At 48.4% G+C, this 71,615-nt stretch overlaps 1 pseudogene; it reads right to left on the bottom strand.

The window, feature by feature from the left end:
- Positions 1–34,295: 34,295 nt before the first annotated feature.
- Positions 34,296–50,948, bottom strand: LOC143692790 (uncharacterized; annotated as a pseudogene).
- Between the last annotated feature and the right edge of the window lie 20,667 nt (positions 50,949–71,615).

Raw genomic sequence — 71,615 nt, 5'->3', positions numbered from 1 at the left:
TTGACAAGAATAAGCCTGAGTTTTAAACGCCTGAAAGAGTCAAAAATAACACGTTGTGGGATATTGTACCAGATGTTCCACAGAGTTAAAACCAACCACAACTGATTAGTATCTGGACTTCCTTGCCCACTATGCTTAGAAATGTTGCTTGAAGGCACTTTGTATCTAAAAATCCAGTTCCTGTAGATGACTGTAGATGTAGATCAAAAACCTACCAAAAACTCCATGTCAAAACCAGCAAGAGTGAGACTTTTGTCCTTGGCAGTAGCTTCCAGGTGCTCCTGTGTCGCAGACGTCTTTCATGAAAAATCCTTTCTTAGGATTTTTCCTTGTGAGAAGCTGCAGTTTCAGCAACCCAAAGTAAACAATGGTTATCTGCTGCTGTGGAATGCAACAGGTAGTCCTGTGATTGGTCTCCTGTGGATGTTTGGATTTCCTGACCACTCATGGCAGAGCTGGCTCTTGCTCTGTCTGAGACACAGATCTTTGTTATTCATTCTTTTCTATTCTTAGCTTAGCTAGCTTCTGAAGAAACCTTTTCCTTTGTATTGTTTTTTAGTATAGTCTTGATGTAACATATATCATAAAATAATAAATCAAGCCTTCTGATCATGGAGTCAACATTCTCGTCTCTTCTTCATCCTGAGAACCCTTATGACCACGGTCACAGTCTATGTCCACGGAATCTTCTTTCCAAATTGTGCATTCCAAATTAAGCCAGATCCTTTAGGCAAATGAATCCTCTCACATGCAGTGACATGCAGTGACATGTCACATGCACATGAACTCCATGCAGTTCATGTGCTTATTCACATGGCTAAATACCCCAATAAATCAGATATCAGGATCTGTCAATGCCTTTTTTTAATCTCTCCCTCAAAGTTTCCATATACTGTCTGTAAAAAGCTACTTCATTTCAGCCAGATCTAGAAATCACTGGATAGAGCTAATCAAAGATTCTGACTAACGGGCAAAATGCAGTTTCACCAACTTCTTGTATCAGATGATTGTTATTTACCTCTGAATCTTAAAAAAATCTTGTCAGAAAAATATTCAAAATTTTTTTCTTAATTTGATTCATTGCTTTATGTCATCCACCAATGACATTTTAATAGGAAAACAATAAACCAGGATTTAGCGCTACATGATATATAAAAATAATAAACAGATTTCATTATTTAATAAATAAATAAATATGATATATCGCATTATGTGATTTAACCATAGGTTATTTTTTCTCTATACTGCATAGGAATAATCAGTATTCATCTTTTTCTTATCTACATAGGCCTGTGTAGGTTTGCACCAAACTTCAGTTTAATTACGTTTAGGCAAATTGCTGTATTTGGACTGGCAGAGAAATTCTGCCATTTGAACATTGGTTTCCATCTAGATTGCAATGAAAGTTTAAAAGAGAGAAAGAAAATCCAGAGAAATATTTTATAGAGATGTCAATGCAATTTTTTAATGCTGAGAAGTTCCAGTATGGAACAGCCATTTGCTAGAGGATTTTAGAAAAAATGGCTTTCCTACTTTGGGAAGGAAGAAAGGAACTGACACCAATTCCCATATACTTGATCATGTGTTTGTCACAGATTAGATTTTGCAGCATCTACAAAATGGATTAACTGCCTGAATCCAATTCTCTTTCTCAGCAGAAGGAATTGGGGCAATAACATTACAGAAGGGCCCTCCAGCCCAACAGTCCTCACCCAATGCATTTTACATAGGAAAAGGTCCACACTGGCTGTCCTTGTGCAGCTGGAAGGAGCAGTCAGCACAACTGCAAATGTGTGAAATCCACAAATGCTGAATGAAAATATTCAACGGGGGCAATCAGCTGGTCAAACCCTGAGATGGAAAACACAGCTCTCAGAACAAAACCAAATTGGTGTTTGGAACAGGCAGGGACTGTGCAGCACATCCCTGGGAGCAGAATGTGTGCCTGAGAGTTGCCTGTTCCTGGGTGTTTCCAGGACCAACACACCAATGTGCACTAACAGCAACACAGTGGAGAGCGCCAGCCCCAGGGCAGCAGAATGGAGCTGGCCCTGAATGCACAGGTGTGCAGTCACCTGTGTGTCTGGGGAGAGGCTGCCCGGCTGCCGCAGCAGGAGCTGCTCCCGCTGCCCGGGGCTGCTCCGGCCCCGCAGGAGCTCTCGGAGCCCCGAGCGGAGCACACGGCATCGAGCCCGAGCTGCTGAGCTCCCATCCCTGCTCCTGACGCTCCGGGACGGGCTCGGATCCGTGGGACGGAAAGAGCTGAGCAGGTGAGACGCCGCTTGGATCCGCGCTTGGGGCACTCGGGACCACAGGAAAAGTGTCACCGGCAGCTGTCATTTGTTTGGCCATTTGTGTGGTGAGGAACGCATTTGTGTCTGAGCTCGGCCTTATTTGGCTGTGCCATATCTGGGAGCACAAAAACTATTTTTCATGAAGGTAAGAAACATGGTTTGATCGTTATCTTATGTGCACATGATGCTAAATATAAACACTCCCTATTTTACATACCAGAGGCCTGCCTTAAAGAACCTATGGCTTTGCAGATATTATTTCCACAATTTTATATCTTTCAGAGGAAGCAGCACAGTTCATCTGAACTAAATCCTACCTTACACTTCAGAGAAAAAACAGGCTGTGTGAGAGCTCTGCTAGCTGGGAATGAATGAATGGAAGAATTTTAGGACACTGCTATGGAAAGTGCAGACGTTCAACCATGAATTAATTTAGGGAAAAGAGCTAGTAAGTATGCTCATTTATGAAGGTAAGTACCAAAATCTGAATTTTTCCTGTATTATATTGAGCCCCCAATATGTTTTGTAATTGCACTTTTCTCTGTATTTTTTCATGCAGATGTCACTGGCAGTGACATGCTCTGTGCTAAGTGCTGGATTGGATGGTTGGCTGGGGAGATGCCTTTAGTTTTATGGCATACAGGGGTCTAGGGAGGGTGTGCGGGTGTCCCTGTGCCCTGGCACCAGCTGAAGTGCAGGAGCACTTCCAGGGCTGCCTCCAGGCACGATGAGCTGGAGTTAAAGCTGTGCCTTCTGCTGAGCAGCTGATACCACCTCTGACCATGAACAGCTGGGCCTGATATCATAAATAGAGCTTTCTTCCTTTCTTACTAAGAGCCAGAGTCTGATAAAATGGGTTCTTCATCCTGCTGTGATCAGTGAAGACAGGGTTCATTTCCAGAAATTTCCCGCTCTCTCTGCTTTGTACCTGCCAGCTACATCAGCCATAATGTCCTGCTGCTCAGCTTCCTTGAGAGAAGCTGGCATTTCTTTGGAAAAGGGCTCTTCACTAACAGTTGGACTCACAAGTGGCTCATTGATGTCCCTCTAATTCCCAAGTTGTTTCCCATCTACAGTTGCCTTTTAGGGATAGACCCTGATGCTCCTCTGATTTCTGTGGGATCCTCTTTGCCTACCACTTTCAGGAATGAGCTAGAAGAGGCAAATCAAGGTTCAAGGGAAGGACTTGTGTTTCCTACTTCATCCTGGGTCATTTAATTTGAAAAGTTTTAGACTTGGATTTTCAACAGTGAATTGTCATTGGCCCAGACTTCAAATTCTTTCAACATGAAAGTTTTTACACTCTAAAATAGTATCTTTCACAGAATTTTAGTAAGAAAAGAAATGGGTGAAGAGCCCTCCACTTAATGCTTTTGCTTCATGAAAATTCCATATTGGTCCAGAATAAAGTGGATTTATCTGGATACTCCTGGAAACTCCATGCCTTCTTTCTCCCCTTCTGTAGGAGCACTGGCGGGTGGGACGGTCGGGACGGACGGAGACGAGAGATCTCTGCAGCCAGGCCATGGAACCTGCGGCTCATTGCAAAGGGCCTGGGTGCAGGGCCCTGCTTGGAGCTGCCAGGCACAGCTCGGAGCAGGCCCGAGAGAAGGGAGGGGCAGAGAGGCTGAGAGGGGGAGAGAGTAAGAGGGGAAGAGCGTAAGAGAGCGAGGTTCCTGCTACAATACAATAAATCTTCTTCTGTGTTGAATAGTCTAATTCTCACTAACCAATCTAGTCCAAGATACAAATCCTATAGCATTTACATCCAGCCTGTAAGAATCATTACATTACCATACTGTGTTACATTTTAAACCCTAAAAACTCCTCTTTGGACCCCTTCTGCTGAGCTAGTAGGGTCTGCTCTGAACCTTGGACCTGCCTGCAAGCAGAGGGAATTGTTTCCTCAAAAGGGGATTACCTTCAGTTGGGCCACACCATTGTTTTCCAGTTGTTCACTAACTAAGGTATCTCAAAGCTTGCTTTCTTTCAATCTTGCTTATAGTTTCTATATTCTCAAAATCTTTTGCCAGACAATCATATTTATAAGGCTTTCCTGTTTCATCTTCCTCAATACCCTTCCTTACCTCAAGACAAGGAATACCAACATTTCTTATGCCATGATATTTGTTGCCAATGTGTTTGTTTGAAGATCGTGCATTTAGTAATTCAAGTTAGTTAAAATCATCTGATCTGGAATCCCTTCCCCACTTCAAAACCCACACACTTCATTTTTGACTCCAGCTGCAGCAGACCTAGACATCTTTCACCTGCTTTCTCTGTTGTAATTGACCAGTCCATTCTCTCTTTGACTACTGATTTGGTCAAATAAAACTAAAATGCAATGATCCCTTGAAACATGGTGCTCTAGTCAGCATAGTTCCTATTTTCCCATTGATTAGGCAACAAGACTTCATTCTGACAGGTAATAAATACAGACCTTCAGCTTTAAGAGGCAGAGGACATGAATTCCATTCAAATGGGCTCCTTCATATTTAGTTTCTCTTCAGAATGACTCATGAACCGTTTCAAGTTTGGATAAGCAATTAATGCATCAGTGACTAACACACAAGGAAGAGATGATTGTGAGCAAGCAAATAATGGCTTGCTTAGCCACACAGCAGGCTCTGCACTTTTGAAAGAGAATTTCATTACATTTTGTGAGTTTTAAAGAAGCAAACAGAGAACAAGAGTCTCTATATGTTTGGAAGTATCATATATAATTCTGCAAGTGTTAATGTGAGAATCTACAGAGTATCCTGCTTAATGATACATGTAGTTGTGCAGTTTTTATATTTGTTCATGGGTAAGTTTGTGTCAATAACCACATGGAAAGGAATTTTTCTTACATCTTGCAGGAATATTTAAATGGGATGAATATTCATGCTCTAAGCTCTGTGGGCTGTGGCAAGAACACTAATGCCTATATAGCAAGGTTTCCTTTTACAAAACTCTTTTTTCCTACTCCTTTCCAACTTGTTCCCTGCTCTCCTTGGGTCAGCAGAGCAGAGCCACTCTGCCTCCACCTGGAATTTGTCTGTCCCTTTCTTCTTCCTGTTCCAAAATCACCCTTAATCCCTGCCTCCCACAGCTCTGCTCACTGACAAATAAGTGCAGCACCAACCAGTTCATGGTCTCCACACCCGTGCATTATTTGCTGCCATTCTGCAGAACCCAGTGGAGATGTGTGGGCTTTGCTACCATTGGTGGATTTCTGTATTTTCACATCTCCACAATTGTCATGGATTTAATGCTGCTTCTGCTCCTGAAGTCTCTCTATGTCCATTTATCTGCTGCTATTGCTCAGGGTCCCCAGTGCTTTTCAGCTGGAGCAGAATTGTTTTAGTTTAGCAAACACCTGTGTGAATGCTCGTGCAGATACAGTGTAATAGGGGCTTAGGAGAGCTGCATCATACAAAACAACATCAGTGGGCATTTTTAGGAGAATCTGAAGAAGAGGGGATGTAGTTCTTACACACTGGACAACAGCTCCAAGTGCCTGTTGTCACAGAGCACCCTGCAGATCATCCTGTGCTCCTTTGTGCTCGGCCTGAGGTGCCCGTGCTGCTCTCTGGGCTTGTGCAGAGCCAAGGAGATCCCCGTGGAGGCCACTCTACAGCCTCATGCATGCACAAGAACTTTAGGACACATTTAAGCCTCACACACATGCAAAAAACCCAAACCAAACTGAAACACCACAACAAACTCTGAAAAACACCAATCACTTGTTTTTAACATTTTAAAAGTTTAATAGTAATAAAATGGTCATAAAAATTGTAATACAATTAGAGTAGTAATAATTTGGACAATTTGAATTAGGACAATATGAGACAACAAATACAAAGAGTTATGGACGTCCGGGTACCTTTTTCTGGGGTACCTTTTTCTGGGCAGCAAAAGCCCAAAAAAGGACACCCGTTAACACAGGATTAACCCTTAAAAGCAACAGCCTGTTGCATATTCATACACTTCATACATGATGCATAAATTCCATTCAAACACAGGATTCTGTCTGGTCATCGGTCAACTTCTTCCTCCAAATCCTAACAGCGCCTTTGAGGCAGGAAGAAGTTCGTTTCTTCTGATAAGAGGGCCATAAATTCTTTTTCTCTGAAAGATTCAGGTGTCCTGTGGCTGCTATCTCGCTGCAAGCCCTTCCTTTAAAAAAAGTATCCTACATAGCATCGTTTCTATTTTAACAATTTTTATAACCTAAAACTATATTTAACACAGTACTTAAGAGAATCAATACAGCATTACTTTCTAACACAAGACATATAATATTCATTTTAATATTTGTGAAAAGCCAATCATAAAATACATGCATTTTTCACAAAACCAAAAAACCCATGGAAATTTGTTTCCAAGTTATAATCGATTGTCTCGTGTCACCTCCACTCTGTTTTCCAAAGCAGTGTCAGTGTTCAGACAGAAGGACAAAGAGAGGTTTTAGCAGGACTGACCAAGTTTTGGAGGGATGGAGCTGCTCTCCCCCATCAGAGCCTGCTGGCTCTGCCTTTCTGTCTGGATGGGCGGCACAGCCGCGGCCATGGCAGAGCAGCCTCCTGTGCCCCCGCAGTGGGGCTCAGCAGCACTTTAAGCCACTCTCACCCTGCACTGCCCAAGGGCTGCTCTGGCAGCATCCTCAGCTCTCTCTTGCCCCTTTCCCTCCGTGCTGCCCTGGCAGCTGAAAGCCCGGCTGGCCCAGGGGGGTCTGGGCTCTCAGCCACAGTTGGGTTCTGCTGCTCCAAGCCTGGAGCTGCCACGCTGGGGAAGCCACAGCTGAGAGCTTCCCTGGAGTGCAGCAAACAGAGGGCCTGACACGAGGGGAAAGGGCCCTGAGGTCAGGCCAGAGATGAAGGAAAAGGGAAATGGCAAAGGAGAGAAGAGAAAATTCACAGGGCTTGAGAGCTCAATCTTCCCTGCAAACTTTGCATACAAGTCTGGATTCCCAAAAGATCACTGGTGTCTGAGTTTATTATGAAATAAAAGAGATTAAAAAGAATATTGATTAGTTGCTTATCGGCTATTCTGAGCACTGATGATTTTGGGATCGGAAGGAAAATGGAGTATGTGACCATGCTATCAAACAAAGATACATATGCATATAAAAATGTAGGAATCAGAAACACAACATAAAAAACCAAAGATCAAACTAATTCTGGCATTTCCTCATTTGGAAAGTAAGGAATCTGAGCTACAGGTTTCTAAAATCCTTGCAGGTCCTTTTATATGTAATACAAGCATACAAGACTTCAGAATGGCATTTTCAAAAGCACTGTGTCTTCACCATGTTCTAGCAGTTTTCCAAACAGTTGGAGACAAGAAAATATCAAAGTTCTGGAACCTCTCAAGTCCTTTCATCTCAGTCTAATCCTGAAAGAAAAATCTAAGTTATTGTCTTCTGAATAATAGGTATATTATATTCTATTAAGGAGACATTTGCCTTGTTGGTTATTTTTTTTAATCAGCTGTCCAGTACTGGAAAGAAAACAAGATCTTTCTGGAGGTCTAGAATGGTAGCAGAAAGAAGATTTTAAGAGACTCCATTTAGAGCTTCATTTTTCTTACTGGTTATTTTTTCTGGAATTGCCTAGCTAAAACCAGCCAGAATTGCTCTAATAGACTGGTTTCTTCCAAGAGAGTAAGAAGGAGAGGAAAATACAGGTCAGTCAGCCCTGCCTCCATCCCCTGACAGGTGATGGAGTAACCAATCCTGGAAAACGATCCAAACAAACGGAGAAGAAGTTGATTGGGAGTGATGGTTAAGCTACCTGATGCCCGTGATAGGACAATCAAACGGATGGATATGGGTGGAGCAATGGATGATGTCTACCCCAGCTTTCCCCAAGCCTTTGAGACAGTCTCCTACAGCATCCTTAAACACAAACTGCCAAAATGCCCAGCGAGGAAGGCTGAGAAATGGATGAGGACTGTCATCAGTGGCACAAAGTAGAGCTGGAGGCAAGTCACGGGTGCTCTGAGCCCCAGGGGCTGATGCTGGGGCAGATGCTCTTTAATGTCTTCATTCACGGCCGGGCTGGAGGAGCAGCTCACCCTCAGCAAGTCTGCAGACAAAACAAAGCTGGCAGGAGCAGCTGAGAGCCCAAATGATTGCGCCATTCAGAGGGACCTCGGCAGGCTAAAGAACCGGCCTGAGGGGAATCTGATGGAGTTCAAGGATGGGAAATGAGAAGTCTGGGACCTGGGCAGGAATAAGCGCAGGCATCAAGAGCTGCAGGAGGCTGACTGCGAGAGAAGCGGCTGTTTTCTCTTCCTTGTCTTGCTGGTTGGGGGTTGTAGCGCAAGGCCAAGGCAGAAGGATGCCTGCAGGCAGAGAAAGAGGGGGTTCGCAGCTGGCCCTGCCGAGCCGAGCGCGGCCAGCCCCGGAGCCGCCCCGCCCGCGCTGTGCCCGCAGCCCCGGCTCTGCCGCGCTCGTCCCCGCCAAGTCCGGCCCGCGCCGGGGCCGCGCTGGGCGCGCGCGGGCCCGAGCGCAGCGCCCCCCTCAGGCCACGCGCCGCCGGCGCAGCCGCGGCCGTTGCGCTGCGGGCGTTGTGGCCACAGTCGGCGATGGACGCCATGGCGGAGCTGCCGCTGCCCGCCGGGCTCAGCGCCGGCACCTTCCCCGCCAAGCTCTGGCGCCTGGTGAACAGCCCCCGCGTCCGCTCCGTGCGCTGGGACAGCCGCGCCCAGGGGCTGCTCATCGACCGCTGCCTCTTGGAGCGAGAGCTGCTCAGCTCGGGCCACGCCCACAGGGGCCGTGGCCATGGGCCGGCCCCGGTGCCGCACACCTTCAGGGCCACGCAGTTCCACAGCTTCGTGCGGCAGCTCTACCGCTACGGCTTCCGCAAGGTGCCGGGCTGGGTGGGCTCGGCTGCGCCGGGCGATGCCGGGGCCTGGCTCCACTACTGCAACCCCTGCTTTCGCCGCGACCGCCCCGACCTCCTGCTCCGCATCAAGCGCCGCAGCGCGGCCAACAGGCAGCGGCCGGCGGCGGGCCGGGAGGGCCGCAGGCGCCCGCCCTGCGGCTCCCGGCAGCTCCCCGGGCCGCGGCCGCTGCCGGACGGGCGGCGCGGGCGCGGTCGCTTCCAGCCGCTGCCCAGGGAGCGGCCGCCGCTGCCGGCCGGGCGCCCGCCCAGCGGCTTCCTCCTGCTGCACAGGGAGCGGACACTGCCGGACGGGCGGGAGCTGCGCAGCCCCCGGCCCGGCCGCCTCCAGCAGCCCCCCGGCGAGCGGCCGCTGCTCGCCCGGCGCCCGCCCAGCGGCTTCCACCTGCTGCACAGGGAGCGGCCGCTGCCGGCCCGGCGGGAGGGGCCGAGCCGCTTCCAGGAGCTCTACGGGGAGCGGCCGCCGCCCGCCGAGCGGGAGGTGCTCGGCATCCCGCCCTGCCACTTCCTCGGGCTCCACGGGGAGCGGCCGCTGCCGCTCGGGCGGGAGGGGCCCCGCAGCCGCTCGCAGGAGCTCTACGGGGAGCAGCTGCCTCCGGCCGAGCGGGAGGTGCTCGGGCTCCAGCCCTGCAGCTTCCAGCAGCTCCACAGGGAGCAGCAGCCCCCAGCCTACGACGCCCGAGGTAGGAAAAGAGCTGTAGCCTTGTTTTTCTGAAAGGTCGTTAAAAGTGACCATTTCAAGTCGTTTTCCACAAGGCTCTGTCATTCTCGGCCTGAGGCTGTCAAGCCTACTAGCAAGGGGCACCTAGGAGGCCGAAAGATTCTCTGCCTGCTTTGCCTGTGTGCTTCCCGTGATGTTTGATCCACAGCAGCACTAGAGCTCTGTGTCCCACAGCCACGTTGTGGAGCCTGACCAATGTGTTTGGATTCTTGCAGCCAGCCCGGGCACTTCAGGGCCCAGCGCTCCCGCTGGCAGTGCAGCTTGTGCAGCATGGACGGCCTCCAGCTCAGCACAGAACGCGCCTGGGGAGGAGGAATGGCCACCAGCAGATCTAGGCCTTGCTGTAGAGAAAATGATTCGGGAGATCAGGAGGTCCCTGTCTGAAAGATCTCCCTCTGCTCAGGTAATTCCATTGGATGGGGATCAAAGGGGCTGGACTGAGAGCTTTTGAACCTTGTGACACGGCTGAGAAGCAAAGGCTTCTTTAATTGAACTTATTTCGTTATTATTTAGTTATTGAATTATTCTCGGTTAAGAAAGATTTCTAAAAGAGGGGATGAAGAAGAAATGAAGAAGAGGTTTTACTCGCTGGGAAAGAGGAGAAGAGTGTTTGGGGAATTGGCACTGAAGGCCAAGTGTCCCGTGCAGGGAGGGGCATGCCAGAGGTGCCTCTGTCCCAGCTGCAGCAGATGTGGGCTGTGCCTCTTTTGGGTGGGAAGGCCAAGGCAAAGCAAGGGCTGGGCTGCAGCTGCTGCTGCTGTTGTTAGCGTTCAAAAACACACAATCACATAAGCGATTATATGCGGTGCTTTTTATTTAAGAGCTCTGGGAATCGGGGTAGTTTCCACCCAAATCTAATTCCGACCATGCATTCAAGGTGAATGTGTTTTATACTCTATCATTATATAACTTTCATGTTAATTATTAAACTTATATTGTTCTACTGTATGCACAGATTTCAGCTAAACATAGCTTCTCATGGTTCCCCCTTAAATTTCTAACATAGTTTCTCCTGATTCTTCTTATGAATGTACAATAATTATATTTAGTTACTAAACAATCATCACATCTAACAATTATATCATTTATCATACTGCTTACACAGGTGCAGTGATCTGAGAAAACACAAAGCCCAACATTTTCAAAGTCTATCTTTAACATTTTCCAGGGCTCCACTATCACTGTGTGAGCCCTGCCGTGCGTGTAGGCGCTCCCAGAGCCGTGGCTGGGGCTGGGCTGCAGCTGCAGCTCTCTGTCCTTTTGCAGATTATGACACGTGTTGGCCAAAGAATGTCTCTCTTTCTGTTGATGTGCTGACCCATTGCCTGCAGTACATTTGTGATTATGACTCAAGGAGGGAGTGGGATATTTTGCATTTACCAATACCTTATTCTCAAGCGGTTTGACTTTTGTCTTCTGTAAAGTCACACATAGCAGTTTAGAGAAGCATTTTATTCCATAAGAAAAGGAAACATTGCAGGCTCTGAACCATCTTTAGAATCTTTAGGGTTCTGATGGATGAGCTATGGCAGAAGAGATGAATATTCTGAAACTGGTCATAGTGAGAGTATCTTTGTGACCAAAGGTAATTTGCTTCATTGTGGACACTTACTTCCTCAGTGGAATAGAAACACTACTTGGTTGTCTGGCTTTTCCTGTCTTTTGGGTTGTTTTTTTTCCCTACCCTAACGATGTACAGATTTTTGCCACTGATCCCAAATGTGATCCTGGCAATACCCAGGGTGCATAAATGTTTGCCTGGATGACACCCGTGGGGCAGCAGCAGAGGGCTCCGAGAAGCAGCACCTTGTGATGGGTTGTGTGAGCGGTTGGCTGCGGGTGCTGAGACTCCCAGGCAGAAATGTGTGCTTTGCCTGTGGGTTTGCAGCACACAGCCCTGGGGAGGGCTGGGAGCGAGCTCTGCCCTTGCTGGCAGCCATGCTGGCAGCAAGGAGAGCCCCTGGCTTTGTGCTGGCTGATTTCTCACAGCTCTGGGATAAGGCAGGCTCAGAGCGTGGGGGCACGTCCCCTCACTTGGTGTCTTCTGCTTTTCTGTGTTCATGTTTTGTCTCAAAGGTCATTTTGGAAGAGCTTCAGTTTCACCTTGGCCCCCTGAATCCTGAGTTTAAAAGGCTTGTCATGTGAACCGTGGGGGCAGTGTTCCCTCCTCTGTGCTCCATGTCCTTTGGGAGTGGAGAAGGAGAGTTATTGTATCCCTGATATGATTCCAGCAAAATAGCGAGTGATCTTTGGGTTCCTTTCTTTCTGTTTTTCTGCTCAGGACAATGTTGGTGCTGCCCCTGATTCTTCAGGAGGGGAGCCTGTGAACAGAGCTGCAGCAGAGGAGGCTTCATCTGGCACCGAGAGCTGCAGGAACAGTTCCCAGGAGCCCCAGGAGCCTGGTAAGGACAGAGCCCACACTGATTTAGAGAGCTGTGAGATGGCTGCTCTGAGCAGGGTTGGTGCTTCCTGGTGCTTTAGTTCAAATCCTGCACTGGCACAACCTCCCTGAGCCCTGCCCTCCACGCTTCTCCAGAGGCTCTGACACTGAGTCCTCTGCTGTGGCAAGAGAGCAGGGAATAAACCTGACCTTGTGGGAGTTGTGTCACCAAGCCGGGTGTCCCAGTTTTGTGCTGAAGTGGGTGGATAAATTTGCTGCAGGGTGCCAGGGGAGGCCAGGCTGAGCGACTCTTGAAGGAACAGGGGAAAAAAAGAGCAAAAAGTCAGGGTAGAAGTCCAAATCACTGACTAAATGTAATACCAGTCTGCTAGTATTGGGCCTGACCCACAAGAAAAACAAGGAGCACAACATCAGAGGCCAACCAATTGAAAAATCACAGTAACTCCAGTATCAGAAGGAAAAGCTGGAATGCCCCCTGATTAGGGAGGCCTAAGAGGAGAGAGGGAGCACTGTGGATCCATTCCTTAGCCAAGCTGGTGCAGCCTGCAGGCCTCGTAGGGAGCTCTGTCCCTCCCAGCCCTTCCTGCCAGAGCTGATGGTCGAGTTGCAGCAGCTGCTGCTCACTGCAGAGGGCAGTTTGTAGATGCCAGGTAATGGAGCTGGTTCATGACTCAGCTCCCAGCACCTTCAGCTTCAGCCATTTCAGTGAGGGCTGAGGTCTCTCTGTCAGCACAGAGAAAGAACAAGGCTGGGCTTCCTTGTGGCAGCTGGGACTGTCTGTGTTTCAAGCTCTCCTGGGTGCCCTTTGCACTGCGGGGGCTGAGACTTTACCAAGATACTTCAGTGTTTTGAAACACACTTTTGAACACTTGGAATGGTCCCTGTTCTTTTAAGGGCAGATTGCTTCAAATTGCCAAGTGAGAGTCTGCCTTTCAGGCCATCTTGGACAGCCCCTGGTCGAAGGACAATTGCTGCCCAAGGGAAAGGTGCAGAAGGGCCAATATTGACTGAGCGTTGCCTTTGCTTCCCAGATGGCATCTGACCAACATCTCCAGGAGGGCTGCCCTGCATGGCAGGAAGAGACAGGGGAGAGCCTGTGACCATCGGGCAGGTAGAACTCCTCTGTTTGTAGATATGTTTATAGATTTCTATGGTTCTATTTATTAGTGGTTATAGTTCCATTTATAGATGATAGTGTTCTATTTATATGGACATATATTGATAGATCTGTATAGTTAAATGTGGATATGTATATAGTTATAGATGTGATATAATTATATTTTATTATATATTTACATGTATAGATTTTCAGAGTTAGATTTTTATATGTGTAAAATATTTATATATATATATACACATATGGATGAAGTTAGACTTATGAATGTGTATAGTTATTTAGTAAGAGGAATAGGAATGTTTAGATGGAGAGATGGATGGATAGATTGCTGTTTGTGTAGGCCTAGGCTGCATTTTTAGCTCTTTGCCCCCTCGGCTGCCTTTTTCACCTCTTGCTTTTGCCCCGGTGCCCCCTGTGTCCCCTGTCCCTGTGCTGGGTCCGAGCTGGCGGCCGGGCCGGGCGGAGCAGCACTTCCAGCCCCGGCTGTCCCTGGAGCGGTGGGAGCTGCCGCTGGCCCCAGGCACTGTCCCCTGAGGAGCTGCTGAAGGACGGTGAGACAGAGGGGGCTCATGGGGCGCTGAAGGGACGGTGACCCTGAGCTGCTGCTGGGGCTGAGGGCTGTGGGGCAGCCGAGGGCCATGGTGGCACTGAGGTGACAGGCAAGTGGCACAGGCTGGCAGGGTGGTGGGTCTCAGGGGACGGGATGGGTCAGAAGGGACTGAGGGGGGTGAGAGGACTGTGAGGGGCTGAAGAAACTGAAGGGGGCTGGGGCTTCACCGAGAGCATGGCGGGGCTGAGGGGATGGAGGGGGCCAGCAGGGAGCACAGAGGGCTCCGGGACTGCAGCTCTGCCAGGCCTTGGAAGCAATTCCAGAGCCTCCACTTTTGCCACAGCTGCCATGAAGACCTTGAGGACAGCCGGAGACTGACGGGAGCCAGCAGGGAGGAGCTGAAGGCCAGCAGCAAGAGCAGTGAACGGGGACCTGCTGCTGCCAGCCTGGAGAGAGCCCGGGTGAGGCCACAGGCCCGGGGAGGCAGGTGGGGCTGAGGGTGCCGTGGGCTGTGGCCGTGGGCACTGCCCGGCGGGGCAGGAGCGGGCCCTGCCCGTGCTGGGGCTGCTCAGCGCAGCTGCCCCGGCCGGCACAGGGGCTGTCCTTGGGCAAGGCAGCTGTGCCAGCAGGGCCGGGAGCTGTGCCGGCTCTGCCGGGCTGCCGGGGCTGCGGGACAGTCCCGCCGCGGCTGCGCTCACCACAGCCTGGCCCGCTCGGCTGCTTTCTCTTTCTGACCCCCCTGGGAGGCTCTGACATTTCCTCTTCCCTGATGGAAATGCAGCTGCTGCCAAGGGAAACGTCCCCATACTCACTCAGTGTTCCCTTTGCTTGCCAGGTGTTCCATCTGCTGTCGCTGTCCAGGAGAGCTGCTCTGCACGGGAGGAGGAGACCGAGCGAGAGGCTTTGAAGATGGGGCAGCTGGGGTCCCTCTGCTTCGAGTGCTGTTTAAAGATACACGGACTTGAACGTAGCCACAGTTTATTATATGTATATTTCCATATGTGGGCTGCTAATTGTATGTGTTTATTTCCATGTGTATATTCTTATATTTATGTATATTTATTTTGTTATGAATGTATGCTATGTGTATATATATATATATTTGAAATTACATATATGTGTATAAATTTATCTATGTAGACATGGATATTGTTATATCTGTGTTAATTTCTATTTCCTTTGGGTAAAGTTGTGTAGGTATCTCTTTTGATACAATTTTTGTTATATGGCTTTTAAAATAGGAATATTGGTATTTGTATAGGTATATAAGTCTATTTTTATATGCATATCTCTCTGTTTCTGGATGTAAGTCTATTTACATATCTATGGAGATATTTTTGTATTCCTAGATGGGCTTAATCCTTGTAGTAATATGTAATAAATTAAGTTGTTAAACACCTAATTGATCTTAGTGTATAGTGCGTTGTTGTGGAGATTGGCAATTAACTGAAGTTGGTATTTGTATATTATTACATAGAAAGGTTGTAATAATAGAATAAATTCCTGTTTTTAACCTAAATTGAGATTTGTATAGTTCTGTATTGTTGGCGTGGGTGTAGCACTTTGTAATAAATGACATTTTTCAGCTGCAATTGATTCTCGTGTATTTGTGGATCAGCAGTGCGGCTGTAGCAATCTGCAAGAAATGCCATTTGTCAGCTGCCATGGGTGTTGTGTGATTTGTGCTACCCAAAGCCATGAGCAGATGGAAATGCTGGAGGATTTTGGCCATGCAAGTCTCCGGCCATGCCCAGCACATGCCCCACCTGCACTCAGGCTGGGCAGGGGAAGCGCAGATTTGGGCTGGCAGCAGAGCCCCACCTTGGCTCAGAACTCGCTGCAGAGGCCTGCTGAGAAAATTCCGGGGCTCCACTGAGAGCAGAACTCCAAGCAGGAGCAACCCTGGCAGGAGAAATCATTCACAATGAAAAAAGAGAGAAAATGTGGCCAAGCAGATGTGGGGATACTCTGTGAGGCTGATAAAATGCTCTGAATCACCCCTGCCTGGGCACGTCTTCTGCAAAAATGTTTTGTTAAAAACTGAACACCTCCCATGAAATACAGATTGCACTTTCCCCTTCACTTACCTTGCTGTGTGAGTGGAGACACTCTCTCCTTAGCACTGAGAATTTTTGCCCTTCAGCACCTCACATTTAATCAAAGATGTTGTACTAATACTTGGCACCATCAATGAAAACAGCCCTGCCCTCGTGGCAGCGTTTGCAAAGTCTTCCCTCCTCCTGTCCCCACATCTGACAGACGGAACCATCCCCTCCTGTCCCAACTGTGCCTGAGCTGAGTGAGGGCTCCAGGAGCTCAGGAGGCTGCAAGAGCACCGCACGTGGGAAGGTTTTGCAAAGCTTCCTAAGCACCAGTAACCTCTGGGTTTGCCAGTCTTCCCCTGCAATATTGTCCTACTCAAGAATGATCCTGGAGGACACTGTGCCTCCAGCTCACTCAAGCGAAGTTTGTTTTCTTCAAGGCTTGAATAGAGGAAAATGAAAATTGTGGTTTTTAGAGTGAAATTTGGGGGTTGGTGCGGCTGGGTTTGCTCCACTATTTGCTGTGGAAAGTAGGGTAAAAGCTTTAAATTCCCAGCAGAAGCTGACTACCAGCCCACACAGAGCTGAATGAGGCCCAGGTGGGCTTGCTGCATGCTGGGCCAAGGGAAAAGCTGGAACAAAGTCCCCTTTTATTGCAGATGGAGTCTGTACTGGTGTCTCCAGGGCTGTCTGTGGTAAGACACGGCAATCCAGCCAGAAACTGTGGATAGGAGAGTTCCAACAGCAACCTGCTTCTCCAGGGTGAGGGACGAGGCCAGCCCAAAAGCCTGGAAGGTGCTCTGGGCACTGGAGAAGGCCAGGCTGTCCTTGTGCAGGGACGGCCTTCAAAGGGCACCTCACACCTTGTGCTGCTGACCAAGGGCAGCTGGTGGCCTTCCACAAAATGCTTCTTTTGTCCAGCTCTTGGAAAAGTTCCAGCCAGCAACAATTCCTGCTGCTCACACCAGCCCTTTCCAAGCAGGAGGAATTCCAGCAGCAGCCTGACAGCTTAGTGGCAGGAGAATAAAATCCTCAGCTGAGCGTTATCAACTCTCTGTCAGAAGCCACATCCTCAGCCCCTCATCTCCTCCACTTGTCTCAGACGTGGAGGAAGCAGCAGGAAATCTCTGATCCTGGAAGGGAAGGCAGAAGGAGGAGAGCCAGTGGCTGGTCCCTGGGGCCTTGGGAGCAGTGAGAGCCATCCAAAACAGGATCTCTGCCGGGCTGTGGAGATAAGAGTGACCAACCAGCAATGCTCTGTGCGAGACTGGAGCCCAATTACCAGAAGCAGTTACACTGATTATTGACCTCCACAATTAGAAATGCACAACACCCACTTAGGTGACTTAATCTGGCCATGATCTTTAGCTGCACTGCCAAAATCTCATCAAATATGTTGCTACCCTTTAAACCAGGAAGGAGAGCACAAATACCAACAATTCTCATCAGCCTTCTGGCTTGGAAAGACCATTTAATTTATGCTCCCTTAGCTGTCAGCCTAAACTCTGCTGTGCAAACCTTAGGTCTATGTTGGACCTCATAAACTTCTTGAGCATCAACTTAGGTGCAAACCTGCTACAAAACCCTTCAGGCACCACACTGATTTAGAGTGGCAGGACTTCACTGTTCCAGCAGAGAATTTTATTCACTTGCTCCTGCAAGTCATTTCCAGAGTGGAAGTGAAATCAGTGCCTTGCTATCTGGATGTGATAGGATTTTCCTCCTGTCCCAAGAGACAACAGGGGAAAAGATTTGTTCCTATTATACCATTACATCTAAATCTTTGGTTTGAGAGCAAAAGGAAAACGTTCCTTTAAGAAGTAAGTTCTGCCTGGGCTTTTTGGCATGAGGACAAACTGGGGTGTGCTGGCAGGAGCAGCACTGTCCCTGTGGGTGCAAACCCCCTGAAGGATGAACAGGCTGCTGTCACAGGGGCCACACCTGCAGCATGAAAAGCCACCGTGCCATTAACTCGATGCAAACTAAACACAAGTGACACAGCTCTGCATCCTCAGCAAGGACTTGCCTCTGCAGAGATGTTACTGACAGACTCAGCTCTTGTGTGCAAGTGCTGTTAAATTGTCACACAAATCAACCACCCTTCCCTCTCTTGTCCTTCTTGGCGTCTGGCTGCTGAGCTGCTGCTGAGAAAGAAGAGGCAGAGTCCTTCAGGGCAAACGGGGACTTTGCAATGGGCAGAAACTTCCTCCTTTCTTTTGTTTTCAGTGACAACAGAGGGGTTTGTCTTCAGTCCCTGTGTCAGCAGGGAAATTGTGCCTGCCCGTCACACCTGGGATCTGAACAACCTGGATTTTTATTGGTGCAAAACCCACAGTGACCTGACCTTCTGCAGGAATATGGAGAGAAGAGTCAAAAGGGATTCCTGGAATGTTGCAAGAAGCAGATAGTGGTCTTAAACATATATAGATAAAAAGGCATAAAAGCTCATAAAAGCGTATGGAACTGATGTAAACCTAATTAAAACAAGCATTTTATTGTAGTAAAGAGTGAGGGTTGCAGACCACAGTGTGAGAAATAGCTACTCACTTTTCATAGTTTAGGAAGGTTTATTAAACCTTATAAAAATACAACAGAAGACTGAATACAGAAAAAAGGTTACAGCACCGGCAGCAAAAGATTTTCCTCGCCATGTGCTCAGCCCCCTCCCGCTGGAGGCTTTCCCTTTTGAACCCTTTAAGCCCTCCCAAAGTTCTGTCCATCAACCCCTTCTTCGCTGTCCAGGTGTGGAGATCTCTTCCTCAAATTCTGATTGGGGCTCAGGTGTCACCATAGTGACAAGCCAGCCCTCCCAGATGTCCCAACCCCAGTTTTCCCTTGATAACCAGGGCATGGGGTGCAGCATAACTATAAATCTATAAAACTTTCCTTAAGTTATATACATGATATTTGTCTATTAATTGTGAGAGTCAATCATCACATTACTCATCTGTCACAACAGGAAAAGAAGTTTCTGGTGGGAGGAACACTGGTTTTCAAGGTAGGACCAGCTGTTGAGGTTTGATTTGTTCCCTCTTTCAGATTACAAGGAAGTCATGGTGTTCCAGAGTAGAAGCTGGTGCCAAAAGTTTGAGAAACTGGGTGTGATAAGATCACCAGAGTTTTTTATCTGTATCTAGGAAGAAGCCCTGCAGAGCTTCTCTTTGGCTTGGACTGAAAGTAGAAGTCCTGTTTTTACCAAGAATTTTGATCTCTTGGTGTTTTGGAGAAAGAAAAAGAAAGCCCCAAACCACCTGAAGTCTGCACTGAGGTGAGGTGTATCACAGAGGGCTGAGGGCTCAGCAAGGCAAGAGACCCTCCTGTAATTTAAACTGTTCTTTCAATAATAACAATAATTTCTCAGGACAGGTTGATTTCAGCAGGCACCAGATTCCCTCTTCTTGTTCTGGCCTTTCACATATCACTAAGGAAAGGTGAGGCTGTGTCATTCCCATTTGGATTTTTAATTCTTCAGAAGTCAAAACTGAATTCAAGTCAGGTTCATTAACACTGGAATTTACATACTTCTAAAATCTTGTAGCCTTTTATATTTGCCCGGAGATTTGAGCTTGTTCCTTGACATGAAGAAAAGACTACATATGGTACTAATCCTTTTTTGATATGAAACAGTTTTCAACAGAAAACAGGGAAAAATGGCATTGAACACATCATGACTTGGAAGAAAGGTGGCTGCTGCAGCAAATACTTACCAGGACAAAAAGGCATGAGCTGTCATTCTTTATGTTATTATGTGTGCATGAAATACTGTTACTAAGCCTCTGTTTTCAAGAGTATAAAACACACAGGGCAATGAGAATGTCTGTTTAATCTCCTCACCAGTACAACTTGTGCTGGATACTGAGAACCCTGTTTAATTACTTTAATGTTTTGATCATTCCTGTCAATGTTCAAAAGCCATTAACCATAGCATTCAGTCTCTGGCAGATATTTGGTCTTGAAGGAAAGCTTTTGACTAATTCTTTTCCTCTCTCTTTTAAAACTCACTGGGCTCAGTTAATATCAAGAGCTAGAAAGCTAAAGCCTGTGGGAAAGCACTATTTATTGTAGCAAACATCTGTGTTGTCAGAAAATGCCCTTTAGATCAAATCAGAATTTCCAAGGCCTCTATCCTCTCCCTCTCTCCCTTTCTCTTTCCTTTTCCTCTTTTTTGACCTTTCCCTTCCCCTTTCTCATTCCCTCTTCACTCCTATTGTCTCTTCTTTTCACAGAGAGAGGTTTTTATGACCCGTCCCCTTCAGAGGGATTTACCAGCCCTTCATTAACTCTGCCAGATGCTGTTTGAAGGTGTTCTCTCCGTTCTCTGAGAGGCATCTCTGCACCATCCTGCCCCTGCAGATGCTCTTGCTTGGTGGCAGAGGCTGCCACAGCAGTGCCAACAGCAACTGTGCAGCCAGAGCTGCAGAATTTGTCACTGCTGGCCTGAAAGTGCCAGCCCTGGATGGAAATATCAGTAGGAGCTCACGCTCTGCCTCCCCGTGCTGACAAATCCCTGGGATCCCTCCTGCTGGGCTCTGTGGCAGCACTGCCAGGGGAGGCAGAGGATGTGACAAATCCTCAGGGACCCCTCGGGCTGGCTCTGGGCAGCAGCACCTTCCCTTGGCCCATGGTCAGTTCTGCAGGCAGGTGCGGCCCCGCTCCTCAAAACACTCCTTGCTTTTTTGGGGGAAATCCCTTCAGCTTTAGTCATTCAAGGCTCTGAAAGGGCCCAAAGACTCAACCCTCTTTTTCTGAAAAAGCAGATGATGGGCAGTTCTTCAGCCCATGGAATTAAAAAGAAATTCTTTTCACCTAAGTAGCCTCCAAGCACATATTTTGTGAGGGAATTACTTTGCCACACATGGTGCACTTTCCCTCTTTCACTGCTAACAAGATCACAGTGTTTGATGCAAACAGCCCCAGAGTATTTTCATGAATAGCTCACAAAATTGCTCACAATCAACCTCTGGAGAAAAGCAAAGTGTGTTTTCTAATGTAACCAATTGTTTTGAGTTTTGAATGTTTTGCATTTGCAACTGAGGCCCTGTAAGCAATTCTAATTGTTGTCAGTAGGTGAGGTACTTCTCAACAAAGAAATAAGGTTTACATGGCATTTCCTAATGGATAATGGTCATAAAAAAGAATGGATGTTTGGAGAGTCTGTTAGTATAATGTGGTATGTTCAAGGTGTCACACACACACACACACTACAACATCTCTTCTTTATACTTCTGTTTTATAAATACATAGGCCTAAGAATTTATAACATTTTTGGCTTAAAAGGTCAAAGACTCAGTAGTAAACACCTGTCTTGCCTCCTGGACCTCCGTTCTGGCCATCCAGGGCCATAGGGTGCCACTTCAAAAGGTATTTTCCACTCAACAGTAGCAGACATAGGCCCCAAGGCACCAACCTGCCCTCTTTGTGTGTCATCAGCAATAGAAATTAGTGCCTTCCAGTTCCCAAATGTCAAAATGTATGTATTTTTGCATGGAAACTATGATGACTTTTGCTGATGTTTGTAACATTTCACAGGGCCAAAGATGATTAAGATTTCTGAAGTTTTACAAAAGAGAGATGCAAATGTCACAGCAAGCATAGCAAGGATGAAGGTTTAATCAGCCTGAAAAAACTCTCTCTTGCTGAAGTATCCATGGAATCACAGCTTGATGCAGAGTGCACGGGTACCACCTCACCCTGTCCATGGGCCATCCTGGAAATGTCCCAGGATGCAGAGATAATGCTGCCAGCAGCACTGGCTCAAGCACATTGAAGTTAAGCTGCTGCTGTACAGCAGTTTCTTCAGACTGCTCGGTTCCATGGTCCTGGCTGCATTGTTCACAACAGCCACTTCAGTACAGGACCTGGTGTAGTGAAAAGTTCTGGAGTTCTGTTTCCTGTCTCGTAAATTCCTATTTCTCTTCTTCTTTAAGACAGTCACAACTTGAGACACCTCAGGAGGCAACACTTAATTGCAACCAGTTCCCAAAGTGAGCTTGTAAATTATGCTCTATGTTTACATTATCTACTATGGGGATTTCAAAACTCTAAGCTGGTATTTTTTCAGTTAAAAATGCCTGCCAATAAAAAGCTGAAACTTGGCCAGTTTTAACTCCAGAGGAGAATACTCTCTGTCCCAGACCACCATCCAAACACACCCTTGCTTGGGTACATACAGCTCTGGTACCTTTTGGGTATCTTGAGTGCAGAATTAAAAGATCCAAGACCAGGGGTACAAATACAAGGACTTGTGTAAACAACTAGAAGCAACTAGGAAATTGTTGGGTTGTTTAAATTTTATAGGAAGAATTAACACAGCAGTAGTAGAAATCACCTTTCTACAGAAGCAGCTCTCACAACTAGCATGCTTAAGACTGCACCACAAGTAGTTACTAGGGGTGAAATCCAGTTGTTACATGCCACCAATAGCATGTGGAACTGCTGTAGGAAAATACCACAGACACGTTTTCTTCTCTTTTTCTTTCAGTTCCAAAGAGAGTCATAAAACCTGTCTGGCTCCCTGGGTAGCTGTGTTAACACTAAAAATACTGACCAGCAGAAATGATTGCAATCACACTCTATTAAATGATCAATCAAAATCCAAATTATCAAAAATGAGAAAAGATTTATTTATCTTTTTCTGCGACCAAAATACGGTCCTCAAAACCACCACAGCCAAAGAGACAGCGTCGAGCCCGGGGTGGGCGCTGGGTGAACCTGGATCCCACCTCTATCGCATCGGACCCTGCCCGTTCATTGCTCATGAGAGCCACTTCTTGCAGGGATGCTTTGTACAGTTTATTATGCCCGAGGCGAAGGAGTCCCAGTTTCTTTTGTAACTCTGCATATTCATAGTTGGTTCTTTCCCTGTGCAGAGCTGGACCATCGCCATTTCCTTGTTGATAGCCAGCGCTGATGGATCGGGGAAGTCGGGTATTCACATGGACCTTTCTGGCGACTTTGGCCATCTTGATCGATGTTATCAACAGGGCAATGATCGCTCTGAGGTGTCTTCCCATGACTGGGATAATGGTGATCATTGTGCTGGGTGCTCTATTCATAAGCTAAGTGCTGATTGTTCTCTTGCTGCCTTCAGGAATTTTGGAATTTGAATAGACGTCTGCCTCTGGGCTGCTTGTGGTAAGAGACTTGTTTGGATTTCACAATCTTGATGAAATACATGCTTTTAGAGCATGAATTATTTCCCAGCATATATTACAACACCACCACAATCTTTCACAGAAGAAGGCAATCATACAGATCAGTGTATGGTCAAATTGCCCCCTAATTCTCATAAAGTCCATCTACTCTGGATACCCTTACTTTGTATTTTTGTTTCTCGGTCATCACAGAACTGAGAGCTGCAAGAAAAAGAGAAAGAAATATGAACAGTCCTTGGGTAAGGGAAATACTGGACTGTCAAGAAACTAAAAATAGTTGATAGCATCTGTACCAGGCAATTTCTTTTACTCTCTACCAGTGTCCATTTCAGGCATCCTGTTAGCATGACTAAGAATTTTGCAGCTAAATGCAATGGGCTGCAATTTGAGAGGCCTACAAGAAAAAAACCTTATCAGACTTTTTTTCCCCTCAAGTGACAGGTGCAAATTACAAAATTAAAGGGCCTACAGAAATTTTAAATTTTCTAATTTTAGAAAAATATAGTATTAGCATCAGATTCCAAGGGGATAGAGATATAGGAGCAGCAAGGAAATGCTCCCAGAAATGGTTCCTAGCCTGAAGAGACAAGCTAGCCACAGGAACAGGAGAGAGCCACTTCTTTTAAAATGTGTGAATTACTGAATGCAAGAGCCATTGGCCCTTTCAGCTTCTGTTTTTAACAACAAGTAAGCTATTAACTTGTGTTTATGAAGACTTTATTTGGACTTTAATGTTTTTGAGACAGCTTCTGAGCAAAATACAAAGAAACTACATAACATATTAGTAAATGCAGCATTTAGAATAGCAACTAAATAGTCCTATCTCATAGTTCAATGTTCAGTTCTTCATAAATTGTGATCAAGTCCATGAAATGCAGTACCTAATCCAGTTAAATGCCACCTACACCTCAGACTTGCTTGTGTAACTAATATTTTCCACTCCACTCCCTATCCCTTCTCTCCCCACAGTCCTCAAGCCCTCAGCCAGGCACAAGCCAACTTCTCACCTCAACTGCTGTTAGCAATTACCAAGCACCTGTTGGTAATTACCTGAGCACCTGCCCCACTCACAGCAGCTGTAGGTCCCTGGCTGCTGGGAGAACAGGTCTGAAGTGCAGACCCGAACACCACCAACCCACCACAAAAAAAAAAAAAAAAAATTACAACTTTTCTAAATAATTTGAGACTAGTAAAAGATCAGGACATGGAGGGGCTTGTTTATCCCCTTTAGGCCAGTCAAGAAAAAGTTTATATCTTTCTCTGGAAAGGGAAGATGGGGATTTTTCTTGAAGCAGAAGCATGTTTTATCAGCCCCCTTCCTCATTTGTCCCTGCTCCCCAGGAGGCCATTCACTAGGCATATATATAAATATCTATGTCTGAAAACACATCTACATGAGTGCATGACTTGCCCTGGTGCAATTTAAAGCATAGATTTTATTGCACCAAGATGCAGAAATCTGTTCCAGAAGAGGCACATCTTGTGGAGCTGTAAGGACCCTGCCAGCACATCTGCTACCAAAGCAACAATTCCTGCTCTGCAGTGGCTTAAGCGGGCTGAGATGGAAGTGTTTCTTCATCAATGCACAAACCACAACAAAGTAGTGGTGACAAGCCTTTTTTCCAAGTCTGACTGAAGGTTTGGGAAGCAGGTTTGCCTGCAGAGGGCACACAGAAGCATGACACGTTTGCCTACTGTGCACCTCCAATTTCCACACCATCATATCACTCACTGCTCGGTCACTGAGCAAGCTGACAGTGTATGACAGGTTACCCATCCTGCACAGAAAGTCACAGAAAGAAGAAGAGAGGAAGAAAACACGGAAGATGACAATGCAAAAGAAGTTGAAGAAGTGTGGCAAGGATTGAGCATTAAGGGACAGAAATAAGAAGAGACCATACCCTTGAACTGTAAAATCCTGACAGGAAACTGCAAGTACTTGCATCTATGAGTTCACCACCCGGACTTGCATGCTTCTCCACATTACCATTCTTTCAAAAATTTTGCTTCCTGGACAAGCTGCCAGGTCTCCAGTACCAGTCCTACCTCCCTTCCAGCAGTCTGCATCTGAGCAGAGAGTTGAAAATAGATCAGGGATTACCTGTTACGCTGTAAGCATTCAAGACAGCCAAAGAACTTTGAGGAAAAAGGCCATACTGAGTGCCCAGGACAAAGAGATCTTAAGAAATCTGAAGAAGGAAGTATTGGTTGAGGGTCACAGTTATGTTGAGGCTTAGCCTTTCAAAGGTTTGTTGCTTTTCTACTGAAAACTGCAGGTGAGAAAGCCTAGGCAGAAAAGGGAAGGAGAAGCTGTGTAAACAAACCCATAGCTGTATACAAGGACAGAAGCAGATTTCTTCTTCACCAGGCTGAAGAGAGTGGTTTTATTATTCGAAAAACAAAAGCCAAACTCCCCCAAGTCAAATATATATTCTCCCACTACATTTAGACATTACAACAACAAAAAAGCACTATAAAACTACTGCAGTAAATTAGTCAGTTAGGAACAATAAACAGGGCACAGTTTAATAGTATCCATATCTATCTTTGGAAAGATGAGCAATTACAATCTGCATCCCAGCTCGTGCTCAGTATTTACTACAATCTCAAATAACAATAAAGTCAAACACAACAGATGACTGCTGTTCCTACCTTCTGCTTTCCAAACAGAGTTTTAAAAGATAGTTTATTGCAAAATCACTCTCAAGTATGTTCAAGGCCTTGGGAGCTCTCTAAGCTTATTTAACAACAGAAATAAAAACTATATCTTTATAACAAAGTTATAAAGATCACAATTTTAACATCACACATATAGAATCCATTTTAATATTTGTGTAAAACCAAGATTATAATATTATAATTTGTATATAACAATCTATTTGTAATATTGCTGAAAGAAGGCACACTTTTCTAAATACCTACTGGCTTTGGTAACTGCTAAAGGTAATGTAGATTGGGCTGTACTACTGTTTACTCATCTTTCTGTGGCACAGAAATCTTGGATACTTTAGTGTGTACGTCTGTAATTCTGACATTTTCTGAAATGAAAGCTAGAGGAGAAATGGGCTAAATTCAGATACCCGATGTTACGTATCAACATTTGCAGACGTAAATCAAATACCCAAGGAAAGCTTTTCTATGGGAAGAATGCCAGAGCAAGTTAAAATATGTATTGATAAGAATAATCAACACAGTAGAAATGAAGAGCATCTGCACCATAGGAGAGAGGGTATAAAATCACACTCTGCATCAAGAGAACATAATTCGTATTTCTTCACAGCCTTCTCCCTTTGCATGCCCCTCTGCAAAGTGCAAGGGGCCCCAAGGACTGAAGGAGACACAGGGAGTCAAATGGAGACACTTGCACCGATCTCACTGGGGGCTCCTGGGGAAGCAGTTTCCTTGGGAATCAAGCCCCTCTCTTCCAAGGGCACCTCCCCAAATGTGTACATTTCCTGGGGAACACCATCACACCCTTAAGTGCATGGTGCAGAGGTTCACGGACATCACAACATAACCAATATGATCCAGTGAAGCTAAAGTTATTATTCCTAAAAAGACTTTTTATAATAAATCTCTACTGTCCATGTGTCTCTAGCTAATACAGGATTGGTTTATCCTAGCTGTTCACACGTCTAAAACAGAATGCTGATTGGATCATCTAATTTTTCACGCGTCTTGCTTTGGTTGTCTGGCCCACCCATGGCTCACTTTCCCAAGCTTGCTGACAAACTTGCTGAGTCCTGATGACTCTTCTTCTTGTATCTTTTTCAAGAATATACCAACCCCATTTCTGAGTATGTCCATAATTCATTCTTTGTGAACGTGTCCATTGTCCATTATTACAAGCAGGCTGGATTGTGCATCGGCTGAATATGGCCCTTGTCTTGCAAAAACTCCTCCATTCTGTCTCTGAGCCAGCATTCGAGCCGGTTAAACAAAATCCTGCATCTCACGCTGTAAAGAATGTGGAATTAGAGTTGGAATGTGACCCTGAAATAGAAGCAGCTCAGAAACTAAGGTAGAAAAAAGTAATTCCAGAAACTATTGTAGAAGGGACTTTTCTCTCAAATGATGGAGAGGCTTTTCCTGTAGTAACTAATGCTGCAAGTAGAGTTTGAGAACCTTTCACTTGAAAGATTTTAGAAAAGTTGAGAGTTGCAATTTCACAATTTGGTTGAAAATCCCAACTTGCACAGTCACTTCTGCAGTATATTTTTACATCTAACACATTAATTCCAGCTGATGTGTATACCCTAATAAGACTTATAATGCCACTCCATCAGCAGGTGATGTTCCATAAAAGCTGGGAGGAAAAGTGTGCTCAGGAAGCACCTAGAGTGCAGGGTGATCCTCTGTATGGTTTAACAGCACAACAGTTACTTGGCAAGGGGCCCTGGGCTACTGGACTGCCCAGGCTAGGAGCATTGATCAAGTCCTGCAGATGAGCCAACAACTAACATATAATGCTATCCTTGCACTTCCAGATGTGTTACACACCATGTCTTTTACACAAATTCACCAAAGAAGAATGAAGACTTTGATAAATTTTTAGACAAATTGCATGAAGCTATCTCTAATAATTCTGATTTAAATTCAGACACAAAGATACAATTGTATGGACTTTGGGATTATTACTCCATTCCAAATAGCTTTCCCTTCAGTCACAAGAGCCTTCCATCTCTTCCAAAAATTGCCTGCTGAAACTCTTCTGCTCCCTTCCAAATCAGTTCACTACTCCAGCATAACCCTTGAAGCACGGACAGATGACTCTTCAACTAATTATAGTAGAAAAGAAGGGTATTTATTGCAGTGCTGGATACATGTGAACATGTTTCCAAAGACACGTGCAAGGAGTTGCAGAATCCTGCTCTCTATTTCTACAGAAAAGGTTTTACATTAGGTTTCTAAGGACCCATAATACATAATTATTACCTGCCTGCTTTGTATTTTTATCAGCTGAATATCTATTACAGCTGCGCAATTGTACTCCCTTAACTGGGTTGGTGGGAGTTTGAAATGAGGGAGTGGTTGTATGGGAGGAAGAAAGCTGTCTTCCTCATGGTGAACTTTTCTCCCATGGCCAGTTGGCAAGACCTTTTGACCTGCTGGTCATGGTCCAAGCCTCTCCTAACTGTTCAATTATTCTCAAGGCAAGGTATTTCTATGGTCTCTGCTCCTTCACAATTGCTTCCTCTATCCCTGTCACTCCAAGCTTTATGTTCCTAATATATTTGGTACTCTTTAACTAAGGGGCGTGATTTCTGCAAGCTGTATTACTAACTTAGCTTCTTACCTCATTTTAAAATCTTAACTAAAATATGCAATTTTCTACTATCCCAATTGTATTCCCAGCTGGCCCCTTGACTCATCTGCACTTTTCAATTACCCTAATTACATTTTCAGCTAACCCCTTGACTCACCTCAGGCACATCCCTGACTGCCTCTCTCCCAGCAGCTCAGAGCTGCATTGCACAGCGCTTGCTGTGCACCAGAGAGCACAAAGCAGGCTGGCCTGGGGGGCCTGAATATTTCTGCCAAACACTCTGCATCTCAGCCCTTTGCTCTGGCTCAGTGCAGAACTGCAGGATTGCAGGCGCTTCCTGCCAGAGCTGCGTGAGGCGCTGGCTCCTGCAGATGTGCCCTGCCAAGCTGTCCCTGCCTCACGCTGGCCTCGCTTCCCCTGGCACAAGTGCCGGGCCTGAAGGAGGCTGCCCTGTGCTCCAGCCTGCCGAGCAGCCCGGCTCCCTGCCCCGGTGCCCAGAGTGCTGCACACACTGCTGACCTTTGCCAGGAGTTGCAGGGCAGCCGGCAGGAGAGGAGGAATCCTCAGCCAGCCCAGCGGCCCTCGGCTGCCCTTGGCCTTTCCCTGCTCCTGGGCACACTCCGGACGGCCAATGCCTCCAGGCTGGGCTGTGCCCAGCACGGCTGCGCTTCCCCTCGGGAGCAGCCAGCTGCCACCTGGGCTCTGAGAGCGGAGGATTCGCCCGCTCCCAGGAACAGGCACCCAGGGCCCGGCTCTGCCTCTTGCAGCTCCAAGGGCCTCCTTCCAGCCGGCCTCTGCCGGGGCTCAGGCTGCTCCGGCCTCTGCCGGGGCTCTGCTGGGGCTCCACCCCGGGCAAGGCCGGGCCCGCTCTCACCTCACAGGCGCTGACAGCTCCGCACCACAGGAGACCTTCCCGAGCACCCTCTCTGATCTTTCTGCTTTCTCACTTGAGCAAGGCTCTCCTCCCGCCAAAGACATTGCACCTAGGGATACAAATCCAAGTGGCAGTGTTATAAAATTGACTCAAAACGAGTAATTTCCAATCAAAGAATTTATTAATTATTGAAGCAGCTATACTACGTAAGCAAAGGCTCAGCGCTGGGCGACAGGGGAGTCTCCGCTCCACCTACTGCCACACCAACTAGTTTCTGATTCAGTCCTTTTATCCTCTCCATCCTTCAGGAGTCCATGTTATCTCGGAGTACTCTGCGCCTGCGCTGGTTGTTGCTAGGGGGTCATCCTTCTGTCTCCTGGTGGTCGGTGATAAAAGGCTGCGGAGTCCTCCTCAGCTGCGTCTTCTTCACCCTATGTCTTTATTTGGTGACTTTTCCGTGGAAAATTACCAAAATCTTATGATTAATGCAATATGTGCCCTATCAAGCAAGCAAATGTCCTGCCTTGCAAACTGTTTATCTGCCCCTGCCCCTTCCCCAGCTTTTCCCTGGTCGTTATCTCTGTGAGTTATCTGCTTGTACCATTTGTCAGCGGGAAAGGTTTCCCTGCTGGGTGTTAATCTGCCCCTACCCTTTCCCCAGCCTTTCCCTGGTCGTTATTTCTGTGAGTTATCTGTTTGTACCATTTGCTGGGTGGGACTATGTGTGGGCTCCTGCAACCCCTTCCCTGGTATCCTTGTAGCTCATATCTCATGAAGTAGTACAGAAATAGTCAGCAGACAACTCTTGTAACACAGTGGTCTCTTTTTCGTGACGAACAAAATGTAATCCCTCATCTCAGGCAGGAACCCCAATGCTCTCCAGTCACAGCTGAAGGCCTGCATCTGCACAAGATGTTTGGGCTGCCTCATTCTTCCTTTGGTTTTGTCTTCAAATGCCATTGTCCTTTCTGCCTCAACTAGAAGTGTCACACATGAACCAAAATGGGCCAGTGTGCTGGCCAAGGGCAGTGTGCTCTGGAGATGATGAATGAAGAGTCTTCCCAACTTTCAAAGCACACTGCAAAAAACACCAAACACTTGTTTTAAAATTTTAAAAGTTTAATGGCAATAAAATGGTTATTAAGATAGTAATAAAAGTTAGAGTAATAAGAATTCGGACAATCAGAGTTAGAACAGTAAAGGACAATAAAAATAAAGACATACAGACAGTCCTGGTGCCTCCTGGGCAATTATGCCCCGAAAGCACGCAGGCTAACAAAGGATTAGCCCTTAAAAGCAATAGCCTGTTGCATATTCATATATCTCATCCATGATGCATAAATTCTTTTCAAACAAAGGGTGTTCTCTGGTTATTGTCAAGTTCTCTCCCTTAATCCAGTTGGCTCCTCAAAGTCGCGAAGGAGGTGGAAGAAAGTTGGTCTTTTCCAATAAGGACGCAAGAATTCTTCTCTTGGGGCTTTAGGTCTCCTGTTGCTGTTATCTCTGGGCAAAGAATTTCTTGATTATTCCATCCCTTTCTTGAGCTAGTTAAAAAAGTATCTTACATCGCATAGCTTCTAGTTTACATAATGTTATAACCTAAAACTATATTTACCACTGAAATAATTACCAATATTTTTTTATTTGGAGGTACTTAGGAATAAAAAGAGGATGTATCAGCATTGGAAGGAGGGTCAGGTCTCTAAGGAAGTATTCAAGAAGGCTGCTGGAGCATGCAGAAAAGAAAATAGGGAGGCCAAAGCTCATTTTGAACTTAAAATGGCAACTTCTGTAAAGGATAATAAAAACTGTTTTTACAAATACCTTAATGCTAGAAGGAAGGGTAAGACCAGCCTTTGTTCTTTATTGGACAAGGGAGGGAACTTGGCATCTGCAGATGAGGAGAAGGCAGAAGTGCTTAATGCCTACTTTGCCTCAGTTTTTAGTGGGAAGATGACTTGCCCTCAAGACACCGGCCCGCCTGGAATGGTTGATGGTGTCAGGGAGCAGAATGGTCCCCCCATTATCCAAGAAGAGGCAGTCAAAGAACCACTGAAATGCTTGGATGTTCATAAATCTATGGGACCAGACGGGATCCAGCCCAGGGTAATGAGAGAGCTGGCAAATGAGCTTGCCAAGCCAGTCTCCATCATTTACCAACAGTCCTGGCTCACTGGTGAGGTTCTGGATGACTGGAAGCTGCCCAGTGTGACACCCATTCACAACAAGGGTGGGAAGGAGGATCCTGGTAATTATAGACCAGTCAGCCTGACCTCAGTACCTGGCAAGATAATGGAACAGTTTCTATTAAGTGCCATCACACAGAATTTACAGCATGGCCAGGGTATCAGACCCAGTCAGCATGGCTTTAGGAGGGGTAGGTGATGTTTGACCAACCTGGTCACCTTTTATGACCAGGTAACCCGCCTAGTGGATGCAGGGAAGGCAGTAGATGTTGTTTATTTGGATTTCAGCAAGGCCTTTGGCACTGTCTCCCACAGCACACTCCTAGACAAGCTGGCAGCCCGTGGCTTGGACAGGAGCACTCTTTGCTGGGTTAGGAACTGGCTGGATGGCCGGGCCCAGAGAGTGGTGGTGAATGGTGCTGCATCCAGCTGGCGGCCAGTCACCAGTGGTGTCCCTCAGGGCTCTGTGCTGGGGCCAGTTCTGTTTAATATTTTTATTGATGACATGGATGAGGGCTTAGAGTCATTCATTAGCAAATTTGCAGATGACACTAAGCTGGGAGCGTGTGTCGATCTGTCAGAGGGATGGAGGGCTTTGCAGAGGGACTTGGAATGGTTGGATGGATGGGCAGAATCCAATGGGATGAAGTTAATTAGTCCAAGTGCCGAGTCCTGCACTTTGGCCACAATAACCCCCTGCAACGTTATAGGCTGGGAATGGTGTGGCTGGACAGTGCTCAGGAGGAAAGGGACCTGGGCGTGCTGGTTGACAGTCGGCTGAACATGAGCCAGCAGTGTGCCCAGGTGGCCAAGAAGGCCAATGGCATCCTGGCTAGTATCAGGAATAGTGTGGCCAGCAGGAGCAGGGAGGTCATTCTTCCCCTGTACTCAGCACTGGTGAGGCCACACCTTGAGTATTGCGTCCAGTTCTGGGCCCCTCAGTTTAGGAGGGACGTTGAGATGCTTGAGCGTGTCCAAAGGAGAGCAACGAGGCTGCTGAGGGGCTTGGAACACAAGCCGTGTGAAGAACGACTGAGGGAGCTGGGGTTGTTCAGCCTGGAGAAAAGGAGACTCAGAGGTGACCTTATCACTCTCTTCAGCGTCCTGAAGGGTGACTGTGGTGAGCTGGGGCTCGGTCTCTTTCTCCGGGCAACAACAGACAGAACAAGAGGACACAGTCTCAAGCTGCGCCAAGGGAGATACAGGCTAGAATTAAGGAGGAAGTTTTTCACAGAAAGAGTGATCAAATACTGGAATCATCTACCCAGGGAGGTGGTGGAGTCACCATCCCTCGATGTGTTTAAAAAAAGACTGGATGTGGACTTGGTGCCATGATCTAGTTGAGGTGTTAGAACATGGGTTGGACTCAATGATTTTGAAGGTCTCTTCCAACCTAGAAATTCTGTGATTCTGTGATTCTGTGAATATAGCTGGACGGGACGTACATGAGCTTGTCTGGCCTTTGCTGCTTGACCAAATAGCAGCAACTGTGGAATTTTACCCCAGAGACACTTTTGGCTGGCTGGATGCTGCAGCTGGGCGCTTGGAGGCAAGTCCAGGCATGCAGGAGTTCAGGTTTACCTTTGGTGGAGAAGCTTTAAGGCGAGGTGAAGGAAAGGAGTTGGTTCTGATGGAGGGTTTCGATCCAGAGCTTTATTCCTGGCCCACAGGCCTCTGAATCCATCAACGGCTCCAGGAGAACTCCCAACCGCATGGTTTGCTCGCCCTTTTAGCCGGGGGAGAGGGCGAGGGAAGGAACACGGGGGACCACCAGCCAGGTACGGGGCGGGGAAGTCTCAAGGGACAGAGGACACCTGGATGGCCCAATGTCCTTCCAGGAGGGGAGGGCATCTTTTGAATTCTGCCAATCACTCGCCGCCCTTCTGGAATGCCAGGATTGACAGACAGCGCTCAGCAGGGGTCAGGGTGTGGAAAGGAGGGATGATTGACACACCTGGCAGGGAATTATCAGGGAGGAACCTGGGGTATCGGAGGCAAACCATGACATCACACCCCAACATACCACACTACTGAAAAAAATACAGTACTACTGACTAAGATAACATAACACATATAGTATATTAATTTATATATATATATATGTTCATTTCAATATCTGTGAAGAGCCTATCATGTAATATGTACTTCTCATAACACCAAAGAAGCCATTTGCACCTTTAATAGACAGCTGAACACTCAGAAGGAAATGCTCAGCTTGTTCACAGAGTGAGAAAGAAAGGATTCTTCCAGATGAGTTAAAGTTTCAGAAACTTTATTTCTTTACAATCCTACTCTATAATCCTGTGGGGTGGTATTTGCAGAAAAATGGACAGGCACTAAATGAACCAGCCTAACCTCTGGAGCTAACTAAACTAACTAACCTTCTAGAACTAGGTCAGGTTTTTAATAAAGCTGCATTCAACTTTGTGGATAAAAAGGTGAAGCAGAAGAGTTGCTGACAGACAAAGGGGTAGCAACCCAAATAAAATGACCCTTACAGCATCTACCAATTAGATTAAGAAAAAGATGCGTGCTTGCCTCAGGACAAAATAGAGCTACCAGTCAAGAGATGCTGGACAAAGTGCAGCAACCAACCAAACAATGCATGTCTTTAGAAACCTATAGGATAGGAACTAATTATAAACTATGTTTAGAAGCACAATAAACGGCTTGTCCTTGATTCACGTTGAATTGTGCAGAGTCTTTTGTCTTTTCTCCATATACTCCTACTCTAAATCCTACTCTACAGTCCTACTCTAAATCCTACTCTAAGATGGCTATGGAGAAAATGGTCCTGATATGATTATAGCACTGTTTGCTTCTCCATCCTCCTCTTCATTGAGATGATGAGTGGTCTCAGGGTGGATGCAGCCTCAGCTGATGTTACAAATGGATGCTGTTCACAAAAAAACCCCAAAAACCAAAAACAAATACAAAAACAAAAACAAAAAAAAAGAAAACAAACAAATTAAAAAACAAAACAAACCAAACCAAACAAACAAACAAAAAAAAAACAACAAAAAGACAAAGAACAGCGAAGAGTGAACCATTACTTTCCAAGCTCAGTGCTTCACAGGCTCAATTGGGATTGCTCTGGGTCCTAAAAAGACCCAGAAAGAGGAGCAATGGCACCATCTGCTACCCAGCAGTCATGTGCAGGACCCTGCCATCACAGGCAAACCTGGCCCAGAATCCCACTCATCCATTTATTCAGGTTTCTTTATCTTGTTGGGATCTTTGCCCTGCCAGTGCTCTAGAAATGGTGCTTTCTGTCCCTGGGTTATCTTCCTTTCAGGAAACTCCAATGACTCACATAGGTCCCTGTCTTTGAAAGACAGGCACTGTGCTAATTCCCACAGGGACAGAAAGCAATGTCTGCCTTTCCATGCCCTGCCCCTCGTGTGCTGGATGGCACCTTCCTTCCCAGCAGGGCCAGCCCAGTGGCACTGGGTCCTGCAGTTCCCTCTCTGCCACACAACCTGGCAGTAACCCTGGCGCAGTTCCCGTCTGCTTGAGCGTGCCAGGCAGCAGATGGGGCTGGGACAAGTCCCTCCCAGCTGTCCCTGTTTGCGTGCCAGAAACCTCCAAGGGTGGGCTGGGGGGCACAAACCAGGGCCCCTCAGAGGCTCACAGTGAGCCCCCACAGCCCCTCCTGCCACAGCCAAATCTCTGACTGCTCAGCTGGGACTGGCTTCCTTGGGTTCCTCCACCACCATTTCATGTCTCTGTACCCTGCATTGCTCTGCTTCAATTCTTTTGCCATTGGATAAAACTGAACAGTCCACCAAATTAGAAAAGAGGGCAACAGAAACAGTCAGAGGACAGAGCACCTCTCTGCTCAGGAAATGCGGAGAAGAGGTGGAGTTATTCAGTTTTGTGAAGAATAGGCCCCAGGGAGACTTTATTGCCACTTTCCAAGACTTCAGAGTAGCTTTGAAGAAAGTGGGGGACATCTTTAACAGGGTCGGTTACAATAGGATATGGACAAATATTTTTAAACACAAAGGGCATCAAATCAGAGTAGGTCTAAGGAAGAACTTGTTTACTCGGAGCATGGTGCCACCCTGGCACAGCTTGCCCCAAGAGCTTGGAGGTGCCCCATCCCTGCAACCATTCCGGCTCCAGTGGCAAAGGGCTCTGAGCAACCTGATCTCTTTAAAGATGTCCCTGCTCATTGCAGGACACTTGCACCACAGGACCTTTACAGGGCCCTGCCAGCCCAGCCCAGTCTAGGATTCCTCACTGTTTTCATTTGAAGAGCACCAAGAGTGGAGGTGAGGAGGAAGGGGGCTCATCTGATGCCTTGGACTTGAGTGGAGGAGGAGCCCATCCCTCAGACCCTGTTTCACCTGCAGCCCCTTCACATTTTACCTGCAGGAGCTCCTTGGCAGACCAGCGCCGCGCCTCGTCTCTCTGCAGGCAGCAGCTCAGGAAGTCACGCAGGCAAGATGAGAATAGGTTGGGCTGCTGCAGCTTTTGTCTTCCTCCTGTGGCTATCAGGAGTTGAGGCTGGGGAAAAAGGAGACACCAGGCTACACCTGCTTCTTTCCTATCTGTAACTGCTCTCCTGGGTCCCATTGATTAAGCTCCACTCTGCAGTGGCAGTTTCTGCCCTGGCAGAGACCCAGAGATGACTTTCCTTTACCAACCAAAAACCCAAGCTCCGATGCAGCCACAGCTTTTCCAACATCCCACAGATCTTGCCTTGGCAGCTGATTTCATTGACTGACCTAGTTAGTGGGAACTACATCACCACAAGCACATTTCCTTCCCTGAAGATTCATACCAGCTTGAGAGGCTTTTTGGAAGAAGGACTTTGCTATACTAACTCTACTATATCCAAGGGTTAGTACATGGAAAAGTATCTCTGCAGTGCTTCTTGGTCCCTTAAGAGCAGCTGCCATAAAACAAAACTAATCAAGCTTTTTGCTTTGTTCTTGAAAACAATGGGAATTGGAAGGAAAGAAAGGAAATCCACCAGGTGTTCCTCAGGTAAGGAAACAAACATTTGGAATCTCATCTTCAACACAGACACATTAAGATGCATGCACAAATGTACTGGGATGAAAACGCCTCCTTGGACACACAGGAGCCACCTGCAGCTCTGTCTCTCAGCAGCCTGAAAATTTCTGCTTTCCTTACATGGAAAAGAAAAACTTTTCATGGTCAAATCAGAAGGAGAGGTTCCATCCCTACGGTCACCCTCTACTCATTTGGCTACTCAAGTCAATGCATTAATGGTAGGCCCATCCCAGAAAGTGCCAGGAAACAAATGGGAGGTTTTGGCAGGCTCTCCACATCACCAGGCTCTGGCTTGGTGACGTGCAGAATGTGGCTTGGGCTAGGAGAGAAACACAATCACTGAGTGTTTCAGCAGCACTGCACAAGAAGCAGAAGAGACTCTGTGGCCTTTACACCCTCATGCCCCAGTTTGAAGCATGTTTCCCAGTGAGAAGAAACTGCACAGTGGGGTAAGTTCCTCTCTAAAAACCAGTGCCCTAGCAACTTTCTGTGTTTGGGCTTCTTTTCTTCATTTCTGGAAATGTAACACCAGTTCTGAGAGGCTTGCCTTGTGGTTTTAGGGGCATCTTCACAGACAGACAAGTAGGAACAACTTGAAACCCAAAGCAAATGTTGCCTGAGAAGAGCTGGGGAGTGTTTGCCTGTGGTGAGGCTTGAGCTGTCTGGCAATCCCTTTCCATGATGTGCAGAAACATCCAGCTGCTCCCCAGAGCTCAGTCCCTCTGGGCACGCCGGCCTCTGGAAACACCTGACGATTCCAGCCTTTCTCCTGCTCAAGAGCATCTAACCTAAGCTGAGCTCCAGTTTCTTCAGCAAGGCCAAGGATGCTCACTTCCATGCAGCTGACAGTGTCCATGGAGCTCAGCAGGTCTTTCTGATACTCCTCAGGCCAAGGAATTACAGTGTAGATTGGCAAGACATTGGCTGATCGTTATCCAGTGTGGTTCGTGTGGAACCAAGCTCTAACATGCTGACAAGTCAGAGGGACAGAGCTCATTCTGCTTTTGCAAGATGGTATTTAGAAACATAGGACACCAACTTGGAACTATCAAGTTCCAAGTTCCAAGTTCCAAACCTCAACTTGCAGAATCCATCTCAAATAGACAAAAATATTAATGGCAAGAGGCCTTAGAGTCTCCATAAAAATGCCCACCACTGTAACGATAACTCTGTGCTTGTGGCACTGAAATAGATGGTGACCAAAGACACTTTGCTATTATCCTCTTTAACCCAAAGGAGAATTTCAAATCCAGAAATGGCAATGCACTCCCCTTGTGTACAAATAATTTATGCGGCTTTCTTTCCTTTTCCCACATCACCAGAGGTGACAAAGAGGGTTTTATCCTGACTCTCAGCTGAGCTCAGCCACTGGCCATGGTGGGGAGCTGGAGTCCTCCCTGTCATTAGAACTGTGCAGGCCAGGGATGGCCCTGCTCCTGTGGTAAAGAAACACAGCACCGGTGTCAACTGCCCACGTTGGATCCCAGCCCAGGCACCTGCCTGCAAGCTCATCAACTTGTTAAAGTACCAAGAAACAGCCAAGGGTTTGGCAAACAATTCTAACTGCAGTCGGAGAAAAACACATCCTAAACTTATCCAGGCCACCCACACACATGACTGGACCATGTACAGATGACTTGAAAGCCTGAAAGTTTCAAAGACCCACAGCATTTGGAAAAGATGCTACAGAATGGAAGAGAAGAGCTGTGTTTAAAAAATGAGAAAGCAAGCAGAACTGCTTGGGCATTGCTTTGGTAGTAGGTTTTTTCTCTTTTTCTTTTTTGTTTACTTTTCTTTTTCCTTTTTTCTTATGTTTTCTATAAAATTGAAACTGGGAAGGTCTAACCTCCATTTCTCAGGATATTTATCACATGTCTACCCTCTCCACTGAAAAATTCTTGTCCTTCAGAAACAGTTCCAACATTGTTCAAAAAACAAGTGAGAAATGTCAGGCATGGCTGGAGGCCAAAATGGCAGGTTTCTGAACTGGTTAGGTTTCTGAACTGCCACTTCCCTTTCTGATACAACCAAAGCTACAGCAGATGCTGATGTGTTGCAGGGGCATTTTTAGAAGGAGACCTTGGTGGAAGTGGTGCCAGCAGATGGCAATGGGATTTTGTCCAATGGCACACAGAACATGGGACAGGTGAGAAAGACAGTGGGATCGGTGAGTATTTGCACCTTACCAAGACAGGAGTTGCATTCCAGTGAGGAACTTCTCGTTCCACCATTTCGATGCCCACGATTCCCAAAGACCATATGTCCACTTTGGGGCCATATGGTTGACCTGTCACCACTTCAGGGGCCAGCCACCCAGGAGTGCCGGCCACGCAGCTCCGTCTGCCCTGCTCAGGGGTGAGCTGAGCAAAGAGGCCAAAGTCAGCTGTGGAGAAAACAACAAACCATGAAAGCCAGCTCCAATCAGGAAATAAAGCAAAAGAATTCCCCACTCTCAGGCTAAGAATGAGCTGTTGAATCTCCTGGAGAACTGCGCACGCTCGATTTCCTTGGGGCTTTAGCCAAGGGAGTATGGAATTGGCCGTTTCCAAAAAAACCCAGGTTTCTTAAGGCTGCTCACAGCAGTGGACTTTATGCCCCTGAAGCTTTAGATTGTAGCTCCCTCTGTCTGGAAGGGACACACACAGAGCAACGCCACTCTTGACTGCTTGTGGTTCCTTATACCTCTGTGCACGTTGCAACTGTGCCTTCAGCTCGCAGCAGGGGTCCCTGCACTGCCACCAGCACCATTTCTGGGGAGCTGGCAGTCACTCCAAGTAGCCCCACACCCACATCCCTGGAACGCTGCACCTGACCAAGAATATACTGACCCAGCTTGACAGAGCCGTCGGTTTTGAGAAGGATGTTGCAGCTCTTCACATCTTGGTGGATGACGCGGTTTGAGTGCAGAAAATGCAGTCCTTGCAGGCACTGAGCGAGAAAACAGAAACAGGAGGGCAAAAATGAGTGATGTGATTTCATCACACAAGAAAGGAAACAAAGAATCTAAAAGATTCCCTCTCCAGGGGAATGGGGAGTAATGGCAGAACAGTAATGGCCACTGAGAGGAAGAGCTTGCTGCTCCAACACTTGCAGAGCAGGACCTTTCTAAGGAAAGGCACGTCAGCTTTTGAAAGAGCAACAGCACCTGCTGCTGTAGGCTGTGCCCTGCAAACCAGCCAGGATGACTCCTGCTGCAGTGGATGTGCTTTTTCCATGCAGAGGACAAAGGAGGGGTTTTGAAAGGAAAAGTCCCTCCCTTTGGTGTGAAGCAGATCACTTTTGGGTGGGAGGCTGCATGACAAAGATTTTCTTGCTGGCCTCAGCACAGGCTTGGAAGTATCCCACCAGTCACTTTCCGGGAGCAAAGAGCATTTTGGCTGCACTACTATCCTTTTCAGCTGAGGACTGTGAGACATGAGTCTTTTTTCTTTGCTGATCATTTCAAATCCTGCCACCAGCACCTCTGCTTGTACAGGCAAGGAATGCAGTGAAGACAGACTCCAGGCAAACATTTAGAGAGGCAAGGTGGAGAACAGCAAATACAAATACAAGAGACAGAGCGAGAATACAACAGCAGGAGATAAGAGTACTGGCACTGAGTACAGGGAGTGCAGGGGCACTGGCAGGCCTTTCACTTGAGATGCTTTTACTTGCCCATAGAATAGCAGCAACACAGAAACAAAGCTTGGCACAGGAAATCACTCCAGCTCTGAGCCCCTGTTTCCCAGACAATCCTGCCCAAGCCCTTGGAAACACGGATGGGATTGCTGACCTCCCGACTGATGGCTGCCATCTCATCTTCAGACAGGTAGGTCTTGCTGATGACATTGCTCAGAGTGCCTCCATCCATGTACTCCATAACCAGCCAGAGTTCCTCACCCACAAGGTAGCTGAAAGAAGGAAACAAGGGCGTGGAGATGAATGTACATGGCTAGGTTGCTGTGTGGAAAAGACGGGTTGATTCTTCTTTTCAGGTCCCTTTGAGACAAAGACAAAATAAAGGAATAGACATTCCCTCTTGGCTGAGCATTGTTTGCCATCTGTGCAGTCTCAAGGAGAAAGGCACAGCTGTGAAAAAGGAGATGTCTTAGATGGGCAGCAAGCAAAATGTGCAGTTTAGTAACAGCCCAGATAAAAAACCTGTCACACATGGTGTTTCTGGAAAAAAGCACCTAGTCTTCCTGGCATGCATAGCAATGGAAAACAGTGGCAACAATCCAAGGGAAATCCTTGTTAGTTTACCTGGACGTAAGAAGACACTTGAAAAAAATCAAGCTCCAAAACAAAGTGGTGGCTGTGAATATAGAGATCATTGATTTAGTAAGACACGACTCATCCGGGTTTTTGAACAATTTTCAAATACCATGTGCCAGCAAAGACTCATGCAGACAAAATGCAATCTCTTCCCATCCACTGGAGATGAAAAGAGCAATAATAATTAGCCAATAATTACAGCTCTATTTTCTGCCAGTGACCAAAGTGGGATTTTACCTTGCATGTTTGCAATATGTGAACAAACATTCATGGGACAAAAGCACAACTCACCTGTCTAAACAATTGACCAGGTTGGGATTCCTATTCACCTTCATGACCATGAGTTCATTGACTTTTAGTTCCTTCTTTCTCAGTCCTTGAAGATGTATTTTCTTTATGGCCACCTAAAATGACATTGAAAATCAGTAGCTTGAGAGGTTGGTGGCACGAGACCACAAGGCACATGGAGCGAGTGATTTTGCAATGACACAGCTGAGCTGTGCCAAACTGCCTTGTGATTAGGCACTGCAGTAATTAGGAACTGACGTTCCAACAGCCCATTTCTCTGCTCCCTTGGGAGCCACTTACAGGACACGTGGGGCCACTGACATTTTGCCTTGACCACTTGCTAACAGCAGTGTCTCAGTTATCACCCACAAAGCTCTGACCACACTCTCTGCTGCTTTGTTTGCGACTCAGAAGAAGCAATCCATGCCTTAAAACTCTGTGGATACATCTTGGGCTATGGGCAGGGCTTAGGGCTTTCAGGGACGCCTTGCAGATCTCTCCCTGTGTGCAGTTCCCAAGTGCAGCAGGTGGCTAAGGAACCACCAGTAACTTTCAGATGTATTGCTGGCAGCCAGAAATGAGAATTCAGGACTCTGAAGCTGTAGCCCCAAAGAGCAGTGAGGTGCTCGAAGGCACCACCTTTGTTTCAGCAATGGAGAGCGAGTGAGCGCGTCCTTCTCTGAAAGGAACCGCTGCCCTCCGTGCCTTCCTTCCGGCAGCTGAGGAGGACAAAGTCCCAAATGCATTTTGCGGGCTGGCACCAGTCTGTGCTTCTTGTGCCTTTTCAGCACAGCTCTGCCCAAAGCTCCAGCCACAGCTCACACCAGAGGGGAAAGCCCTCGAGTGCAGCAGAATCTGCAGGTGCTGTTGACATTTACCTCTCCTCCTGTGGCAGTGTCGAGTGCTTTACAAACATCTCCAAAAGTCCTAGAAACAAAAGAGAAGCAGAGAAAGGAGAAGCCATTTAGATCTTGCAGTGAAAGCCAGCCCACGCAGGAGATCTGTGCTGTAAATGCCTAAGACCTGCAGGACACTGGAAGCATGGAGATGTCTTTGACAATGCCTTCTGAGCACACTTAGAAATTCTGATCAGCACTGACAATCTAAGCCCAGTGTCTGAACACATTTGCAGCTTGTCTGACTTCACACTTGATACCTATTCCACCAGCAAAACACCTGATGCATAGTTTGGTAAAATTAACATTGCTTGGACTCACCCACTGCCAATATTTTCCAGTTCAATGTATTTTATAATAGGATTTTCCATCTTCGCCATTCTCCCTGAGGGAAACAAAATGCAAGATGTTCACTTTAAAGCAGAGATCCCAGCTTCTAGGAGATACAAAAGGCAGCCCCACTGTCTGGGGCTCTGAGCCCTCCCTTTGTGGACAGCTGGCTAACAACAACAGGAACAGGAACCGGAACAACAAGAAAAGAACAGCAGGTCCACAGCACAAGTGGCTGGCACAGAGACTGATTTCTAGCATCCTTTGAAGTGAGAGACCTCTTGACAGCAGACACACAGCGAAGCACAGGGAGATACATTCAGAGACCAGAAGAGAACACCTACCAAGGCAAGTAAGTTTGTCATCTAGAAACATTAAGGAGAGCTGGAACTAACAGTGCCTTTGTTTTCTTGGGAATAAACACTGTGAGATTTAGAAAAGGTTTCCTACTTGCTAAGATTAAATGCACCTGGACATCTAGAATCAATTCCTCTGAACAGATGTCAAGTTCAGAACAGGAGGAATTATTGCCAAGTGTTCCCATCTTTTCCAGCTTGCAGCAGTTTGCCAGAAGAATGCCTCTGCGTTTGTAAACCAGAGCAGCTCATGCTAGAAGCAATCCCGACGGGGCTTTCAGCATCAGGGCCCTCACCCTTTATGAGCAGGCTGAGCTCAAAGACGCCCTTGCCCGTGCCCCGCGTGAAGAACCACGCCGCTTCTCTCCACCCCGACAGCGCGGATCAGTCGCTCCCATTGCACTCGCCCTCTCGGCACCGCACACGTCCCCATCCTCCCAACTCGGCACGGCGGGCATGGGCACAGAGGACAGCAGTGCTCCTCAGGCGCCCTGTGACACAGAGAGCTGCCCAGAGGAGATGCTGACCCTCTTGTGAGTCCGGGCCGTGCGACGCAGCAGCCGGCCCAGAGAAGGGGCTGCTGCCTCAGGCAGCTCCGCGCTGCAGCAGCCGGGCAGCAGCGGGACCCTCCCAGCTAAGGAAGGCTCCAGCCTCTGCACTCCCACCAGCCCTCAGGGGCAGGGCAGCGACCACAACAAGGCTGGCAAAGCCCAAGCATGAGCACTGACAGGCACTGACTGGAAGAAGCCAGAGTGAGCCTGAGCCCTGTACAAGCTGTTGCCCCCATTCAGGACACAGCAGGATGGGCTTTGAGATCAGCCACACCGAGGTGCAGATCAGTGCCCTTCTTGTCCCAACAGGTGATGGTAGACACAGAATCCACTGGGCTCTCTTCTCAACCCTACCAGATCTTCTCTGAGAGCACAGCACTGGCAGCTGTTAAGGGCAAGAAGCAGATTCATTGGGTTGTGCTGCAGAATCACAAAGGGCTTGATGTGTTCTCCTAGAGACTGATCTCAGCAGAGCTTCTGCCAGTGACTAGGACTCAAGCAGTCACAGCCTTCTGCTGATCCAGGAACAATCCCTGCTTCTGCCTTTGGCAGAGAGGGAAGCCCAGGCAAACTCCAGCCAGTCTAAGCTGCCCTCAGAGGCAGCAGGAACACCCAGAGCTCTCTCTTGCTGCCTCGGAGCAACGCCAGCACTTCTGTGACACTAAACCGAGGAGAACCCTTTGGCACAGCTATGCTGACACGTGCACACAATACACTGTCCCTCAGATAAGAAAGATACCAGACGTACTCAGTTGCTCCAGGGAGTCACCCGCCATCTCCTGTTGCTGAGCAGCAGCTGGGTCAGCACGGGAGGTGAACCAAGTGCTCAGGCTCCACTTCTTCAGCTGGAGAGCAAAGGCTCCTTGGGATGGCACTGCTGCTTCTGCAGCAGCTTCAGTGTCAGAGTCGGTGTAGGTCTGAGACAAGAAATGAGTTTATGTCAGGAAGGTGTGGCAGAGATTGCCCTGAAATGCAAGAGAGATTGCCATTTGAAATGCAAGCCCTTAGGAAGCTGCTGTCAGCGACATGCAGAGCTCTTCAACTGGATTGCTTTGGATGTCCACTTGTGAAACCAAATGGTCAAAACCAAAGGCTGGTTTTACTCGAGGTCATAGCCAGTTTCTTGTTCTAAAGGATGACTGCAGCAACGACCGCTCCACTTCCTCCCAAAGACTCCTTTCCCTCTCCTAGGTCTGCAGATACATTTGCAGCTCCTCATTCTAATGTTCTACCTCCTGCCATGAAATTCTCTTTTTCTGCACCTTCCTCGGGACGTGCTCATCCTGCAGCATCTCTGGATGGTTCAGTTCCTGGGCCTCATGCCAGCCTCGGGGCTCTTGGTTGCCCGTCATTTGCTGGAACTCTCTGCAGGCTGCCAGGTAGGATGGCAACACTTCCACCTCAAGTCAAACAGAACAAAGCAGTCAGAGACTACAGCTTGTCCCCGTCAGCCAGGAGTCATCGACTGGGAAGAAAGTAAAGAAAAGGACAGGAGCAGATTCACAAGGGATACAGACAGCTTGTAGCTCGTATTCCAGATCTATGTGAGTGACCATGTTCACCTGCAAAAACACCTCAAGAAACAAGGTCACCTGGAAGAAGCCAGCAGGAGCTCATTCGGATGAGTGCTGGCTAAATGGCCAAGGGAGTAATGCCACTGTCTAGAGCATCAGCTGAGATTCAGCAGACCAGGAAGTGCCCTTCAGAGCAGCTCTGACAGAGGCCTCATCAGGATGGCCTCAGAGGCATCACCCACCCCCTGCTGCTCTGCACTGGAAAGGCAAGGAGGGCAGAAACCACCCCTTGGGTGACTGCAGTGGCTATTGCTGTTTCACTCACTTGCTTTTCTAGAGCCTTTTGTTCCTGAAGGAGGCGATTAATTTTCTCTTTGATGATTTTAATTTTTTCGTCTAGCCTCTTCTTCCTTGCCTTGATCCTAGCCTCAGTTTCCTGCAGCTGTGCCTGCACCTGTTCATCAATTTTCTGTAAACAACAACGGAAAGGACTCTCTTTCATGAATGGAGTGGCTGCCATTCCTTCATTCACCTCTTTTTGTTGATTGCCCCTCTGCATAGGGATATTCTTATCCTCTTGGATGTCTTCATTCCTCCTCTTTGCTGCCATGATGTCACTCTGAGCTTCAGGCAGCTCTGCTTGTGGCTCTGCCTTGATGTTCTGTACACACAAAAGCAGAGCAAGTGACTGAGAGCTGCCATCAAGATCAGTTTTTCTCTCTTTTAGCCTCAAAATCACATTTATTCAGCCCCTTCTTTCTGCTTCCCTCCCCAGCTCTGCTTCCACTGTAACCATCCTGTCCCGGTGCTGGTCTCTGCAGATTCCAAGGCTCTGTCCTTTCAGTGCCTGTGGGACTTCCTGGCCTCCTCAGTCCCAGGAGCTCTGGTTTATGCCCCTCTTCCTGCCCTTCCCTCTGTCCCCTGGCCAGTCAGGCTTACCTGGCCATTCTCCTGTGGCTCTTCCACCTGCTGCCTGAGCTGCTCTTCCTGCTCTCGGGCAGGGAACAGCTCTCCCTGAATCTGGCATGGCATCTCAGATAAGGCAGTCTGCTCCTGCTCTTTCTCTAGAAGCACCTGCACAGAAAGCAAGACAAGATGGGTTTCACCTTCCCGTACGACCTTTGTGGGCCAAGACTCAAAGACTGCTGGGCTCACATGCTCCCAAAGCACTGTGCTGCTGCTCTGCTGGGTCCTTCTCTGCCCGTGGGGAGGCACAGATTCCAAAGTGACCCTGGCCCTACAATCAGGGGCCATCTGGGGCTGAAGCTCCAACAGCCTCTCAGGCAGCTGACAGGGAAGGTGTGGCATTTCTCAAGGGTCTGGTGAGGGCCTCCCTCTGCTTCTGCCATGTCCTCTTTGTCTTTCAGTGGTGACTGACACCCCGCCCTGTCCTACAGCTCCATCCTGGCCCTGCAGGTGGCTTCCTGGGTGAGCTCACTCCTTGTGAGAGACACTTCTGGAGTTCACATTCCCTTCAGGCCTGCACCAGCATTCCTCCTTCCTGACATCTACACTCTTGTTAGAAAATGGGGTCATTCAGGAGATAAGGATGCATGCAAAGATCTCTGATGGAAGTCAGAGAACCTCTATGGCCATCTGAGTATATGGAGGAGGACCAAGGTGTTTCTTCTCCCTCTTTTGTCAACTGAGAATTCTGACCAGCAGTAACAGAGTTTCTCATAAGGCCCCATTAACAAATGCACTTACACAGCCCTGGGGATGCCAGCGAAGGAAACCATGTGTCATGTAATGCATGTATGGGCAAAGTCACCAGACCCCAACTACAGCATGGGATAGTTCCACTCCCTTAGGACATGCAAAAATTTAAAGGATAAAAAGAAGGCTTCAGGTCAGAAAAGGCTGGAGTAGGAAAACATGAGGGGAAAAAACAACCATCTCTGGAGGGGGAAACATCTCTGCCTGCTCAGGATCAGTCAATGGAACTTGTCTCTACTCCTCTCCTGAAGGGATGCCTTTAGGTGAGCTTTGCATCTTCCACTGCTTTGGAGCAGAGCCAGGAAGATTCAAATAGATAGATAGACAGAAAGATCTCACTTTTATAATCTCTCTTTACTGTACTGTGGTATTTACATTCTTTGAACACAGAGAGATATAATTCTCTCTCCTAGGTTTTTTTTAAGGGGAGGTAGTGAGAAACTTAGAGAAGAAGAGAAAACAATTATTATCTCTACTTGCTGTTCTTGTTGTTTAGTACATGTAGAATGTGTTCTAGTGATTGTTTACTGAAAGTGATTTGTTAATTGGATTTTAGTGATAGTTGTTTAGCTTGATTAGCCAATTAGATAAAAGCTGTGTCATGACTGTCTGGAGACAGTCACAAGTTTTTCTTTAGTAGCTTTTTAGTATAGTATCTCTTTAGTATAGTTTTAATATAGTACTAGTGTGATATAACGTAGCTTAAGAAAGCATTTGTTTAACCTTCTAAATCATAGAGTCGAAGCACATTATTCACCACGTGGGGGTCACCCTGAATCAATACTGTCCTTTCTGTCGCTACACACATCAACACTCGGTAGCAGTGGCCCGATCTGCAGCCATCCTGAACTTGCTCTCCTGTTGCTTCAGTAACCCACACTCTTGGGGAATCTGGAGCGTGTGGGTCCTTATGGAATGCAATCAGACCCAGAGCGTTGCACTGGGAACTGCACTCTTTGTGCATCTGTGCTCGGGCAAGTTCTTCTCTTGGACTCGACCACACTGATGGTGCTAAAGTGGCTGGAATCAGAAATGCAGCCCAGCCCCTCCCAGCTCCTCTAATCTCTGAGCACCAGCTGGAATGCAAGGGCATTGATTTCCTGCTCAATTCCCAAATACAACACACACTGATTCCCTGGGCTGCCAAAAGACACGGGAGCCGTTAACCTGAAAGTGATGTGTTTCTGCCAGTGCTGGAAAAGGGCAGGAAAGATTGAGAAAAAGCTCCCTTGCTCCCTGGAGAAGGAGAAATTACACAAGGCTTCTCCTTCTAGCAAACAAACAAACAAATAAACAAACAAAATATGAAAGTGTTACCTACTCCAGTGTCTAAAGCACTTGGATGCAGTGAAGGGATGTTTGGCAGGGAAACAGCCCTTGTGCTGAGCATTGGATCTATGGATCTAAGGCAGGGATCTATGGAAGTCTGCCTGAAGGTCCCTCATGAGCCCCCATTGTCCAGGCTAAAGCTCCCTCAGCACCTCCTCGCTGGCCTTGTGCTGCACCCCCTTGCCCAGCTCCCCTGTCCTTCTGTGCACGCGCTGCAGCCCCTCAAGGACTTTCTGCTTCCCAGGGCCCACAGCTGCACCCAGCACTGCAGCGGTGGCCGCAGCGCTGCCCAGCACAGGCCACGCTCGCTGCCCTGCTCCTGCTGCCCCCCTGCTGCTGACACGGCCACCGTGCCCTGGCCCTTCTTGGCCCCCTGGCCACACGCTGCCTCATCTTCAGCGGCTCAAGGCCGCCAGCCCTGCGTCCTTTTGCCCCACGCAGCTCCCCAGCCACAAAGGTGCCCATTTCACTTCAGATACAGCAGGCATCATTGCAAGGTGTACATCCTGGATTTAGCATTACAAGACAGCAGTCAAGGACTTGCAGCTTTGCTCCCACTCCAGGCTCCAATGCAGTTTTCAAAGCAAACTACACAATAGAAGGTATCAACAGACACATGCAGCGTCTGGGTTTTGCCTCAGAAGAAGGGTTCAGAACTACTCACTTTGTTTCTTTTGCCACACTAGACAAGAATGGCCCCCCCAGCTTCATGGACAACACAGTCATCTCCTTGCAGCTTATCAAAGACCAAGAAACAGGCAGACTCAGAGCACCTATCTGCTCTGCTACTGGCTGCTCTGCCTGAAGAGGCAGAAGAGCAACCTGACAACAAAGGCACCAAAATCCCTGACTTCAAGCAGCAGCTCTACATCCCCAGCGTGTCTCTGAAATAGTCCCAAGTAAGCACACCCAAGAAGTTTGTGGGGACAAAGCACCACAAAGAGCTTGTGTGGTCAGATCAGCATTTTTTTGTGCCTGCAGCTACTTGGCCAGTCTGTGCAGGGGGACAGGTCCCTCCACGCCACAGTGTCCCCTGTGTATCTGACAAGGCTGAGCACAGTGTCTTTGACATGCTCCCTGCTCTGGGATCAGGCAGCATTCATGCTCCAGGCTGGCCCCTGTCCAAATGCCAGGAAGCTGCTGCCTAAGCATGACAGATCAAAGCCCATTGTCCAGCTGTCACAGGCTGGGGGCAATCACCAGGTCCTGGCAGGACTCCAGCACTCAGCATCCTCAGCCAGCCACAGCAAGTGCCGGCTGGTCAGAAACTTGCAGCTCTGCCTTGCACCAAAGACAGCAGCACACACAACTGGCACTTACTGGCTCAGAATGGTCAGGCTGTGGTGTGACCACAGCTGGAGGCTGGCGCTCATCCACCTCATTTGCCTCCTCTTTGGCCTCCTCTCCATGAGCAGAGGGAGCCAGAGGAGAGACTGCTGTTGGTTCTGTGATCTGTGGACAAACAGCAGTGTGAAGGACAGAAAGTTACCTATAATTTAAACCTTATTTCTATTCAGCACTTTATTCTATTCAGCTCTATTTCTACAACCAGCTGTACTAAGGACAAATCAGAAACTTTGAGAACAATGGGATTCTAAGTCACTGCGACTGAATTTAAATGGGCTAATTCAACAGAATTGCTAATAGTTCTGAATTAGACATTATGCCCTGGCTACTATCAAGAAGCAACATTCTCTCTGCAAAATGAGCTTTTCATTCCTTGAAAGTTCTGAAATGGAAAATCAGGAAAAAGCCAGCGATGCCTTTGTTATTGCTGCTGCAGACATGGAAATGGATTTTCTTTCAGCCTACCCAGCTGGCCCTCTACACTCTGCTGCCACAGGCCAAGCTCACAGCTTGCTCTCCAATTCTTAAGCACCAGGAACATGAAATGTTCCTTTCTCACTCACCTCAGGATCAGCACCTCTGAATACACGGATCATGTGATCTGGAGTGGGCAAGGGAAAATGAACAAGGGCTGTGAGAAAACTGCCTGGGCTGCTGAATCCCACAGAAGAGAAGAAGTCAACCCAAACAGAGAGTATTTTTCTTTATCAACATCCCTCCACGTGACATACTTCTTTCACACAGCCAGCAAGAGATCAGGACAATAATCTTGGTTGTGCCTACACTTCGGCCTGTTTAGCCAGTAAATGAATACAAACGTGATCAAGAAAATGCAAATTGTTCTTCAACACTCAATGCTTCTGTTCTGTTCAACAGATAAAGCAGCTCTTGTTCTCTTGTCTTTCAGGTACTTTTTTAAAAAACAGAAGTTGCATGCACTAATTCCCATTAAGTTGCTGAAAACAGTCACCCAGAAAAGCTTCCCCAAAATCCCCCTGAGCTGTGGCAGTTCTACTGTGAAACAGCACAGCAGCAGCTCCAGGGCTCAGGAGCAGACACTCATGGCTTTAGAGTTTGCACTTCACTGCAAAGGGAATCACTATTTTAGCACTCAGTCAAGGGTCAAAATAGACAGTCAAATCCTTTCATTACAAAATTTAGAATAAAAGAAGCTGTCCCTCAGTTCTGGGGAGAACTACAAAGTCTTTAGAAGGCCTTCTGAGAAGGCCTCCCAGTCTGCATTTTGGAAGTTGTCCTGCTTGATCCAGCAAACTGAGGAAATGACAGACTCTGCTGCCACAGACTCTCCCGTGGAGGGAACGGAAGCCCTGCAGGTTCCCTTGCAAATGCTGCCCCTGTGGCTACAGGCACCCCCTTTTTAGCTGAACGCCCTGACAGGAGCTTTACCAAACCACTGGCATCCTAATGCTCTTTCTCTTTCAAAATCAACCCAGTCACTAAGAAAGAGCAGGAAGACATGCAAAAGCCAGGTTAGCTTACACCCTAACCTAAATAGAGTTGAAACCTCTACTTGCCAGGCTAGTCATGAAATAGGCAGAATAAACAGTGCCATACATGGTGCAAACTGCAGCAGCGAGTTGCTCAATCATTGTAGCACTGTTGTTCAAGTTTACCCCAGCACTACAAAAGCCAAGACTCCTGTCAGTGTGCAGCTACACACTGACAAAGGCCACAATCAGGAGGATGCTCCTGATCTCAGCAAGCCCTAGGGCTGCTCTGGCACTGAGGCCTTCCGTGCAACAAGGCAACCTTCTGATGTCACCACGACGATGTGGCAACCATGCCCTGATATCACAAAGCAAAGTATGACAAAGCAAAGCATCACAAAGCATGTTAGTCTGTGAATTTATGCAAAGCAGTAACCAACCTTCCCTACAGCAAACACAAAATGGCCTCGGAAGTTCTCCTCTGACACAAAGCAGCACAAACTCCCCCCATGGGCCAAACCCTGTTGTTGAAGGGATCCAAGAGGAACTCCAAGAGTGCCCCAAGCACCTACAGCCTGTACCCCAAGTGAGCATTCAGATGGGACCCAAGCAAAGGAAACCAGACCAAGAAAATGGCCCAAAGCATTGTACAGAACCAGGAGAGAAAGCACTATTGGCGTAGCAGCTGAAGTAATTCCTAACCAATCACCCCATATATCTGCATGTTTATTGGATGTTCCCAGGGCTGCTGTGTATGTACATCTCTTCCCCTGCTCTGCCTTTCTTCCCCTTTGGCAGCAGTGGAACTGGCAGCATCTGCCCGCCAGCAGCAGCTGCTCCAAGCTGGGAACGCGGCTGGCGGTGCTGATTTCCAGAGGCTCCTGTGTCCCAGGGAAGCCAAGGCAGGAGCAGTTGAACGGCGCTGGCGCTGCTGCTGCTCTGTGCCAGAGAGCCCCGGCTGGGCAGGGCACGGTGCCCACTGCGCTGCGGGCTCCTTCTCCTGCCAGAGCTGGGCACACCTGGGAGCAAGGCATGGCAACCTTTGGGCAAACCAAGGGGTTTCTGGGGCTGCACTGCTCTGCACACACCCAGCTCACCTGCAGCACAGAACCTTGGTCCCCCAAAAGGTAAACAAGATGGAAACAGCTGGAAAAGATCTCATTTCAACCATTCTTTATGCTTCAATAGAAATGACCAAAATGAAAGTTACCGAGCAGGGCCCGATCCACACTGCCAGCTCAGTGTGAGAAAAGAGGCATTACTTTATTTCAGTGCTGGGTGCGTGGGGAATCACTTCCCTGAAACATGCACACCCACGTGTGTGTATCCATGGAACTAAGACATTCCTTTCATTACTTTTATTCATTACTTTGCTCAAACTCACAAGCTAAACATTCTCACAAAGTATTTGACATGTTTAAATCACTTCCCCAAAATTACTGACATTTAGAGTAGGGGTCTCTTGAGGGTCTCTGCTGGTCATGTGGTGAACATCCCATTCCTCAAATTCTCCTTCCATGGTTAAGAGCCTTCTTCTCCTTGAATGCATTGCAGCTACCTCCTCAGTAGGCCCACTGTCTTTATTCTCAAGGCTAAGATATCCACTTGCACACATTAACCACTGGTGTGAGGGAAGGTATGACTCAGCACCGCCTGTTAAAGCTTAACAAATTCACAATTTGTTGCAGGTAAACACTTCCCCAACGTCTCTCCTTCCTTCTCTGGGAATCAAACACAAGCATTTTGTGAGCACTGAGCCCAAGGCCGCCTCCAACCCTCCTGTCACCCACCAGCCCTTCTCTCTTCACAAACAGCAGGTCCAGCAGTGCCTTCCCTCACTGGCTCAGTCACCAGCTGTGTCACAAGTTCTCTGTCACACACTCCAGGAACATCCTGGGCTGTTTGCTCTCCGCTGCACTCTGTTGCCAGCAGACATCCCCACCCTGTTCCATAGCCCTTGCAGAACCCTGCACCTGCTATCCCCGGGCACCTGGGAAGGGGAGGCAGGCACGGAAGAGATGCACCAGCTGCACCGGGCAGGAACCAAAACCCTCTCGCGGCACAGCTGCTGGCCTGTGTCTGGCACAGCTCCGGCTGCCCCACTCCTCATGGGCTTTTGGCTGGAAATGCAATTGCACTTTCTGCCTCATGTAGAAATACCAGGGCTGCACAAACAACGGCCAGCAGGCCACATCCCAAAGGCACTGCAGCATGGAGTTGAGAAGGAAGAAGACCCTTCCCCAATTCCTAACCATACCAAAAAATACCACCATAATTGGGACTTTTGTCTTCTAGCAAATGGTACTGAGCACTTTTGTCAGATGAGACAAAGCACATGACAAGCTTTACATGTCTCTTCCTCAGGAAAATCTTCCTGGAAGACATGACCAGTGCCACAGATTGTTTCCTTTCCCTACAAATGCTCTAGGATAAAAAATGTCAACTTCTGCATTGTGCTGAACACAACTTCTCTAGAGGGGTTTCCACAAAAATGGAGAGACAAAAAGACACCCATTGGTTGCAGCTCAGACGATGCAGTGCAGTGGCAAGGGCAGTGTTGTGGAGGCTGGGAGAGGGCCAAGTTTCTGCTGCCTGACTTGGGACAAGTAAATTCAACCAGGGCTTTTTTTCCATCTGAGTGGAGTCTTTTTCAGATGGGTGTTTTGATGAGAAATCTCAGTCTGGATGCAAGATGCCATTCCACAAAGATGCAGTTCTCATCCATGGGCTTTGGCCTGGCTGAATCATGGTTTTCTTCCCCTCAAACAGTACCAAGTTTGAGTAGTAAGGAGCAAGGCAATTTCTGAACAACTGCAGTCAACAGGTGTCTGAATGTGCACTTTTTGTCTTGATATTCCTGTCCTTCATGTAACTTGCTTGATGGACAGCATGTGTGGTTTATTTCCCCCTGTGCTGCAATCAGCATTTAAGACAGGAATTTGCTCCTTGCTGTCTCTTCATGCCACTGGCAGAGCTACTTGTACCTGTTCTCCTCTGATAGCAGAGGGGATTTATTTAGCTCTGTCCTGCTCAGCAGAGGCAGGAAAGTGACCACATGCCTCAGTAGCACAGCTAGCATCTTCCTGTGCTCATGGAAGAGACAGGTTGATCAGGAGAATTGTTCCCAGTGGGGTTGTTAAGCTGTGCATCTAGTCTCTAGGGAAGCAAATGAAATGTGAGTGTAGTTCTGGCATGTCAGGCTTCTGTTTTTATCTCTGTTACTGATTTTCTGAATCCTTCAAATATGGCCCTGTTTATCTGTTCAGATGCATCTGAGCTGCTTTTCCAGATTGTCATGCCTGGTTGTAGAGACACTTCTCCAGAGTGATGAGTTTCCTTATTGTAAGACACACACATCCCATATGAGGAGGCATTTAAACTTGGAAGTAGTGTCTCTCTTTCTCCACAAAGCAATGTGACCTGTGTGCCCTGGCAGCCATCTGAAGATAGATCAGATGCATCTCATCCTTGGTTTTCCTGAGTGAGCAGTGCTGAGAATGTCACTTGCAGATTGTCTGCCATAATGATTGTCATGAGGTCCACGTTGCTCTTCAGAGCCTCATGATTTTCCAGCTTGAAATCACATAATTGGGAAAGCTGCTCAAGATGTTTTGCTCACAATTAACTGAAGGTATTGTCTGTGGCTGCAGCTCTCTCCACAGAGAGCAGCAGGCACAACTTTCCCAGGCATTGTCCTGGGGAAGGCTGTGAGAAGATCAGAGAAAAGAATGAGAAACAATTCTTAGCTGCACTTGCTGCACCTCTTGTTGTGAACATGTGGAATGTGTTATGGAGATTTGTTTACCAAAGGCTAGTTTCTTAATTGGCCACTTAATTAGTCAATTGGATTCAATTGACTAATCTGGTCTGTCTGTATCTGACTGTCTGTAAGGGCAATGAGTTTCAGTACAGCATAGTATAGTATAGTATAGTACAGTATAGTATAGTACAGTATAATAAAGTGATTGATCAGCCTCAGCCTTCTGGAATCATGGAGGCAATGCTAATTATTTCCTCGACAGGGATGCCATGCTATGATAATGATCACCACCAGGTCCTCATTTGGTTTTATTTTCCAGGGTGAAATCTCCCTCTGATGGCCACCTCCTACACCGTGCAAAAGCCCAGGTCACGTCACCTCCAGCTGTGGAAGAAACGGAGCTGCTCCAGAAGCTTTACCATCTCCTGGAAGCCAAGGGGTTTCAGACAAGGATGGAAGGAGTGGAACTCCTCCAAGACCTGTGCAGAACAAACCCCCAGCTCATCTCCACTAATATTGTCCAAGTATGTAGGGTATCTTCACTGCTCCTTTCCTTTAGCTCCTTTCCTAAGCCTGTAGCAGCAAAGTTAATTCAGTGTGTCTTGGCACTCTGTCCTGGCTGTTTGGGACACGCTGGTCCCTCTTACCCAGACAAATGTAATTCAGGTCCAGGCTTCAGGACAAGTTATTTCAGTCCAGCTGTATTTGTCCGGCAGGTGCCTATTGATGCTGTTCATCAGATGATGGCAGAATTTTCTGCTGGTGTAACTGCTGCTTTCTCCTACTCCCAGTTGGGTGAAGGGAATCCAGCCCCTGAAAGCAAGGCAATTGTTCTCTAGACCAAAAATGGGTTTGCATAGGGAAGAGAAGTATCAGGCTTGGTTGATATAAACCCAGTTGTTTTTTTTTTAAAGAATACTTCTGTAAACTCCATCTTGTCTTACACAGGCACAGCTCTGGCTACTCATTTCCATCCTTGTTCCTATTCCTCTTGGTAAAGACAGTGCTCACCCTTCTTGGGGGTCTTTTTTACTCTTTGGAAAAGGAGGAAAACAGCGAAGGACTCATCTCTGCCTTCTCCTCCCAGTAGCTGCTTTTTCCTTTTTTCCAGGAAAAGGTGCCTGACAATGAGGCTGTCAAGGGACTGAGCCTGCTCTAATGAGAGCTGTACAGCACATTACATTTCAGAAGTCCACCTGTTACTTAGAGAAATGGTCTGGATGCTGGAAGAGTTGATCAGAGCCCTGCTCTTCTCCAGACACAGCCTCTGAGACAAACAAAAGAAAACTTCTATCTCCTCCAGCCATAGTTTTGGCAAAATCATAACTGCCCTCAGGACTTGAGGCAACTGTATAGAAAACCAGGCATTGTAAACATCTGCTTCCATTCAAAGCAAAGGCACTCTTTAGCATTAATAAATGGAATTGATTTAATGATTTAGAGATGGAGAGAAATGCCATAGGAACTATTCTGTCCCCAGCCAAACCTCCTAAAAACAGAAGAAAATCTTTCAACCAGCATGAGGTTGTGCCACCATTCCAGTGAGTGGCCCACAGGAAAACAGTGCAATTGTGCAAGCGAGTGCTGGCCTGAGAGAAAGGATCACTTTCATCTTTGACATTGCTGACTGCTACAGCCACTCTTCAAACAAGGACATGTGGATCCAGCTTTCACGTTGCTTGTTCTCTTCACAGATTTTTGATTATTTTGTCCTGAGAATATCTGACAGCCACAAGAAAGTGAAGCAGAGGGCGCTGGACGTGCTGGCTGAAATCACAGGAGCCCTGAAAGATGCCCTGAACCCGGTGATCATTGGTTTGGTGGAAGGAATAACAAAGAACCTGAATTCAAAGGATGCCAGGGTTCGTGGGGCAGCTGTGAAAGCACTGGAAGAATCCATTGCTCATTTGGGTAAGGCTGAGCCCTGGCAGGGACTCTCCTCAACTTCGTCTCTGTCTCTCCTGCACGAGAGAGCGCTGAGTGCCTTGACAGCTGCTCTTGTCTGTGGAACACTGCAGCTGACACCCACCAGAAGCTGTGCAGCTGCAGTCCTTATGCACCATCCCCAACAGGCTGGAATGTGATCAGCATTTCCCAACAGTCCCAGGAGCCCTTGGCTCTGTGCTGCTTGTCTGAAGAGCAAGTCCTGGGCTACAGCTTTGCTGCAGTTCAGAGGCAAAGGGGGTTTGGAGTTTGCTTGGGCCCTTTCTGACTTCCCAAATGAACAGCTTTGCTGTTGGCATGAAGGGACACTGACCCATCAGAGCTTCTGCAGAGCAGCCACCTGCAAGGCTCTACATTAGAGGCATCAGCTGCCTATTTTCCACTTTTCTTCTTTGTCTTCTATTTTCAAAGGGGAACTGATGATTCACCAAGTTCATTTCTTTAGAACAAACAGGTATAAACCCAGCTGTCAATGATGCCTTGTTCCACATGTTGTTTTGCATGGGGCAAGATGGCCACAGCAATTAACTACATAGGCAAGGGCTGCTCTAAATTCCTCTGCCACACAGATTTATGTCAGCTCTGAGAATGCTGCACTGGGGAAATATGCCTGGAAAAAGGAGTGTTGAAGAGGCAGGTCTTCAAGGGGAGTTTCCACTTTCTCCTCCTCAGTTGCTCTGTGAACTCAGGAACTGCCTGACTCAGTGCCTTTCTGTGACCCAAGTATGGGCTTCTTCCTTTTTGCTCTGGGATGCAAAACCTTTTCACTGCTTCCATGTGACTGAACTCTTGAGGTCCCTGATGTGAAATGTTTTAACACAGCTCCTGCTACAGCAGACAAGTTTGCATTTACAAATGTGAAAGGAGAGCTTTTCTTTTGGAATTTAAAACCCTGCCAAGGAGGCTGGAAGGAATGAAGAAAAGGATTCAAAACCCAGCAGAAATGTACTTGATTTTATAAAAGGGGTTGGCCCTGCCCTTTCCCTCCCCACTGTCCTTTCTCCTATGACCTGAGAAAAGTGAGCAGAACCATGTGTTTGCCTTGTAGATCAAGTGTCACTGCTGAAAGAGTTCAGCTACCAATGGAATCACCTGAGTGGCCAAGCTCTGCTGGATGTCACCGAGCATATCACAGGTATGGCCTCCCCTTCTAAGGCAAGAGCTCTGCCCAGGGAGTATTGACAGGGAATGCCTGTGAACAGACAGCAGAGCAGCTCCTCCACATCAGGAGGTGCTGAGCTTGTCCCTGCTGCCCAATAGCCCAGGCAGGTGGATTTGGCAGGTTTGCCCTGGCTGCTGCAGAGCTGGGCAGCATCTGAGATGGGGGCAGCGCTCGGCCTCGGGCTGAGCTCTCACTGGGGCATCTCAGAACCACCTCCAGCAAAGGGAGGGGCTACAAATACCCCAGCTGGCTCCTCTCTGGGAAGCTCAGGGACATCTGTGATCTTTGAGGGGAAATGGTGGCAAATGCTCTTTCAGGGCATCAGTTTGTTTTGTCCTCACGGAATTCTTGTTTTTCTCTTGGAAAGTTTTGAGGCTGAACCGTGCAGAGCCTGGGGGTCACAGCTTAGGTCAAAACTCAACAGAGGTATCAGAGGCACGGGTTTAGTGCAAGGCAGCCTCTGGGGCACAGGGACAGAAGCAGAGGGCTGAGGCTTTGGACTTGTGGCCTTGGACTGAGCCTTTCAGGGTGTGCAAACAGTGTCTGCCTGTGCCAGCACTGTCCAAAATGCTACAAATGCAGCTGATAATTGATTCCTCAGAGGAGCTTGCTATGTCAGCAATAGCCAAGGAATGGAAAAAGGATAATCTCAATATATAGAAGAGAAGACGATTGATAGCCTTGCTTTACCTGGGTCTAAATCCACTGCTAATGATGCCAGCATCTTTGAATGCAAGGTTTAATACACTTTGTGTCTTCATTAGGAATCTCAAAAGGGCATGTTCAGCAATTGAGAATGTCAAAGGCCCTTTAAAGAGCATTTGAATAAAGTAGATCTCCAGCAATAGGGAATTTAGTTTAGCAGTTCTTTTGATCTCTTTTTCAAATAAAGGAATTAACCATAAATTAGGAGTACTTTAGAAAGAGCAGATGTTCTCTCTGAGATTTAGTAGGAACAGACAGCTGTTCCTCACGTTCAGTAGTCACCAATGTCTTTAATTGCATTTAAACTCAAATGAATTCCCATTTTAAAATGGGTACCATAACCCTTTCCTGCTTAGCAGAATTGGTTTTGGGTACTTGCAGGAGCTCTTTCAATGTTGATGACTGCTGGTGCATTAACAGCATTGAGAAAATGAAGTCTCTTCCACCACAGAATATTAAATGGCTGCTAGATAACATTTTGTCTGATCAGAAAATAAGAATGGTCTCCAGAGCATTTCAGGTTTTGATCTCTCAGCCAAATCTGCCATGCAAGAAGCCTGTTGGTAGTAACTTTTTGTCTGTGTTTGATACAGTTCAGTTCAGAAAATGGGCAGAGAGATTTCAGAGACAATATGAGAAAGCACTCGTGTTTTGGCTACATTTCAGTCCCCTGTGTAGCATTTTTCTTTCTCTATGCCCCTATTCCAGTGGACAGTATAAGAAAAAATGCCATTAACATTGGGAGGGGAAGTGGCATTAAAATGTGGAGATGCCCAAATGCCACAGCAATGGGGTCTGGGTAATTCTCTAAGACACCCTGAGGTTTGAAACAGCTCTTTGTAGGAAGCCCCAAAAGCATTCTGCCAAAGACACCAGCTGGTCCCTGATGTTTCTCATCCAGCTGTCAGGCAGCAGCCATCTCTGGTGGGCTGGAGTTTTGAGGTGTGTTCTAATCCTGCCCTTTGCTGTGTGCCACTGAGCCAAGGGAAGAGCCAGATTAGGCATTTGGCACTTGGCATCAAAGGTACAAAAATGGAATCATCCCTTTTATTAGAAATCTCTCCATTTCCTCTCTGTGGTGCAGTTCCAAATCTTCAGGGTGGGGTTAGAGAACTTCTTAATGGAAATAGATGGCAGTTGTACATTTCATTCATTGTTCATGCAGAAAGAGATTGTGAAATAATTTAGTAAAGGTGCAAAGTCTGCCACAGGGACAAGGCTCTGGTTGGAGCAATTAGTCCTGAGGGGTTGGTGGTTCTGTTTCCAGGATGATCAGCTGCTTTGCCCGTTTCTGGATCAAGGGGCTCTGTGTGCTGTTTTGCTGACCTTGGCCAGAGAGGCTTGCCAGAAGCAAAAGCAGAGGTAGATGCTTGTTTGCATTGAGGTTGTGGCTAAGGAGCTGTGTCTCTGTCCCGGCAGTGCTTGTGCAGTGGGTCCATGCCAGGAGCCCTGCAGTCGTCCAGCGCGACGCCCTGCCCGTGCTCTGGTCCTTCCTGGAGAACAAGGCGCTGCCCGTGCGGAGCGCCAATGTCCGCACCGTGGCCACCAAGCTCGCCTCTGCCCTCTACAAGGTGATGGGCACCCAGCTGAAGAAATGTGCTGCCAGCAAGCCTGCACACGTGCGGGAAAACCTCTCCAAAATGCTGGGCTGGTGAGGGCGAGATGTTCTCCAGAAAGCTGAGGAAGCGCTGAGTTGGACACCTCTGGATTTGCCTTTTTAGCTGTGCCAAAAATGACCAAATCCAAAGGAAGGGTTTGCATCTGCCCCCGCTCTCTCCATTGCCCTTCCTGGTCATGGCATGGGGGGCCTGGAGCAGCTCCAGATGGAGGACAAGGTGAAGGGAACCATGGCTCAGCCTCACACAGAGGTGAGGGGGGAGCTGGGCCAGTCTCTGTTGGGAGGAAGGGTCTTGTGGCAGCGCAGAGAGGCTGTGCACATTGCCAGGGAACAGCTGTGCCCTGCATGTGCCCTGCAAGGAGCTGTGCTGCTGCCAGTGCCCCTGGAGCTGCAGGGCTGCTGAGCTGTGGGGCAGGCAGAGGAGCAGGAGGGTGCATGTGCAGCTGAGCCATTCCTGGAGAGCACAGGGCTCTGGGCTCCCTGCTGTCCCAGGGCAGCCCAGAGGCCAGGCTGTGCCTGTGCTAGCTCTGGGCAAGTGGCTCAGGGTTTTGCCCTGGCCTGCCTCAAGTGTCTGCCAGCAGGAGCATGTTTCCCTGTGCAGCTGTTTAGAAGTTTGCAGGAAATGAGTCCCATGAAATATGGAGCTTCAGCTGCTTTAGGTTTGCATGGTGGCCTCTGTTAAACTTTGTGTCTCCATTTTGCAGATCTGGCTGGTTACAGTCTTACCGAGAAGTTTTCTCGGGACACTTCCGATGTTCCCTCACCCACAAAGTCCTCTCCTCCCGTCCAGAAGAGCTCTCTTTCCTCCAAGCTCAGGAAGAAGCTGCCACCTGTATGAAGAGTGTTTGAAGAACAGGATGGATGCCTTAGGCTTCGTAGTTAAAGCTGTACATATGTTCTGATCTTTAGATGTAGTTTTGAATTAATGTGTTTTGATTCTGTCTTTAAAATTTGATGACATATTTTTAATTGTATATATTTTCTTTTGATGATGAAAAAAAGTAAATAAATGAATAAATTAAATTTAAATAAACCAAAAGGAGAATGTGAGACCAGGACCTGCTAGCCTAGAGATTATGGGAGTGCAGCTCACTCAATGTGCCAGTGTCTCACCACATCTTTTCCTCTTTGGGCCTCTCCTCTTCCTCTTTGGCCATGTTTTCTTTGTGTCATTTGTGCTGCTCTTTGTTACTTGGCATTACAACAGGGTCACCTGTTGACCTGTTTGGGGGACAATGGATCCAAAAGATCCTGTCTAGTCAAAGGTTTTCTACCTAGGTGTGTTCTGGGCTCACCAAAGGCCTGAGCAAAGAAACCAAGAGAAGTGTGCCCAAATGCCAAAGCTTTGCTCCTTTGCAATCTCCCACAGATCTGGCTCACAGGTGTCTTCAATCACAATTCCATAGGTAAGAAGAGGTCATGTCTTTCCCAGGGAAATGATGCATGGCTTTGGCAGAGTCACCTGTATGTATATTTACGCAGGAGAGCAGTCCAGCTGTGTTGTTTGCACCTTGTTTGCAGAAGGATGAGTGCACTGGGAGGCCAATAACAAGTGACAAGGGTTCCTCCAATCTCTACTGCAGCCTGGGTGCCATTCAGCCCAGAGCCTGGGGATCATTTGTTCCCATGGACCAGTGCTTGCCAGTGTAATGAATTCCTGCACAGCTGGAAGAAGCAATTCTGGATTCAGCTCCAGCTCTTGGTGGGCTGCATGGTCATTGACAATGCTGCCCTCCCAGAAATTATTCTGCAGTTTCCTTTCATAATCATTTGAAGCTTTTAAACTTCACATTTCAATGTGCTTTGCCTTAGGGAAAAACACTTCTGGGCCCAGTGCAAACTGTAACCTTTTGACAGCAAAGTCCTCATGGTTGCCAGCTTCTGATGTCACACAGTGTCACCTGGCTGCATGTGTTTGCATTGCTCTGGGTCTAGTCCTGGCCTAGTAAAGCCCAGGCAGGGTGGCATGTTGCAGGGAAAACTGGTCCATGAGCTTATGGGGTTGCCATCAGCAGCAGAGTGAATGTGCCCTTTGGGGATTTCTCTGGAGACAAAATTAGGGACCTACTCCATGCCACAATATTCTCTTAGATCTTTCTGAAATATCCTAGAAAAGGCTGTGAAACTTCACATCTCCTTGCACACCCACTGTTTGAAGAGGGGCATTTTTGTCCCTCCTCAAAGCCATTGCTCTTGCACACCAGAAACATGAACATCCACCAGCAGGAATGATGCATGGTCCTGCTGCTGCTGCTGCTTCAGAGCACTGGGCAGTGCAGACCTGGGTATTACCAATATGAGCACTTAATTAGCATTTCATGCTCCTTCAAGCTGTCCAGATCTCAGGGCTTTTTGTCTCAAAGCAGCCACTGCACCATCTCTAGGGAAGAACAGGAAATGGGAACCAGCGACTGCCAGCCTTGCAGGGGTGTAGGGGAGAACCTGAAGTGTCTGCATCCAAAGATGAATGGGAAGAGTGTAATTGCCAAAGCAAACGCTTCATTAGCATAGCAGGACCAGTTCTTGACTGCATGCTTGCATGAAGATCATTTGGGATCTCCTTTTTGTATCTCATGCAGAAAAGGAGCTCTTAATAATACCACACTACTTAAACCAGATTGGGATGTAGCTCTGTAGTGGTTCACAATGAAGCAGACTGCCTGCTTTGTCACTGCCAGCCCTGATGAGCCTGTGAGGGACTGTAGTGTATCCCATGCCTGTTTTGCCTCCAAGAAAAGTTTGGTTTTCCTTATTAGTGTGGAGTAAATACAAGAGTAATAAAATGGACAATTAAACTGGCCACTTTGGAGGATATGCTCATGCTTTTGCATGTCAGTCCTGTACCTCATGCTCCCAAGGCTTGTTACTCCTCATGAAATATTTTAACAAAATATCTCAGCTCTCTTGTTACATTTGAATAAAATTGCATCAGATCATCAAGAATTCTGCTGTCAGGAACAAGACAAGAGCCTTGCGACACTCCCTTGCAGCTGTCCTGGATTTCTGCAGCCCTTTGTGAAAAGCTGCTGCAGACAGAGTGTTTGGAGTTGGTTTGGGCCTTTCTGGGAGATCTGTGGAGCAGTGTGCAGGGCTCTCCTGGCAGAAAACTGTTTGTCCAAGCCCAGGGACATGGTGCCGGCAGAAGCGGAGCGGCCCCGCTCCCAGCCCGAGAGTCTGTGAGCTGAGCCACGCCGGGGAGAAAAGACAGCGAGGGGCTCCAGCCCAGCTGCTTCCCCTGCCCTGACCGTTCCATGGAGCTCTGCCTTGGGAGAAAGTCGACGCCGCACGAGCCACCGAGCTTCCATCAGCTGCTGGAACTGCTCCGTGACAGCTCCTGTTCTTCCCGAGAGAGAACCCGGCGCCTTCTTGGAACGCGTGTCATGGGGGGATTCTGTTTGTTAATAAACTGCTGGGGTTTTCCCGCTTTCATCTATTAGTAACAATTTCCTATTGCTGGAAAGGGATCGTTGGAACACTTTAGAGGAGATGACTTATTGCACAATATCCTGTTTTAGGTTGTCTCAAACTGTGTGAGACAGATGGCTTCACATAGGAGCATCCCCAAGGCTGCTGAGGGGAAGGCACAGAGGAAGACAAACCCAGTATTTCTGAGGGAAACTCCTTGACACCAAACCAACCTGAGTTGTCAAACAGCAGACCTGACGTTTCGAGTCATGGCCCAAAGGGGAAACCTTTCAGTGTGTTTGGTCCAGGCTGGGTTGTGCTCGAGGCAAAGGTGTGTCAGTGTGTTGGATAATACTCTTTTCTTGACCTAGAGATGGGGACATTGAGAGGTGTTTTAAAAACTTGTATTCCCTTTTCAGTCTCATGAGAAGGGTGAGACAATACAGATGTTCTAATTCAATCAGAAGCTGACTATTTCCTAATTACAGTACATTATAAGTGTTTCTTGGTCTATCAGACTTTTGCCACACCATGTTGTAGATGCCTTAAAGCCAATTATTTAAAACTACTCCTTGTGGGTCCCTCTACAATGCATCTTTCCTAGCTCTATTTTTCCAAAGTCTTATTTGCAAGGCCATCTTTTGAAACTTTTTTCCAGCTCCTTTCCTCTCTCAACAATATCTGTCCTATTCCATGGCATTTTTAAGTTAGCATTTCTTGTCTCAAGGTTTATAAACAGATTCATACTGTGTGGGCCTTCTATTAGGCCCTAAAAACTTTCTACAAACCCATTTCCCACATCAGTGCACTTGGCTCCTTCTCTGCTCATTGTGCCTGGCAAGCACAGGAGCCCAGAGCTCCTGCAGAACCCATCACAGCACTCAGTGGGAGCAAACTTGTGTCCAGTTCTCACCTGGAGCTCTGGTGCCCAGCATTCCACCTCACTGGAATGAGGAACTGTTCCTGCTCTTTCAGAAGGAGCTAAGGAGGTTTGGCCTTCAGATCAGCTCCTTCCCAGCTCTTGATTTGCTGCCCTGGGGGAGCTGCTGCTTGTGGCAGCACTTGTTTCACAGCTGACAGCCCTGCTCTGCTGGCCTGCAGCCATTGCAGGAGCTTTTGCTGGTGACATTGAACGTTTCAGATCTTCTTAAGGAAAACTCAGGGCAGAACTTGTCAAAAGAGCATTGCCTGGATGATGTTTTTAACATTAGATCTTTCCTTCACCAGTGTTGATGTCCATGGGCCTGTGACCCCGAGTGGGTGCTGCCTCCTGAAATCCCAAACGGGGCAGGATGTCTCCCAGCTCCAACCTGCCTGCTCCAGGGGCAGTGTGCTCCGCTGGTGACGGGCACTGGCAGGGGCTGTCCCTGCAGGTCTGTGCAGCAGCAGGGCACCCGCCAGCTCGCCATCCCCACCTGGGGCAGGGGCACGGCTCTGGACAACCCGGGGACATTCTGCTGAGGAGGTGTCCCTGCAGGGGATGGGGTCCCAGGAGCTGGGTGATGTTGTCCTTCTCCCCTGTTTATACACAACTGCAATGGGGTCCACAATGGGCAGGGGATTCCTGACCAATGGGGGGGTCCTGGTGTGGGTACACCCATCAACATGGGGGGAAGGGGAGAGACGAGTGCAATGGAGGGCACAGAAAAGGGAGGAGGAGAGGTGGGGAGGTGGCCACTTTGGGGTGTAAGAGCAGGAAAACTTGGAAATGGAGGCAACAAAATGGTGGGGCTGGATACGTTGCTGGCACTGTTTAGTGGGGAATCAACAGGAGGGGGAAGTGGGTAAAGGGGCACAGGAGGGAGGATGAGGGGAAGGTCCAGGGCAGCAGACGCTTTGCTGTCCAGGCAAAGGGAGAGAGGGGATCGGGAGGCGTCAGGGGATCGATAGCAACCCTGGGCCAAGTGACAACGACTGCCAGCCCATTGCCCCTCAGGTGAGGAAGGGTTTTGGGTACATGGGGACAGGAAGAAGGGAAAGTGGTTTTGAACTGGGGACCAAAAACTTTTCCTGAATTTTACCCCAAATTTTTAACTGAATCATAAATAGAATGAAAATAAGGATAAATGGAAAAGAGGATAAAACTTCCCCACTTTAAAATTTCCCTCCATTTGTAAACCAAATAACTTGATCCCAACCACATCCAAAACTCAAGCAATAAAACTGATTCCCTCATAACATTCACAAAGTATTTGGAAAGAAAATGAACAAAAGCTTTCCAATTTCCCTTAGAAAAACAAATTCTCCAATCAACAAGGGCACCCACAACCTTGGAATAGACGTGTCTTTGAGGAGGACTCAGCTTAGAGTGACTAAGGTTGTTGCCCATCCTCAGACTTTGTTCCCACACCCAGCAGAAAAAGGAAAATGAAAAAACAAAAGACCCTCATATATATATATATATATATATATAACTTAGAGTTGCTCTTTGGGCCATTGCCCATTGGGTCAATGAAAATCTGCTGGGCAGGTGCTCAGCCCCTCAATTGGCCTCCGCTACTCCGGGAGCTCTTTGGCCTCTTCAGTCTTCGGAGGGTCCCGGTCGCCCTTCGGACAGCCCCCACTAAAACGTGAGGGCTTCTCCTGGGGAAAGCGGCTGCGCCAACAGCGACTTTTGTCCTGCAGTGGGAGGCTGCAGGAGACACTTCTTCAGGGATCTCTTTGCAGAGGCCGCACGCTGGGCGCCACAGGTTGTGGCAGGTGGTGCTCAGAGCGCTGCAACCTTCCCGAAGAAACTTCTTGAAGAAGACACCTCGGGGCACAGGCAATGTCTGTGCTCATGCTGAGGGATTTCAGCTCTTCTGTGATCCCGGCGACGCAGGAGGAGAGACGGGGTCTTGGTGTGGGGTTCCAAGGAGAACCTTTCCTGAGCTTCATCCTCAAAAGGGTCCAGGGACAAAAAGCCACTCAGGCAGGGAAAGCAGGGCTTTATATTGGGGTCTCGAAGGGCAGGACAGAACACTAGAGTGAATGGGATCAGGGCACAGGGGCAGAGCAAAGGGGAAGGACCAATGGGTTGCAAGGGATCAACATAAAGCAACAAAGGATTTTGGGGGTGATCTTTTTGCTCTCCCTAACCAGAGGTTATGGCTTAGGGGTTGGTCCTCCAGGGGAGTACAGCAGGCTTTTCCTTGGCCAGTTCTCCAACCTCCACACAAAGTACCTTAAAAATCTTGAGTATCTCAAAGTATTAATGAGCCCCACTGAGTGTCAGTACAAAGCCCTCAAGGGACTCCTTAAAGCAGATAATTGGGGCCATGATTGCACAGACCTCTCAGAGACTCCAAGGCAAAAGCAAAACCCAAAGTCCTTTGAAAAACCTGCAGTCCCTGCAGGGAGCATTCAGGAGCCCCCAGGGCCATTCCTGAGCAAGGCTCCCCTGGGACTCCTTCCAGCAGATCCTTGAGGCCACTGGGATGTGGGCTAGGGGGGGATGCTGAGGGCAGGACAAGGGGCTGGCAGTGCCCAGCCTGGCTGGGGCTGTGCCAGGAGGCCCCAGGGCCTCAGGACAAGGTGTCTCCTCACAGCCCTTGGTGGCACAGACCCTGCTGTGCCCCAGGGCACCAAGACTTGGCTTCTCTTTGTCCCCACCTGTCATCACTGCCTCCAGTTCCCTGCTCTGCCTGGGGCCTGAGGACACTTGCTCAGTCCTGTCCCTCAGTGGGACCCATTAAAAGTCAAAGAAACTTTGGAGTTGGATTCTGACTCAGAGTTCTGGAGAGGTTTCTTCAGCTCCCTCTCAGGGACTGATGTTCAGGGCCTCAGCACAAAGCCCCAGAGGCTCATTCAAGTCCTGGTGCTGTGTCTGTGCTGCTGAGCTGGGCCGGGCTCCTGGCCCAGAGGCAGCTCCTGGCAAGGGCAGCAGAGCTGCAGAGAGACAGCTCTGGCCAGGAGCAGCTCCTGTGCACAGCCCAGCAGGGCTGGGGCACTGCCTGCAGCCAGCCCGGGCACAGCACAGAGGCACAGAGAGCTTCAAGCACTCGGGGCTGGGAAGGGGCTGAGAAGTGCCTGGGGCACAATCACTGCCAGCCCTTGGCACAGCAACCTCTGGCTGCAGGACAATGCAGCTGCAGCTCCTGCAGTGATCTCCTGAAGCTGCAACATCCCAATGCCTGCAGACTCTGTGAGTACCACTCTGAGTATTTCTGGTGCAGGGGAGGTGAAATGCTCATGAAGCTCTGATGTACTGAGGGGTTCTGATCAGTCACAGAATATTCCCAAGAAAAGGATTTTGATAAAAATGAGGAAATTTCCCAAGAGTTTGTATTCAGTTTCCTACTATTGGAGAATGGCAGGGAGGAGGGATAACTATTAAAGGATGATTATGGATTTTGACAAGTGCCTGAGACATCTGAACTGTTACTTTTAGTGATCAATAGGTTCACAGGAGATCCCTAATGTGCTTTCAGCCACTCCTCTGCCCATGGCCAGGACCGGCATCACCTTTGCTGGACCCATGAGATTCAGTCTGAGCTGTCCTTTCTCCAAGCTGCAAACAGAACCTGCCCCCAGCCCATGCCCTGCAAACAGGCTGTAGGGGCACAGGGAGTGCACAGAGATTTGGGGTCTGTGAGTGCTGGTGTGGAGAGATCGGGCACAGGGAAACACCTGCAGGAGGAAAGTCTCCAGGAAACAGAGACAAGATCAGGGAAATGAGAGAAAACAAAACCCAGCAATGCTGTGGCAGGCTAAGATTAGAGATGTGCACAGGATCCCCTGCAGTGCAGCCCCTCCCTCTGAACAAGCCCCCTCCCTCCTGTGCCCCAGCCAAGCCTCTGCCCTCAGGGCCGGGGCTCCAAGGCGCTCAGCCCCTCCTGTGCAGGCAGAGCTGCAGCAGAGCCGTGGGGCAGCTCTGCAGCCCCGGGCCCAGGTCCCTCTGCAGAGCACAGGGCTGGGAGCAGCTGCCCGGCTCTGGGGGCTCTGGAGGGGGCACAGCTGGCTCAGGGTGACGCTGTCCCCAGGGCCCGGCTCTGGGCAATGCTGTCAGTGCAGCCAGGGAAGGAGCTGCATCTCCCACAATCCAATGCCATCAGAAGGACACTTGGGAGTCTCCCTGAGATTTCAGTCCAAGCTGGGAGCTCCAATCCAGGGTGCAAACCTGTCCTAGAGCATCTCTGAGTCATGAGATTGATGGGGAAAGGCAGAGGTGTTCTGACTCTGAAAATGCTGCTGGGTTGGTGAAATGAGCAATGCCAGTCCTTGGCTACAAATGTGCAGCTGGGCTGGGGTGGATCCATCTGCTCTCAGCAGTACCTGGTGACATTTTAGGGGAAGCATGGGAAGGTGATCACCCTCCACCTGAGACAGGTTAAAGCCCAGAGAAACTCCGAACAGGTCACAATGACAGACCATCTCTCCTCAGTCTCCACTCATCACTCTGCCTCACAGAACTTGCTCTGTTCTCCCTGAGTGCAGCAGAAATGCTGAGGGCTTCTGATATCCAAAAACACCAGAAGAGATATGAGGAAACTTATAAGAAAAACCCCAGAACTCTTGAACACAAAAGGATGTGTCTGTGTGTGTTTTGGGGAGAGTGTATGGGAAATGGCTTTGATTTTGGTTACAGGGATCTCCTCTAACTCTTCACTGTCCTTTCTCCATGAACAGGTCCCCATGGCCAGCCCCAGCAAATGTCCAACAGCAGCTGCATCAGGCACTTCCTCCTGCTGGCATTGGCAGACACGCGGCAGCTGCAGCTCCTGCACTTCTGCCTCTTGCTGGGCATCTCCCTGGCTGCCCTCCTGGCCAACGGCCTCATCATCAGCGCCGTAGCCTGCGGCCACCACCTGCACACGCCCATGTTCTTCTTCCTGCTCAGCCTGGCCCTCAGCGACCTGGGCTCCATCTGCACCACTGTCCCCAAAGCCATGCACAATTCCCTCCGGGACACCAGCACCATCTCCTACTCAGCTTGTGCTGCTCAGCTCTTTTTCTTTCTCTTCTTTATCACAGCAGGGTATTCACTGCTGACCATCATGTGCTATGACCGCTATGTGTCCATCTGCAAACCCCTGCACTACGGGACCCTCCTAGGCAACAGAGCTTGTGCCCACATGGCAGCAGCTGCCTGGGCCAGTGCCTTTCTCCATGCTCTCATGCACACAGCCAATACATTTTCCCTGCCCCTGTGCCATGGCAATGCCCTGGGCCAGTTCTTCTGTGAGGTGCCACAGATCCTCAGGCTCTCCTGCTCTCACTCCAACACTCTCAGGGAAGTTGGACTCATCACAGTTAGTGCCTCTTTGGTATTTGGTTGTTTTGTGTTCATTGTTTTCTCCTATGTGCAGATCTTCAGGGCTGTGCTGAGGATCCCCTCTGAGCAGGGACAGCACAAAGCCTTTTCCACCTGCCTCCCTCACCTGGCCGTGCTCTCCCTGTTTGTCAGCACTGGCATATTTGCTCAGTTGAAGCCCCCCCTCCATGTCCTCCCCATCCCTGGATCTGGCCCTGTCAGTTCTGTACTCAGTGGTGCCTCCAGCCCTGAACCCCCTCATCTACAGCCTGAGGAACCAGGAGCTCAAGGCTGCAGTGTGGAGACTGATGACTGGATGCTTTCAGGAACATTCATCTGCTTGCCAATTTCAGCAAATCACTTGTAATAAAAGTCATCTTTAATACTTCCTGTTGGTTTCAGTTTGGCTGTTCTTTGTTTTAGTTTTTTTCGTATTGTCCACAAAGAAATGTCATTGTTTGTGCCGTTTCTCATTTTGTTTCTCTGCATCTTCCCTGTGGCCACAGACTGTGTCAATGAGGTCTTGGTGCCTTTAAAGGAACTAAAGGATCTCCCAGCAGAGTTTTCTGCAGAGATGCCCTTGTGTTGCCTTCTCTGGAGCTGCAGCAGCAATGTCTGTGTGCAGAGCTGGGGCAGATCAGGGCTGGCCCAGCAGCTGTGCCCAGCAGCAGCAGCAGCACTTGGTGTTGCCAGTGCTGCTGCCGTGGCCCTGCCCCGCTGCCCTGGTGGCCCTGGTGTTGCTGCAGGGCCTGAGTGCTCTCGGGGCCGGGCACAGCCCTGGGGGTGGCAGTGCCGGGGCTGCAGCAGGGACAGGCCATGGGCACTGCTGGGGCAGCGCTGATGCCTCAGCCCAGGCCCTGGGGGCTCCAGGCTCCTTGCCCAGGCTCTCTCCAGAACACGGCCAGGCCAATGCTCAGCACAGAAAAGCCCCGTGAGCAGCCCCAGGCTGGCCGTGGGCAGGCTGGGGGCAAACAGCACGGCTGGGGCTCTGCAAGGGCCCTGGGGCAGACGGGAAGGAGCAGCAGAGCAGGGGCTGATCCATCCCCAGGGCACTGCACAGCCCAGGGCAGCGTCCCAGAGCGTCCTCATGCAGCTGCCAACAACATCCCCCCTCTGCAGCCCTGGCCTCTCCCCCAGCTCACACAGGTGCCCCATCCTTGCAGGCACAGACACGGCAGCACTGCCTCAGCAGCCCCTGCTTGCATTGCCCACAGCAGGGGCAGCACCCCCATGCTGTTGCTGTGGGGACATGAACCTGAGGGAGCACAAATGCCATCAGCCCTGGGGCCAGCAAGGCCTGGGGGACACCAGGGAAACCACTCAGCTTTGTCCTGGCCTCTGCAGTCAGCCAGAAAGTTTGTTCCCATCAGCTGGGAGTTTCCTGTGCCACTGCAGACGCTGTTGCTCAGAGCCAGGGCTGCCTGGCAGCCACCCCCAAACTGCCCTGAGCATTTCCTTGGCTTCACCTTTGCTTTCTTTCCTCTTCCTGATACAAATGTCTTCCCATAGCCCACCCCTGTTCCCTCCCCTGCAAACAGCCCATCCCTGGTTGCCCTTTCCTCTCTGGCCCCACTGCCCATTGCAGTTCCTGACTTGGCCCCATGGGAACGTCCCTTGGGCAGCAGGATCATCCTACAAGTGCTGCAGGAATTGTCTGCAGGCTCCTGCAGTGCCTGCTGCTGCTCCCTTGCCAGAGGCAGCCCAGGCCAGGGGGGCACATCTGGGCTGCTGTGTCTGCCTCTGGGGCTCCCTGTTCTGGGCAGTGAGGAGGAGCTGCACAGGCTCTGCACGACTGACAGGATGGGCTCTGGGGCTGCCAGGAGAAGCTGAGGGACCTGGGCTGCTGGAGCTCCTCAAGAGGAGGCCCAGGGCTCATCCTGCAGCTGCTCCAAGGGTTCTTTCAGAGAATCCCAGAATCAGCAAGGCTGGAACAGGCCATGGAGATCATCAAGTCAAACCTGTGCCCTGACACGGCCTTGTCTCCCCTGGGCCTCCTCTTCTCCAGGATAAACAAGCCCAGCTCCCTCAGCTGCTCCTCAAAGCTCTTGTGTTCCAGAACCCTCCCCAGCCTTGTTGCCCTTCTCTGGACACGCTCCAGCCCCTCCATGTCCTTCCTAAATTGGGGGCCCAGAACTGCAAACAGCACTCGAGGTGCTGCCCAAGCAGTGCTGAGCACAGGGGAACAATCCCTGCCCTGCTCCTGCTGCCCACACCATTCCTGAGCCAGGCCAGGAGCCATTGGCCTT

Source organism: Agelaius phoeniceus, unplaced genomic scaffold, assembly GCF_051311805.1.
Source record: "Agelaius phoeniceus isolate bAgePho1 unplaced genomic scaffold, bAgePho1.hap1 Scaffold_105, whole genome shotgun sequence".
Lineage (NCBI taxonomy): Eukaryota > Metazoa > Chordata > Aves > Passeriformes > Icteridae > Agelaius > Agelaius phoeniceus.
This window is presented reverse-complemented; position numbering and strand designations above follow the sequence as displayed.